Below are 72,089 nucleotides of genomic sequence, written 5' to 3' on the forward strand. Positions count from 1 at the left end.
ATGGACCAGGAATCAGTCTGTATTGTTGAATGATTCGCTTGTGTGATGACAGTGAATTATGACCAGTTTCAGTTACAGCTTGCACTCCAGAATCTGACCATATGGTCATACCTGCTGTCTCTCTCAAGTGATAAACAAAACAAAAAACAAAGCACACAAATACTTTCCCTACATTGTGATTGTGTATGGGTGGATTTTGTTCATATTCATACAGACAGCTTCCATTTCTTGTTTACGTGACAAATGAAAGTGATGATTGTGTTGCTGGTAGAAAAATGTGCATGGAAGGATAATGAATTACAAAAGAGAATATAACAGTTGTTTCTATTTCAATTTCAATTTCAATTTATTTCCATATTTCTCAATGAAAAATGCATGAAATGTAGCAAAATAAGATGATACATGACAGCTAGCTTGGACATACAATAGAATATTGCTAACATAAAATTAATGGTGATAATATATCCAGTGTATCTCTAAACACAAATGCTTAGAGAAATATAATTGATCCTACTTAAAAGCAAGCTTGGTTAGCATAGGTTCCTAAAGAAATTTGGTTTTGTAGGACAAGATAAGGAGAATGGATACAATCTAGGACTGAAAGTAAGGAAAAGAAGACAATAGTACTAATATTCAATTACTAGTATTAAATTTGTTAAAGTGTTCTACTGTGGGTTACCCCCCCCCCCCCAAAAAAAAAAAAAAAAAAAAAAAAAAAGAATGGATGAAAGTAATTTGCAGTGCTTTGTTGGGTTAATGATTATAACACAACAATAAATGAATACTACGACATCAAATAAATCCTATGATATGACTTAGTTCTTTTTTCTCTGTCTTTGAATACAGTACCAAACTGTACTGTGTAACGCTAATGGCCTGCCACTATGAGTGACGGCATAGGCAGTACGTATCCATGTGTAGCTCAACAGCTGTTAATAGCACTAGTAGCACCAGTACCACTAACTACACCCTGCATTAGCAGTCCAGAGATGAAAACAAGTCCCTGAAAAAGTGGTTTTTTTGCTTCGTGGAAAATTGTGCACATATTGGGTGACACGGAAGTAGTGTCAAATTAAGAGAACACAAATTTTTTTGCTTTTTGTATGTAATACTCTTATTTTATAGAATTAAAAAAAAAACATGAGAAATTCACCTTATCCAGCCGAGTGCAAAAAGTTACTTGCATGAAAATTTCCTCTTTTAAAGTAATCATTGGCAAAGTTTGTGATTTGAAATGATCTCTTTTTGAATTACTGGCCAAAAGTGTAATAACTTGTCAGGAAAATATTTATTACTATTATTGTTGAATATGTTGAACACAGTAAACAGGAATGAACCTATCACTTTTCCTTTGTGTGAAGGTTCAAATTTGCATCTACACCAATCTGTCTTCTTTAGAAACAAAAACACATTAAAAAATGTTGCTGCAAAGATTGGAGACTTAAATGTCTCATATAATAGATGTTCATAGAGTGGAATTTTATGTAAAGAGATGTAAAATCTGTGAGTCTCCCAATTAGCATTTTCAAGATTGAGAGCTGCCCATAGGTTTTTTATAGTCTGAAAGTGCAGTATTTATCAGTGGTGGGGACAATTTTCTTATTATTGCTGTCTGTAGAATCTTAAATTGGTATCATAGTGTTGTATGAATGCTTTATACTCTAGTTCAAGAAACTGATAAAAGCTACTTGTGTATATTTGTAATTTTTAACCACTTTGAAAAAACATCTTTGGATTTCATCTGCACAAGCTAATGTGAGTGAAAGAATCACAAATCAAATACTTGAGTGCTTGGTGATGATAAATCCTAGGAGTAAGAAATAGAACGTGTCTTGTCGACCTCTGCTTTAATTGTACAGAGTACTTCTCTACCTTCAGTTTGAGTCTTTGACAGTGGTTTGAAGCACAATGTAGATATGAAGGCAGCAGCAATATCAGGTATATGAGAACCATGATCTATTGCTATGAACTTTGATTCTAGTGCTTCAAGATATGAATGATCTTCAATCATGTTTTATTTGTGTCTGTGAGCACCGCAGCCTCATGAAAACAATAACGTATGGTTGTAAGTGCTTTATGGCATGTAATGTGAGCAGGGTGCATCCTAATGGAAACAGTGTGATATTTCATATGTACTCTACAGTTGGTCAATCAGGAAGGATGTAACAAAACTTTGCATGATAATGTGAGCTGCAGCAAGTATCAACACTTGGCAAAGTCTTTGCCAGACTTGTGCGTGGAAAAGTATATGGTCTGGTCATACCTGACAGCGGTATACTTGTACAGAGTGAAAGTGAGTGGGAAACAACAGTATAGTGTTTGGGAACAGAAACTAAGTGTGCATGGACGATATTGTCTTCAGGCAAGGGAACTCTCATTCATTACTATCTGTATGAATTGAGATAGTAACATTTTCAACAAGAAATACAGTGAGGGCAAAGTTCAGTGGAATATTGTGGTGAACCTTACAGTATCAACAGCACACAGCTATCTGTGTTAGACCTCATTCATCTACTGGTTGTGATCAGTGTCTCAAGATGTGGTGTCTGTGTTGTCTCCCTTCTCCATGGATGCAGTTTGATGAAGTGAGCACTTCTATTCTTTACCATTTTATTTTGCAAATGTTGTATTGAGTAATTTATAAATCTGATGATGTGAAAATTGTCACTAAAGTCAACTTGTCTACTAAACAACAAAAATGTGGGCATTGTAGACTGATGACCACAGCAGACATGTTGGTGGCACATTTAATTTTATAGCTTTTGTTGTACTCATGTCTCCTGTACACATGTATGCTGATTTTTTTAATTTTTTTTTTTTTTTTTTTTTTGAGGGGGGCTGTGTTTTGAATAGTCCTAGTTCAGAAGTAACTGAGGTAGTAAACTTAAGTGCCAAATTCTACCCTAGGCTAGCTAGGACAATACCTCAACATTACTGTGAGTGTGACAACATCCTGACAATCCTTCTGTTAACCTGAGGGGCATTTCATGAAGCATTTTGTCCGACAAAATTGTTGGACAAATTTGCTCTCAGCCAATCAGAAGTAAGGATTTCAGTAGCTTTTAAAAGTTTGTCAAAAAAATATCTGAACAAAATGCTTCATGAAATTTGAATAACTGGTATAAATCAGTTGATGCCATGGGAACCTTGTGTACCAGGTTCCCGTAAGGAATGGGTGAAGAGGCTCTCATATCATTCTGCTGATACACTGTGCAATAGTTCAGACAGAGTGAAACACAGTGTGCTGATACATGGATGGATTGTAACCACTGATCTGAGGTGTCTGGATCATGAACACGCGCTGTGCTTGGGCAGCAGCCAGCATTGTAGTTGCATCCGGGACCTGTCAGTAGACACCCCCTTCACGCATGAATGGGTAGGTTGTTATGGAAACCTACCCGGAGAAGGTGTTCAGCGTGTGTCTGTTAACCCGTTGAGGACGGTTTGATTTTGCTACAACACGCATTTCCCATAGACACATGCCCGAGTATATACTCGGGACTCTATGAATAAATAGTAAAGTTACAGCAGTTTTGCTGCGACACTTTCCTAGCGGTTTTCGTGCGTAGCATGTTCATTCAAGAGGAAAGCGAGGTCAGGTCAAAATGAAAACAGTGAGTTAATTGCACCCGTCCACTGCGACTGTATATCTCAACATAACTCTGCCTCTGCATGTACCGATGCATAGTGTGGCTGTACAAATGTAGCTGTACAAATGTGTACTGTATACTTCACAGTCATTCACATGTTTCTTATGTTGGTTTGTGTCAAATGTTTGTATGAAACACTTTTTCCCAAACCATTGTTTCTTTTGCATGATCTTAGAATAATTCAGTGAATGCAATCATTATAAACTCAGTGGCCCGAATTCACGAAGGTGGTACAAATGAAACCATGGTTTAAACCATGGACAAAAACCATGGAGCGCCAAGTGTCACACGGAATATTTCGTTACGAGATTGGTCATTTTGTCAAAAAAAAAATGCCCATTTCGTTAACGAAATTATCATTTCGTGGACGAAATGGAAAATCCTGATGGAATCCCATTTTCTTTGCTCAACTTTTCCACTAATACTTGCTTTGTGTCACACTGTATTACCCAAACTTACCTTGTGCAATGTCTGTGTGCATGAGTGCTGGAATGTGTGATGTGGGTATACAAGCATTTTACTATTTGGGTTTAATAGGCATGACTGCCAGATTTCATGTAATTTATTTATCAGAGTAGACTTTTACATGGGCATTTTTTCTGCTTTTTATAATGATGGTGGACATGTGAATTCAAGTTCCTACTGGAAGAGTTTTTAAACTCTTTTTGTACACCAATGGTTTGATTGTGTATGTGATCTTGCATCATTTTACTCAATGTTTTTATATATATTTTTTGATTATATTGTTTTGTTATATCGTACATTGATCCGGTTACTACTGATTTTAACTAGACGTTTTGCTCCTTTGGCAACTTTGATTGCTTGTTTGTAGTGTTTTTTTTTAATGACTGCATTTATGTAACATGATTTTATATTTATATACAGTTGTAGTTAGATTGTACAGGACCTTGATGTAAAACAGCACTCACCTGCTGATCTTGTTATCCTGCCTAAATATATTGAAATAAAAAAATAAATAAATAATTGAATAAATAAATGTTTAATTAATTACAGAATATTGTCATTTCGTTACAAAATAACCATTTCATCGACGAAATGATTGATTTCGTAACGAAATATTCCATGCGACACTTGGCATTCCATGGTTTTTGTCCATGGTTTAAACCATGGTTTCATTTGTACCACCTTCGTGAATTCGGGCCAGTGTGTGACAACACTGTTTGAAATAGGCCTACTTGCTGATTTTCCATCCAAGATGGGACACTCATACTGGGTGAAACCCACTATCTCAGTGCAATTCCTAAATGTTGGTGTTGCTGACTCTTTTGTCTGCATTTTAATGAAGTTAAGACTGCAGAACATGATTCTTTCATCTCATCTATTCAGTGGCACATGTTTTGAGAGCTGAAAGCGTACAGAAATTATGCCAAAATATGGCCTGCGGAGAAAGGGATGTACTTTGTCAGTGTAATGTACTGCTGAAAAAAAAAAATCAACAGATATTCTTTTGATGTTTACATTATCAGTTGTTGATTGTTATGACAAATATGAAAGAAAGATTGCTTTATTTATGCTTTGAATGCTGAACTTTTTCACTATCCGATTGTACTCAAATTTTATGTAACATTTATAACTTACCATGTTTTAAGGTAGTATTATATTGATGGCCCAAAAGGCGAGATATTTTGTTTGATTAACCATTTCACAGTTGTCATAGAAACTACATCAACTTACATGAACACTTATAAACTTGAGTGTTTTCCACCTAGTAGTAAAATCATTCATTTATAAAATTGTTTGTTTGTTAGTTATACAGACATATACTAAAACTGTGTAATATATATACATTACTGTGGTTTGTGTTGTTTCAGAAGAGCGAGTGCATTTGGCCTTACTTTATTTGTAGGTGCTGAATTAGAGAAGGTAACCAACAAAAAGACAAGAAAAGATACTTGATGTGAATGTGAAACTAGGTGAACTGTATACTGCAGTATGCAGTTCTTTGTACCTATACATTTATTTCACTTGCATGACCTATGATAAATAACTCTTTTTAGTAAACAAGAAGGCAAAAAACTGGGGGCTGTTCAATAGAAACAAGTGCATGTATGTATGGAAGGAATGAAAATAACATGAGCAGCATGACAGACTCATTGGGTGATCGTTCTGTCCTCAACCAGCAGTCAGTGAAAAGTCAGTGACATTATTACAGGTCATGGTCTAATGAGATGTAATAGACACTCCTCCTTCATTCACAGTGATGACTCATCCTGGAGCTGAGGGGAGGATAGGCATGAACAGGCCAGACAGCTTTCTATGGCTGCATTTTGTCATGTCATATTCAACCAATTGATGCGTTTCAAGTTTTCCTCACACTAATCTATTGCATCCTTAATTTTCCTTTTGCCTGGAGATCAATAGCCTGTAGTATCAGACATACATTGCTTGTCACATACACATACTAAACATTGTGATGCTAGTCAAACCTAGCAACCACTGAAGAGAAACGAAAAGATAGACTTGTGTTGCCATTCACTTGACTATGGCTCTGTAGAGCCACATCTAGTCACACAGTATGCCTTGCCACATCTGTCTGTGCTGTTTTCTCTCTTTTCCACAAAACGTATAATGTCTCTCCTAGAGGTAAGTGCTCATTCATTCTTCTTGCCTCCTCGGCCTCTCTTGACATACTTTTAACACCTGACTAGTTTGGTGTCTGCTGCATGAGACCAAACAAGGCCTAGTCCTCAATATGATACATTGCCTGGCTTCTTGGCCTAGGATGAGATTTTATAGAAAGATTCTATTGGTATATAAGAGCCTGACTATTGTCTACAGTGAACAATTGACATATACATTGCTAGAGAGACTGCATGCATTACAATACACGTGTATCCACGTGACTTCACTTGATTATACCTGGTTTCATTCATTCATTTCATCTAAAGTCTTGTACAAACATCATTAAAGATGATTTGAGCAATTATGTAGGCCTATGTAGATTCAAAATATGTTTGCAGATCATGTGTTAGATTTCTTGGATCTGTCTTATCTACCTGGTGGTTGAGACTATAATCATAAATCCAGGAGAACTTCAGAGATTCAAGTACATGAAAATATAAGATAGTGTAACTTTACTGAGAATATAGTGATGCTGAGCAATGATTAGGTGCTCTAGAAGCCATGCAATATTTTGTGCAAAGGTGATAGTAGAAACTTTAAATAAAGCAAGCACATCACCACAGTCTCTGAATTCATGGATATTTTACCTCAGAATGCTGATAACCAGCTATGTCATCCCCTTGTATAAACTCATGAATGCATTTTAATACTTTGAAGTCAGTGTACATGCATGGTGGATAAGCTTCAGACAAGCTTTTTGATTTTCAGGAACAGCCATTTAAATGTCTGTGAGGTAGGCCTAGATTAAATGGAATATATTGGTAAACCAGTTTATTGATTGATATCATACTTGTTTTTCATTTGGATAAGGCAACCGTATGTTTTTCCCTTTTTTTTTTTAAAGTAGGCTGCATTTCTCTTTTTAACCTACTGACACACACACAAAAAAAAAACACCTCCACACTAAATCTGATAATCGGATGAACGTATAGAAACGTTGTAGGAAAGGAATTTAAGTGGGCTGTTGATATTACAATGCACTTTTTCCCATACCTGTGTTGATAGTGTTCACATGCTTTTACTGTGTTGAGCTGAGAGTGCTAATTAATCCTTCATTATTGTGACCTTGTTGAGAAAGTTGATTCAGTGACACCCTTCAATATACAAATAAAAGCAAAGCATATTCATGTATAGACAAATGACAAGCATTCTTGTGTAGGTGCTATATGAAGTAACCAGTAGATTTTCCCTCCTACAAGTGTTATACAAGTAGCTTTGTGCATTCATAGCAAAGTGTTTATTCTTTACACTTCATTGAAACTAACATAAAACCAAGCCTTGATGCATGATTGAGTTTGAAGAAGCTGCCTCTATCTGTGTATGCCTACAAATTCCCATCAAAATGAGCGTATGGTAACACTCGTCTGGATGACTGTCTGAAAACAAGTCCTTTGTCATAGTAAAGGGCTCATAACTCATGTAGGATAAGTTGACTGAACCCATCATACTACTCATCTATGTGTGGTTGGAATCAATTTTCACTTCTTGCGTTGGGCAGCTGCTGTTGTGTTGAGTTACACTTCAATTACACCTGAACTTGGGATGTTGTGCCATGCGTACAGCAGCAGTCTGGTTGGTTAGGTACTGTAGCAGATGGAAGCATGCAGAGGCATAGAAAATGAGATTCACAGTTGGTCGCTGACGCAGGCAGGCAGAGGCTGAGAGAGAGGAAGAGAGAGACATGGAAGAGTGGGAAGGAAAGCACAGCATATCTCCCCACGAGTTTATGATACCATCGGTAGGATCTGTCCTATCTGTTCGCCTGTGAGAGGAGATTGTAATATCATGTACAAAATGATATCAATTTCATCATAGAATTCCTCTGGATGGATATTGCCAAAATGTGATGGTGATGTGTGTGATGACCGTCAGCTTGTACAGTATTCAAATTGATGCTGGATGTGGCCACATGGGATCAAGATGTTAATTCAACCAACTGCCTCCACTCCTAACTTGTGCATGGGTTTCCCTTGACTGCTCCATCGTGCCAGCTGTTCCCATGAACCTCCCACTGACTGTGTTTGTATGCACTGTATCAGAGCATCTGTGATTTTGTGAATTCTATTGTGTATACATCCACATTGCTCTAAAGGATCTGTGTCAATATGGGAAAGATAGACAGGCAGATTTAGCAGGAATTCCAACACGTGAATCAGATTAGTTTGATTGGATTGAGTGGACATACACAATTGAGACGTTACTTCAGCCGTACAGTCAAACGGATGGACAAATACATGCACAAGGAGGATTTTGTCTGAGAGTAAGAAGATTTTGCATTTGATTGAGTGCGTATATTTCATTGTGACCTCATCGTATGCTTCATATATTTGTCAAAATAGTGAAGGACTAGTGATATGAAGGGCAGATATATTGGATGCGCCTGTGTAACTGACTTGTTTTACCACAAGTGGAAGAGGAGGTTTTGCTTCAGTGATATTCACTGAAGTTCATGGACACAGTGCAGAATCTGTGTCACTGACTGTGTTAAAGTCTGCCCAGTTTGAGAATGGGGAAGGAGATGCATTGTATTTTACATCCTGTGACCACAAGAACCTGTCTTCTATAGCCTGATACAGGGATCTCAGATATGTGTACCACTTCACTCTGATTTTTTGATGCTATAGATCATGTTATGGATCATCCTGGTTGATATGTGCACAATTTGGAAGGAAGTCATTTGATAACTGTGAGAGGACAAGAACAGAACACATATGGAACCGTATTGACCTAGTTATGTGTGGGATCTGCTTTCCCAATTTGTTTAATGTAATGTCTTTATCACAAGAAAGGTTTAGTTTGACAGAGGCTTGGAGAAGCATGGTCTTTGATGATAAGGATCATGCAAAGTGTTGTTTTATTTCTGTTGTTGATATGTTCTGTTCTTACAGGACATCTTCCTTGTGGAAATATTTTTTCTTGTTTACAGTATAAACCCTCGCTGTAGAATGTAGACTGTTCGTTTTCTGTCTGATAGACAGTATGTGTCATCTACACCGGGATTCTTCTGATAGCATGCTGTTAATGGAAAGTGTACAAAGAAAGACACATGAGAGAGAAATGGAAATCTTATGCATTCCGTGAATAATTTGTGCCCTGATTGCTGTGGACAGCCTAGACTGGGACACTTTCATGTCATAGTAAAGACATATTAACATTGGTTGTTGAACTCAGTTGTAACTGAGAAGTCATATACTGCATGTTGAGCATGCCTGAACATATCATCGTACATTTGGCCTTCTGCCACAACGGATGCCATCACTTTTAAAGCAGAACTCTGTGAAGTCAACATTGCAAGCATTGGTGTGATTAGTTTGAACTGAAACTCAGTCATTAGAGAGTGATAGTTGAATATGGCAGAAATGTTTGCTGAATACCATGTGTCAGGTGGTGAGTCTACCTGCAATCTGCGGCTTGGACCGCCACGTTCCATCTCCAACCGCACTGCCCAATTACTGGCCCTATTGCGGGACCTACTTCTAAAGCGTTGGGAAGTCATTTATGCATGGCAGCTGTATCAGCAGGTAAGACTTTGACCAGAGACTGTATTCAGGTTAATGTCTGATTTTTCTTCAAGCCCTTACTCTAAGAAATAACAAACCTAATTGTCTGAGTAAAAGGAATTTTCTCATGTCTGTGGCTCACCTACACGTAGTATCCATGAATCTGCATTTTTTGTTTTGCAATGAGCAGTCAAAATAAGATTCTACAAAAGCATATACACAGAACTTTGGATATCACAAACCCCAAGGTGTTGAATATCAGCACACTCTTTACACAGACTGCTGGTTTGTTATTTAACTTTTATAGTAATTGTTTGTTATAAAGCAATGCCAAATATCACATATCTATTCATTGAAAAAGTAAGCTTGTCTGTGTGTTTGAGGTTCCAGCTGTGGTAATATTTATGCCACTAGTGAAAAGCGTGACATTACAAACATTGCAATATTTGGGTGACAGTTGCCTGACAACTGTGCTAAAATCCTATAACATTGTCGTAATAGTCACAGACAAGAGTGATTTTATAAACTTTGTTTGCTCTGAGCTCAGCAATGAATGCTCACCACTGAAGTGCTGCAGTTTTGTCACCTATCTAAGGTGTGCATAATATAATATATTCCTGGTGACCAGATGGAAAACATGCAGCTGGTCAGCCAGGCTATTTCTCAATCAAAATCAGACACAGACACTTTGAATTTTTCATATCATAAATCTCATTGCTAGTGAAGAAGTGCACAGTGAATGAGCCTGTGTGGTTGAAAGAGCATTTCCTCTATCGTCAATGATGATGCAGCTAAGAACTTCATTTCTGATTGAAATATGATGAACCATAGTCTGAATAAAGTGAATGTAAGAAATTTTGCTGTTCTTCAAATTTGGAAACTGTCCACATTGGTGCAAATTTGTGAGATTATTTTAACACAATTTTGATATTTCTGACTTGTGGAATCATGTTCCATAGGATTTTCAGAATATTCACCTAGCTATCCTTATCAGGAATCCACATAGCATGTCAGACAAGAGTGTAATATTTAGTAAGATCTTTATTGATTTCTTTGAATGCTTTTCATTGCCTTTCCCTAGGCAGGCTCTTAATCCTACCAGATAACTGCCTGTTATATTTAGCTATTTTGTCCATTGGAGTACATCATGCCTAATATTGATCTTCTGGTTCTAGGCCTGTAAGTATGCTGCAGAAATGTGATATCAACTACCAACTGCATATTCAAATCATGCTATAGTTTGCGCACCACGTGGTATGTGTCACTGAAATCAAATGAATTTTTGAGTTCAGCACAGATTGTGTGGAAGGAAGGGGTGACTGTGAGTGGAACACAATGCTTCCAAAAGGTGAAAATCTTTTGTCCATGTAGTCTGACATTTCTTTGACCTTTATTCAGTTTCTGGTGTTTCAAAGGAGTGTTGTGGTATATCTTCTTTCACTAAGATATACAGGGCATAATTTCTTTTTAAAAGCTGGTTCCTAGTGCCAGACTGAGTAAGCTTTTTAAGGGCTTGTGCATGTTATGTGGCATGATAAAATCATGTCTTGTGTACATTTAAAGGGATAGTACAGTGTTGGTGGAGATGAGAATTGGGCTTTTAACTTTTTGCAAGATACCAAGAAAACACTTATGATATAGTACAGAGCATACCATTTTAAGAGGAATTCAAAGTTTATTTGATGAAAATCGGGTTTGGAATGACTGAAACATCCAAAAACAAAGTAAAACAAAGCAATCGTAATAAATGTGGGTCCCACACTTTATTAGAATCACTCTTTTTTGGATATCTCAGCCATTTCAAAACCAATTTTAATCAAATAAATGATGAATTCCTCATAGAATTACATGCTCTTTCATATTTCATAAGCTGTTTCTCATAATCTCACCGAATAATGTTAGAAACCTGAAATTAGGTCTCACCCAAAACTATACGTTCCCTTTAATGTCATTACCCTTTCTTTCAAAGAAACACAACAAAATTTTAACATGGTATACAAGATGTCTGATAGTGGATTATAATGGTAAGAATTATTCCCTTACACCACGTACTCAAATAATTAAGCTTTGAGACATGTTCAAGTACATATTGCCTTGGCTTTATGAATGTTCTATTGATGGACTCTTCTGAAGTGGCTACTTAACGAGGAAATGATATGTCTTAATTAACCTGTTGGAGACAGACTGATTTTCATATTATAACACATATTTCCCATTCACCCCAAGCCAAGACTACTTGAGACTAGTCTTCAAAGGGTTTAGGGTAGTGTCTGTCTTCACATAGTAGTCAAAGCATTGACTGAAAGTGCAATGACTGTCAAAGGTATAACATATAGATGTGTTGCTACAGAGAGTTTTATATGCCTTCATGAGACAGCTTAAGACTGAAGCAAACTTCATTTTCTGATTCACTGGAAGGGTACTGATGAGTGAATATAATCATCTAAAAATACAGCAAATAAAATTCACTGAAATTTAGATTGTATCATCAGATTTCCTGGATTGAATGGCCATCTGTGTGATATTTCTTAATTTTCCAGAATTGGTCATTGTATACAAATAACAGCTGTGCCACTTGTTTCTGTATTGTTTTGTTTTTGGGAACAAATATTCATTGCCGTATTCTGAAAGTTGGTGTTGATTGAATAAGTGGTGAGTGCGAAGGCCCTCTGGCATGGCCTTTAGCTTTTGTGTGTTAAGTCCATCGCAGACAGACAACAACTCTTTCCACAATCTGTAAAACATTGTACAGTGTACTTGTAGATTCTACTAGAACTAGTGCCTCGATTTTAGTTGTATAATTCGTAGTGTGTGAATTCTGTCGCAGCTGGCTGTAGGGACCACTGCCATCATTGATGTGCAACATGACATTTATGTAATCAGTAAAGGCAATTTCAATTAGTTTTATTTGGTGTAGAGGTCTACAGTATATGAAACACGGACTACCTACTGGTTAAATGCTTGCGTTTACATCCCGGGGCCATGGCCAAGTGCTGCATTGTTCACAATACAATCACTGTGCAATGCTCGTAGCACCTGATGATCATGATATGTGAACTTGCTAGCGCAATCGCGATTGGCCAAGTTAGATTGAATTTTAGTTTATTTCAGGGTATATAGAACAGATATAGACTGCTTTTATTCGGGGCATGGTTGATATCATTGTCGCACGGGATCTCAACTCCATGCTATGACCCTTGGAGCAAGCTCCTTTGGTCATAGCACGGAGTTGAGATCCCTCGGGGCAATAATATCAACCATGCACCAAAAAGCAGTTCTTAAATATACTGTATACGCCATATATTTCGCGAGTCTAAATTTTCGCAAATCGGGAATTCCCGATGATTTTGCAAGTGGTTAAATTCGCGATCGTGGAGTCCTGTACTGAACGGAGAAGTGAGCACGCATACGGCACATTCATATTGGGATCAGAGTCAATATTTTTGTGTGTCTTTAATTTCGCGAATAGCACCTGACTTGCGAAATTCGCGAAAATAAAAACCTTGTGAAATATTCGGCGTATACAGTAGATGATGACTGGCAGGTGAGGGATCATACCGAATGTTCCACCCGAAGGGTTTGAAATGCTATTGAGAGAGGTTATAAGTCCCGAGACGAAGTCGAGAGACTTATAGCCTCCTGAAATAGCATTTCACACCCTGAGGATGGAACATTTGGTACATGTTCCCGACAACAAAAATCATCATCTGTTATATTATATGGATTAATTAGTCAAATACCATCATTAATCGGTCATCTGCTTTTCACATTGTATGGAATAGGCAAAATTCATCCTATCGATTGCGTGAAAAATATGATCGTTCAATCGTTTGGTACCGTTTGTCATTTGGTACGTGAAAATGTTTTCCCATGGGAGAACATTACAAAAATGTTCTGCCCATGGGCGAACATAACCAATGTGCCCCCATCACGTGACTGTGTTTAGCCAATCACTAACCGGTATTTGACTAACCCATTTAATATAACAGTATATTGGTACTGCACTATAGACAATAATGATCATCAACCATTCTCTTGTCTTATATATTCTGTAAAGAGAGGATTACCTGCAAAAAAACAACAAAATATACTCCCTACATTGTACATGTATGGATAAAGAAAATTATTGAATGCATTATATTCTTTGTTGCAGTGCTGCTTATAGTCTGAGGCTGTTTCCACATGGATTGAGAATTATGTGATTGCAATGCTGAATTACAACTATTTGTACAATTACAACTTGAATTACTGTCCCTTATACATAACCAAGGAAGGCATCACGGATTCTGCGGTTTTGAATTTCAGAGAGAGGAGAGGAGGTATGGCTTCATTCCAAGTCTTCATCAGTCACTCTTGAGTGGGAAGTAGCATGCGCTTTGACTGCAGTGTGAGCATTTGAGGAGCGCAGTTTTTCTGTGGGTGAAAGGTCACCATAAACCCTGCCCTACGAACAAGATTTGGAAGTCAATCTGACTGTTTTGTACTGTAATTCTGGAGAATCTTGATTGGAGAACACCTGGACCGCCATTTGAATCATGATTGGAATTGCAATTTACATCATCCTCTCCAATTCAAGTTTGCATGTACACATGGCCAAAATGCATAATTTGAATCATGATTCTAGTGGTGCATCATTAGAATCGGGATTTAAATTACACATTAGGCCTACACTCTCAGTACGTGTGAAAACAGCCCGAGTTATCAAAGCTTCGCTGAAGTCATTTCTTTCTGTTGTGTTGACTGTGTGGCCAATGTACAGAACAAATGTAATGCAATTTCTGCCAGTTTAGGCTATGTGGTGCTACCGAGAACCTTGCTACTTAATAATGATCATGCCTTGATCTCGTATAGCACACTGTTGTATGGTATATAATGGCATGATGCAAGTGTGACATTTAATCAACCTAGAGTCTAGAATGTAGCAGAAGTACTGTAAAACGAGAAATGTTCGCGTGCATTTTAATTTCGCGAATTTCGCGAGCGTGAAGATTCGCGAAATTAAAATGCACGCGAAAGTTCTTTTGTACACTATATGCACTGAATGCCAGTGGCAGTTCGCGAAAATTTCATGCCGCAAAAAAGGCCGTCGGCTCCAATTCGCGAAAAATTCATGCCGCAAATATATCATGTTTTACAGTAAATAACATTCAAATCTACAGTGAACTAAACTAAAATCTCACAGCAGTGTAATGGCAAGCCAACATTATCTGAGATGTAGTTTGCATGGGAAGGATTGGCTTGTGGAGTGAGCAATTGCTTTGTGTAGCCAGGGTGTACAGACAATGTACTGTACATCATCCGTGGGTCTGGATGCAGAATCAATGGCATGCCATCTGCTGTCATGGTTTTGTTTCCTACAGCAGACCACACCCAGCAACCATTGATCCAACCGACATCATGTATCCCATTCATTTACTACAGGATGAGTCATGAAATTGACGACTTGTGATGAAGCAGCCCCTGATAAATGATGGTCTCCATCTCTTTGGACAATTTTGTAGGGAAGGAACAAGCTACATTGTACACCGCAGTCTGAACTACATTGTGATTGGTATTACATACTAACTTACAATAGATTCCGGCTTCCAGAGCTCTCCCTCCACCAAATTGTCCCGGTACATAGAAGTGCAATGTCAAACAGTCAGAATGATTTGTCGTGCTAAAAACTTGATGTAGACATGGATATTTAAGTTTTTTTTCATCCTGAATTGAATATGATAGGTCAACCATTCACAGAAATTGTGTGAATATTGTGATGCTGTTGATATAAAGGAGGCAATCACTCATAGACCAGTACCCACTTGCATTTTTTTACCAAATTAAATATAAAAAGGACAAATATGTAAATATCTGATACACTTGGTTTGCGGTTCACCATGTATGTGTAGTCCTTAGAAGGACTGTTGAAGTGACTGGAGAAAGATAGAAAGAAAAGTTGGATGAGAGGTGAGAATTGAGTAAGAGTATTCTTTCTGGAGTGAGTGTAGTCCTGAAAAGGACTGTGAACCAAGGAAGTATGGAACCAAGGAAGTATAGGAGAGTTAGAGTTATACTTCCTTGGTTCCATACTTCCTTGGTTCACAGTCCTTTTCAGGACTACACTCACTCCAGAAAGAATACTCTTACTCAATTCTCACCTCTCATCCAACCTTTCTTTCTATCTTTCTCCTGTCATTTCAACAGTCCTTCTAAGGACTATACATACATGGTGAACCGCAAACCAAGTGTATCTAATATACCACGCCATGCAAACACCTTCTCTCAAAAATCATCTATGTAAATATCGATTTTACAGACAAATGCATTTTTACATATATATATATATATATATATGTGATATGTGAATGCCGAATATTTTATATCCTATATCCTATCCTTTTTTATCCTATATAAAATAGGATATTTTGATAGCATGTTGACAGACAGTTGGGCAATACACAAATGTTGTGATAACTACAAACTCCAGTAGAACTGTTAAGATGTATTACAAAATATACCATCATAAAAAGAGATGTGACTGGCAGCGATATGAAAACCTATTATCGGAACTCTCTGCTGTTCTTTGTATTTCGTTGGTATTTCATTCCAACCTCTGATTAACAGTATAAAGTTTAAGTTACAAATACTGCCATGGCCATCACTCAGATATGTCACATTTACAGTGTACTGTAAAACATGATATTCGCGGCATAAAATTTTCGCGAATTGGAGCTGACAGCCTTTTTCGTTGCATGAAATTTTCGCGAAGTGCCACTGGTGTTCAATGCATATAGTGTAAACAAGAACTTTCGCGTGCATTTTAATTTCGCGAATCTTGGCGCTCGCGAAATTCGCGAAATTAAAGTGCACGCGAAAATTCCTCGTTTTACAGTATACTATACTTGGCTACATGATTTGTGGGAAACTTCAGTACAGCCCACCTGGCTTGCAGGCTAGCTGACTTTTTTATTAGTCCCAATGAAAGCAGTATTATTATATTAAATTAATAAATTATATTGATTTTACTATGCAAGCATACCAAAAATTGTCAGTTTGGGATGATTATCATATTGTTTGGTATTGTATGTCTTTGTGTTTTGTCCATTGGATTGCTATGATACTGACTACCAAGGATATAGACCAAATCAAGTTATGCATGTCACCTCAAAGAATTCACATGGGATGACATCTTGACATGAATTCCCAAAGCTATACTATTTTTACTTGTTTGATTGAAATGTCACTGATTTGTGGCCTTTTTCTGCCTCTATGCGTTTCCCTAATACCAATTTACTGGAAACTGGTTTGAAACAAGAAGCATCAGTCAGGTTCAGTAAATGTCAAGTTATGTCTGCACTATATGTTTTCTCCAAACAGGTGTGACCCAGTAAAAACACATTAGTGCAAGTAAAATACCTCAAAGAATGTATGCCTTGAACTTCATGGTTAAGAATTAACCTTGATAACGCTTTGTCCCAACAAACATTCTGGCAATGGTAAATAAATCTTTGTTTAGAGCGGTTAAAGTGGGGAACTATTTCCTGATCAATGGTAGAGCTTAATGGAGCAGAGATTTGGTATTATTCCCCCCTCTCTCTAAGCTATCAGGGGGGTAAGAGGTACCCCTCACAGGGCTGTTAACTCTTTTCAAACTTCCAATCCTTTTGTAGCCCAACTTGTTTTCCTTTGAATTGCTCTGAGGTATTCTCCCATGTATTTGCAAATACATGTATTCTTGCGTGTGACCAAGACCTCTGTTGATAGTCTCTAGAATTAGACTGGGTTTGAGTAAGAAACAGAATAAAGGGATATATTTATACGCCTACTCTGTATGTACATCAGCTCAGAACACATAGAGTGATAGACTTAAATGAGGGAGACCATTCTCAGAAAGACTGTCACTCCTTGCTGAGAAAAAAAAAATCAGGTACTGTAGAAGCGGAAAAAAGAAGCACAACTAGAAGAAGCTCAAAAATAAAAGCAGGCAAATATTTTTCATGCATATACCCCAGTTACCAATGTCCTGAATCCGTTAAATTAAAAAAAAAAAAAAAATGTGAAGTTCATCTTACCTAGCTGACTAGGTTATTAAAAAAAAAAAAAACATTACTCATGTGAAATTATCAATTTTTACAGTAAACATACAAATATTAGTCCAAAGGATTCAGGCAAAGTAATGGATACCAGTGTCAGTGTCCACTATTAAATTCCTCCTGTATATTATTGACAGGATTATATGAATGTACATGTCCAGCAAAGTAGACCTGCTAAGTCTTTCTGTCTCTTTAGCAGGCTCCCCGAGAAAAAGAAAATGAACTTCAGTATGTCCTGACAAGGGAATATAAAAATCCTTCTGATTGTGGGATCATTTTTGCCTAAAATGCATGTAAGACACACAATCTCCCTGAAAGTTCTTCAGAATCTCCTGACTTTAAAGTTCCTTATTTGGCTGCACTGTGAATGCCCTGTGCCATGTATCTTGTGCCTGGAAGATTGACAAAACATGTACTGGTGTGGAGATGAATGTGTCTTGATCTTTCCGGGATTTGGTTGTTTGTTTTTGTTTTGTTTTGTTTTTCTTTAACGGCTCTGTGTAAAACTGAAACTAGAACTCTTGTACAGTTTCTCTATTTGTACAATTTTGTGTTTGTGTTTGCTCTTTGTTAACCATGTCTGTAAATTTGAGTGTTTTTTTACATAAATTGTATTTTGTATGTGTTGCAAGGCTCCTTTGAAGAGCAGTTCTGCATAAGCTACCCTGTTGAAAGAAAATGGAATGCATAAAATGAATAACCACATGCAAGGCCCATGTATTACTTACACACCTCGCATGCATTGGTGTCATTCGTTCAGGCACACATTGATGTACTAATATACTGCATATATTTACACATTTGAAACATATAAATATTAATCCCAGCCACAGACACTTAAAACAATATTTGTGAAGTCTGAGGGGGATCACCAAGGTGTCAAATAGCTTCTGAGATTAGACATTTGGGATCCTGCCATGAGAACTGAGGTAAACCTCATCAAAATGTCACCATAGTATGTCAAGGATTTGTAGGAACCATTCTTCCCAACTTGATGCACATAGTATTATCCCCTGTAGACATGAACATTAGAAATTACACCCAATGTTTTTATGATAATTCACTGACAGTCATTTTTCTCAGTCTTTGTAGACTGTTCAACAAGATGATAGATAATACTGCACTTCATTGTCAGCTAGTAGCTCTTTTTTTCTTAATGTAAAGATCATGAGACAGGCATGTACAAGATGTATTTATATGGCTCACTGATGCCTAGAATTACGACCCATGACAAGCACAAGATGATACTAACATCCAACTAAAGTGAAATTGAACTATATAGAGTGACCCTGTGACTGAAGGAGTCTGTAAGTCTCCTTCATTCACAAAGCCTCTTCTATCTCAATGTCTCCAGGTGACTCAAAAAGACATACAAGCTGCTCCAGAGAAAACTTGCTTTGTCCAGTCAATGTAACGGATTAGATGATTTGATCATCAAATTAGACATATTCTGATACCAAATGTCATTAGCTGAAATATGGTGGATCAGTGAGAATGGCCGCTAACGTGCAACAGGAGGCGTGAACGACTCTTCTATGCTTTTACTGCTCCAGGGCTTCATATTGTGTGTGATGTCATTGTTTGACTGATTGTGATGCACTTGAACCTCTGCAATTAAGAGTGCTATTAAATTTATTTGGTAAATTGGTTTAATCTCATTAGCTATTCGATCGCAAGCTGACCAAAATCATATTGGTGATTTCATTAGTTGATGATAGATATGGAGCTGTAATGGGTCTGTTTTGTGTACGGTGTAGACTAGGCATGCCTGGCTTGTACACTGCTGAGTAACTCTTTGATAGTGTGCTGTGCATCAAAAGGCATGACAGGAATAACCGTCCAGGAGTGTAGGCAGTTGCAGTGGATCAATATATTTGTCGCATATATTGCACTTTACTGACCTGAGATTATTGTAACATATTCTTGTCTTTTGTTCTAGAGATCAAGGCATGTTTTTTTCTTCACACTTACCATTGGATGGTGGCCAGGCATTTGTGTGTATTTTGTTCCTCAGTGGAAAATGAAAGGAGAGTGCTGTCTTGGAGTACAGGTTGTGTACATAACTTCTTATAAATGCTGGTTGATTTCATTCTACCGGTGGAGCATATAGCACATGCCTCTGTGAAGTCGGCACTAAAGAGAAAATTCTCTTGAACTGAGAAAACTTTCTGTCATCACCTATGGATGCAGCTAGCCATTGGTGAAGTAGAAGGACTTCTGAGAGTCTCAAAGTCAGATACTGCAATTCAACAAATTAATAGACTTTATATGTCTCATGAATGGCAGGTATGACTGTGACTGATATATGAAATTCTGCATGAATATTATTGTGAAAGCATCGTGTGCTTGGCTACAAGTTGTTTCTTTCGTGCTGCAGCCATTGCTGGAGCTTGGAATCAACATTTTATGATTGTAAACATCAACAGTCTGAGTTTATCATTCATATTGCACAGAGACCCACTGCTGCCAGTCCAAGTGATAATCTGCCTGCATTTGATGGCCAAAAGCAATCCATTTGTGGCTTTCCAGGATATCACTGTTGTCTTTGCTTTCAATCAGCAGTGTCCATGATACTATTGGACAAGTTTTCCTCCTCACAAGGTGGCTGAGAGTGATTTGTGCATCACACTGATTGACAGTTGGGGCTGTGGCATGCCTGACACAACCACCGCCAACGACTTGAAGTGGATCACAATATATGACATTTCCAGATATTTCTTGTTCATTTCTGTCCAGCTGTTTTTGTGAATTGCTCTTACCAAACATTGCTGAAAACTCATCCTTTGTTGAAACAATTTGACAGCAAACTTAATTTCATTGAAAACTAAATAATGCTTAAAATGTAGTTTGTGTCTTGGAAGGTGATATTTTTTTACTGGTTAACAGTGGTAGTCGTTTATTACTGGTGGACGTAGATGTCGCCATAAAGGAGATGGTATGATGATTTCAATATTGGATCTGTAACTCTTAAATGGATTCAAACAAATGGGATTTTATCTTTAACACAGAGAACAGCCATCTTTCAATATTTGCACACTCCAAAACAAATACAGTAATCATATATCAAGGACTGAATGCTAATTTTTGAGGATTCAAAGTTGCTATGGTTACCTGCATACAAGGATGCCAGACATCGATATCTGGAGACTTGTCAAGTTAAATTCCTGGATTGTGTCAAAGGTGATGAATAGCTTGTTTTATTATCACATGCTTTCTCTCATTAGGTAATATTTGCACTTGTTTTTGTGTATTTGTATGTTTTGTTAGTGAATGGGAATAATGGGCAAGTTAACTCTTGCATTCTAATTTTTCGCTGTGTGTGACTGTAATGTCTTGTATCTGCCAGCACTGGTTATGTTTTAATCAATATTTGCATTAATCTTGAGAGTTTATCTCTGCTCGGGTTTTCTTGTACCAATATATCAGATCTGACCTTTTTGAATGTCATATCTAATCTTATATTGTATTTGGGGGCACATCAAAGGACCAGTTCAACTAGACTTCCAGAATGCTGGACTTGGACTAGTGTTTCATTTATGTTCCTGCCCAAGTTGCAAGAAGGGGAAAGATCCTCATCGGGACATTTCATATTTCATTTATCTGTAGATCAGTTTTGTACAAAATACATGTCTCTGGTTCCTCTTACATTGTCTTGAAGAAATCAACTTCATTCAGAGATCGAGGTCACAATTGTGACCTTTGTTTTACACTTCCCTGTATCATGCTGTATTCTCTCATTCTTTATGCAGAATTCTTGGTATGATTCCAAAATCCATAAGTGTGGCTATTATGACTAATACAACAAGACAGTTCTGTTTGTTTTTTTCATCCATCCCTGTTACTTTGATGATTTGAAGATGAACTGAAAATAGGAAATGTATTGCAGAAGCCAATTGGCTTTGGTCTGTGTTGTACTCACAAGCAGCTCTTACAGTCTGACTTCTGAGACTTTAAATCTACCTCACTGCCTAACAGAATAAATGAACTACAGTTGTACAATACAAAGACCATACAGGGTCATGTAAGTGAACGAAGTATAGGCTGGCAACTTTTCTATTTGTTCTCCTTTTTCTTTTAGCTTTGCAATTTTTATCAAAATATCTATATATGTCCTTAGAAATGCAAAATGTATGGAAGCCTTCATACTAATTTGATTCCTCTCTTTCTGTTTTATGCTGCAGCAACAACTGCAAGCATACGTGGCCTGGGTGAACTCTCAGCTGAAGAAGAGGCCAGGATGTCACATGGTGGAGGACCTCCGGAGAGATATGCAAGATGGAGTAGCCTTGGTTCATCTTGTTGAGATTGTTTGTATGAATGCCCTTTTGGTCTTCTCTTCTTTCTCTTGAATGTCAAATTGTGTTTCAAGTGATCTTTTTGTGAGGATTTACACACATCTGATACTCCAAATTCATGAAATTCTTTGTCGAGATGTTTTCATTGCAACTGCTCAAGTATGTATGCCCATGATTTCTTTTATCATGCTACTACTAACACACTGATCATTTCAGTGCTTATTTATGTCAATGTAGGGTAATTTGTCAATCAGTTGCATCTGATACTCACTGATCATAAAGTAAAGGCTAAGCTGACCTCATCATCTCGAGCAAGCATGCCTTCATGCGTAGAGTTTCATGGCTGAGTAAAGTCTTCAAATTGCAATACATGTACCGGTGGTTTCATTTTGTCATACAGTGGCTGAACTTTCTGACAATTGTACACCATATATCTAGTAAGTTGCCCCTGAGAGAGTAAAATTAGTGGTACAAAGTAGCGCACAAGTTCGACAGAATAAGGTCTTGAAAAAAAGTTGTAAAAAAAATTCAAGATTTTTCATAGTTTTCTTTTGTTTTAAATATATAAGAAAATATGTGTCATTTGTGTGATAAGATTGTAGTTGCTGGTGGCCATGGCAGTCGTGTTTCAAGTCACTGTGATGAAACGGGATTGCACTGACAAAAAACAAAAAATAATAAAATAAATGCAGGAGGGACGGGATGACCAAAAGTGACAGGCCATAATTGCCTTTGATGCCGGGCCAAGTTTTTGTTGCAAACTTTGAATAGTGGGAAAATATTGCCAAAATCCCACAGCACACTAAGTTTGAGCCAAACAGGACTGCCAGTGGGACATGGTGTAAAACATAGCCTTAATTGGTAGACATAGTGGGCGAGTTCACGAAGGTGGTTTAAATATAAACGAAGCCGTTTATGTAAATTTCTTTTGTGTGAATATGATTGATAGATGGTGTATGCCAACAGACTTCCATTAACAGACGGGCATTGGTTCCCACATGTCAATGATATACTGTACCTATGACCCCGTTTACAGTGCAGGGCCGGGCCGAGCCGTGGCCGAGCCAGGCCTAAATTGCGGTACTCAGCCCCACAATTTTGTCCGTTTACAGTGCCGGCTGGCCGTCAGCTCCAATTCATGAAAATTTCATGCCGCGAATATATCATGTTTTACAGTATAGTGAGGTTGTTCAACTAGTTTAGGATCATGTCCATAAAAGCATGATTGCATTACCCCACATGTGTGATTCATGATATCCTTGAGGTGTGAACTTGAGAAAAAGAGATTACAGGGAGGACTAAAGAGACTTGAGGTATTTTGGTGAGACAGAGTAAATCCATTTAATGCACAGCCAACAAGAACAGAATAATTTGGATGTGTGTATTGACGTAGTGGCTCATGAGTAGACAGGTTTGAGGAAGAGGCAATCACTATTTGATTTAAAGACATACATTGCAGGTAGCAGAGCACTAAAACAAGGATTTCATTAGCAATAATTGAACAGGCTCCACAAATATTACAAGACTGTACAAGATTTTCAGTCTATGGTGTGGGTGAGGCTGTATGCAGGAAATTAGCCATTTCTGTTCATGTACATGGTTGTTGATTAACCCTCAATTATTAATTGTGTCATCAATGCTCAACACTGATTTGAAACTTCCCCACAGCTGATCCCTAACCAAGATAGCTAGATGAGAAAACACCCATTTTCAGAACATTTCGAGTCATACAAAGTCCCACCTGGCAGAGAACAAAGTCTTAATTGCCCTTAGAAATACTGCACATGCAAGTGAGCTCATTTGGCATGTTAGATACGTGGTTGCCAGTCATCTCAAGCTGAACATAGATCAAAGGTCAATAGGAAATATGATTTCCATGTTTTGTGGCTTTGTTGGATAGGCAGAGCATGGTTTCGTTTTTATCGTAGGTGTGTGTGTTTCATTACCCTACAAGTAAATGGAGTAAAATATTAATGTGAATGCTCATAGTGTTAAAGAATTCATGCCTTTATTTTATCTTTTTTTTTTTACTTGGTTGGAAATCTGATGTGAAAAGCGTATATGTGACCCGCTGCAACAAAAGGATTCGAAATTTGGGGGAGGACAATTTTCTGAAAATGGCATGATATTATTCCCATACTCTTCTACTTTAATTCCATATGTAGCACAACTCATAAAAGTACTCAGTTGCAGAGATATCGATGATTTTATCAGCGCATGTCATTGGTTGAGGAAATCAGAGTTTCGAGAAAAACACCTTCAAAGTTGTCCTTCCGACGCTATCATGATCATGGTTAGGCGAGACAGTTTTCACCGCTTGACAATAGAAGGCACGCTCCTAGCGACCTCCGCCATGTTCAGTCAAGCGTAGCGCCAGCGGTCTACGCGCGACCAATCGGTAATCAGGATGCCACACACTGACCAATAAGATCACTCCCTCGTTGCTAGGGACGGAGTCTACCTGAGGCGCTAAATCCAAATCTTCGGACACGTTTCTCTTACATTGAAAGTCGGACAATCATGGCCCAGAAAAACGCTAATTTCTTGCCTTTCCTTTGATCATTTAGCTTCGAAATTTCGGCAGATGATGGACAAAACATTAGACTACAAAATTACGCCGAAAACAGAAATCCGATTGTTTAGACCAATTTTGATGATGTGACTTCAAACTCGATTTTCTTGGCTCGGCCGTCAGTGACTTTAGGATCCTTTTGTTGTAGCGGGTCACATATTAATTCCCCATGTCTATCTTAGTTGCATGCACAATCGACTAGACAAATTAGATGCAGTTATTAGTTCATGTACTTTGAAAAAAAAAATGCTTCATATTTTTTCACATTCAAGTCTAAACTTCTCGAGATGTTTTACTCCTTTGGACTTCATAGGCGTGCTGTATAATGCTGCAGCTCATTCAGCCCTAGAGTCAGGGAATTAAATCTTTTCCATTTCAGTTCCTTTATTTTCAAACTTTTGTGAAGAAACCCTGGCATGATAATACATAAAACTGAATAAATATACTGAATACTGAACATGAACACAAATGATCATTTAAAGGTATTGTTCATCTTTCATAGGAAACAAAAAAGAAAAGGCCTGTATCAAAGGAAGCTTGTTCAACTGTAGGTTGCCATAAAGGCTGACATCACATGTGACATAAGATGTCATAGTGAGATCTTGATAAGACTCACAACAATGCATAACACATATAGGCAATTGAGATAATGTGCATAGATGTTAGTAATTGCAGAGCCCAAATTTCCATCCATGTGCAGTTGATTAGAATCATGCACTGTTCAGCTTTACGGATCATATGAGAAGCTCATTCTTCACTCAGAAGAAGCTCAAATTGCCTAGTTCACCCAGAGTGGAGGATTGAGGGGAAGGAACTTTAATGAATACAGTGGCCACTGTTTAATCAAAGTGACATAAGAGTGAGACATTTGTCCCAATTAAGCAACTGTTGCAGTAAGAAGAGGTCAGAAACAGTCATCCAACAACTGCACAAAGTTCATACGTGGATCTTCACATCACACTATATCTTGCACACATCCAACAGTCATTGACTCGTCAAGAACAGGCTGATTTTGCTAAAACGTTACATTCATTTCCCATAGACATCTGTCTGAGTTTACTCAGGACTGGACTTAACAGGTTAACAAGCTCAAACTATGCAGACTAGATGTACCTGGGTGTCCTGTGTTCAAATGTAGCAGAAAAGTGTTTATATCAGTTTTAATGGCAAATGTTGTTTTAATAAACTTCTAAAATGAATCGTATTAATCATGCAGAGAGTGTAAGTGTAAGTGATATCATATTTCAGTAGCCATTAGGAAAAAACAAACAAATTGCTGTTTGCTGCCATACAGTGAAAATGGGTCCTTAAAGGTCCTGTTTACCTTTAATGATAATGATAATGAATAACATTTATATAGCGCTTAATACTGATGTTTCTAAGCGCATTGATCCGGAAAAAAAAGAAAAGAAGTATGACCTTTGGGAACAATGATTTAAAAATTTTTAAAGATATGACATTTAATGCATAGTGTAGGTTTGTTGTACGACAAAACATCCTATCATATAAAATTTTTGCGATAAAGCCTAAAATATTATACAAATGATGCACAGGATAGAGTGCATTAGTGAAGGTGCGGCGCACTCGAGAGTATTGACAATGATGTAACATGCGCGAGGCGCAGCCAAGTGCATGTTGCACCATTGTCAATACTCGAGAGTGCGCCGCACCTTCACTAACGCCACAAAATAATCCTGTGCATCATTTGTTTTACAAATGGGTCGAAAACTAACAGCATTTTTCACGTACCTTTGTGGGTCAATACCAGTCAGCTGCATGTAGCACTCGCTCAAAAGTCAAGATGTCCGAAAATGTTCGTCCCAAACATTTACGCACGTCGCACTCGGAAATCCCTTACATATAAGTACTGTACGTATAAGAGTATATGTACGCCACATGTTATGCACAAGAAAGGACGGCTGGCAGCCCGAACTAGAAGTTGTTTACAGGATTGACAGCGCGTGTAGTAGCACGTGACGCACTTGTAACAACTGATTGAGTGCGCACTGCTAGTGTAAACATTGTGACGTCAGGCTGTGCATGATCGTAAAAAATCATGCACGCACACATGACTCATTTCAGCGCTTCCAATTGGCTATATTCTTGAACCCATTTTATAAAAGGAGATAACAAAGATGTATCTGTATTTTCTTCAATAAACCGTAACGGTAGACGGTTTAGTCTGGAAGCATTTTTATTATAACTATTGTTCACATTTTGTATATTAAACAATACTTAGCATCAATTTTACCGATTCAAATTTTTACAGTGGTTGTTTCTATCCCAAACTCACATTTTAGAACTATTTTAAAGCACTAATGCTGGGTTTTTGTTTCATCTGCAAATTGTATGGTAAACTATACCTTTATAAAATTCTATTATCCATTCTGCATTTGGTAGTGTAACTGCACAAAACACACAAGTCCCAGTGTATCATCAGTCTGCCAGTTGTTTCACATGACAGCCAGTACACTTAGCTTTAGAAATAGACATCATGTTACTGTCGAGGGCTGGACTTGGTTTAGGTTTGGCTAAGTTTCCTGGTAGAGTAAATGATATGTTATCCAGCAATAAATCCTTAGAAGCTTTCATTAAATAACTCATCATTCACAAAATTTCCATGATAGGAACAAGGTTTTTTGAAACATTATACTCATGAATATATTTTGTTGTATACCTTTTTTCACTCACTCTTTTGTTTAGTAAGATTAGTTTGATAATCTGCTTTGTATATTTGATGAAATTTGTGACCCTATTCACCTTGTGTCTCGTCCCATTTAATAACCAGGTATATCATCTTGCTTAGAAATGTTGCCTTAATGTCTGGAACTTCCTTTGTGTGCAGTGTTCCCATGTACCCAAGTACCCATTCAACCGTACTTTGATTTCCCTAGCTTGATTATAAGTAGATTACCGGTAATTCAAGTTTTTCCACATACATGTATGTATCCAAATCCCCATTTACGGTTGCAACCATACAGGTGCTTTGATTTCTCACAGCTTAACATATAATTTGTCAAGTAGATTGATTCCAGCTCATGATCGCTGAGTTTCTTTAGGACACATTGAACGTCTTGAACCAGTTTGCAGAAATGTTACTACTGAAACATGTATGTGCCAAAGAAGGAGTGATGCTGACAGAGATTTGTTCTTACCTTTATTGTTGTTATGTAGCTGGAGAGACCTTGTCTCGGGTTGATTATAACCCATCCACCACAACAGTGATGCGAGAGAATGTAGAGAGAGTCCTTCAGTTCATGGCTTCCAAACGGATACGGATGCACCATACCTCAGCAAAAGGTTTGCAGGATTCAATGCACATTATGCTTTTAAGTTATCTTCCCTTGGACAGTTTGTCGTATTCCCGTTTCCATGTTCTTATCTTGTGAGCTTTTTGTATAAATGATGCTGATTTAGGTATCAAATCTACTATTCCAAAGAGCTATCCCACAGTAAATTAAACTGAAATGGGGAAAAATCAGTCAAACTTTGAAATTAGATGTCCACTTGTACGTGTGTATGTAGTTACTGCAGCATTTGTTTTAGACATGAAATTTAAACTCATTGGAGTCATGTATACTGGTATTTCAGCGCATTTATATTTTTCATTTGTGTGAGATAATCTATGTAGTCCACGAGAGCTAAATTGGATAATAGTAAAAGAGGGGAAAATGAGCAACTCTGCATGTATTAAATGACAAGGTTTAGTCTAGAGCAGCACAAAAATCCTTGAAAAGTTGCTCCTTTTTAAAAAAGTCAAACCAACAATAAGATTAAGCAGTCAGATTTCATTGTTGATGTCACAGTAAAATGGTCAAAATGAATGGTTGCCCGTACTCTCTGTTTCTTGCAGACATCGTGGATGGCAACCTAAAGGCAATCATGAGGCTGATCCTGGCCCTTGCAGCACACTACAAACCTAGCAGTGTCAAACAGGCCTCACAACAACAAGCCCAGGGCTCTCCCATGGGAGCTGCTGCCTCCCCAGCCACTCCAAGTTCCAGTTCCTCTCAGCGTAAGATGGCTCGGCAACCTTCATTTGCAGCCATGGCAGCCAATGCTGCTGCAGCTATCCATGATGCAAGGAAGGAGGCAGCTGGAGCAGGGGGGTCCCTTAGGAGGTACAAGGAGTCCACACCCCACAGGTCTGGGTAAGGAAATGTGTGTTTATCCTCAAACAATAACCCTTTCTGTCTGTATACATGTTTGTGTAAACCTTGTGGCACTCCCATAGCATGGCTATGTGAAAGTAAAAAGGTAGGTAATTAGGCTAAAGTCTCAGGAGTTGATTCATTTCTGTCAGTCTTGGTGCTGTTTCTGGAAGACACTGATACATGCAAAGAGGTGAATTGATACCTTAAGGCTACTTTCATGTACTACTCATAATTTTGTGTATGGTTTGTGAATTGTATGAAAGTCTTCATCATGGATGGATAGAAACTCTCTGTTATGTTCACAGTTATTTGGTTGTTGCTTTAGAATGGCTATGATGAGATACAGCGGTAGTGCCCCTGTATAAGATGCATCATCTTCCTTGCTTAGTCCTTCAGTGGTCCCTTGGGTTACACACTGAAGCATTTACTGACCTCAATCTCCAGTACTCACAGAAGGAAGGTACTCAGTTTAATGTTATTGTACATTGTAGGTTTGTAAGGGGAACAAAACATGTAAAAAAAATGACATGTGACATATTTACTAAATATTACCACTGTTGGCACATTATTTGTGTGTAATAGTGAGAATTGTGCATATTGGGCATATGGCTCTTGGTCACCAGGCTTTTCAGCATTGAACTAGGAAATTTTTTAGAATAATTGAGGTATGGAAATGAGGACTTCTGCTACCTGACTTATACTTGGCTGCAAGGAAGTCTTTCAACAGCTTGTGTACTTAAAGAAGAAATCCGGGACTACATAAAGTCATTCTCAAATGAAAGCCAAAAATTTGAAACGCTCAGCTATACTCTTAATTTCACAAATACTTGACGGAAAATATTTTTAATCATTTTGTTTAATATTTTCATTTTGCGAGACGCATTAAAAGTGAGCGAGACTGTTCTCTACCACAATGCAATTCCCGATGACGTACGACCCGCACTTCCGTTTTCTACGATCGCTGCCTACCCTTGCCGCAGAAATTGTGTGTGATGGCTGTGTGCCACTTGTATTTAAAGTACTACTGTATGTGTGAGTGTGAGTGTATGTACGTGTGTTGTCGCAGCGTTCAGTGTTCAGCTCACAGCGTGCGTCGCGTCGCGTCCCACTACACCGTGAACCAACCATATACATACGTACAGCATACAGTTCATACATCGCTTGTTCTTTCGTTTATAATTTTCTCTCAGCTCTAATTAGCGCCCATTTTATCAATCTCCGTTTATTGCCGTACGTTCATTCTATGTGGTTTTACTGCAAGTGTCATGTTGGGTCCACCTGGATATGCTTTCCAACCAGAGTGGAATCAAGAAGAACTGACCAAGAGGACTGCCGCTGCTGGCAGTGCTGATGCACGTATCCCATCACGCGCGCACGAATGTCATCCTGGAACCAGTGCGACTCAAAATGGTCTTCGCATACGACTCAATTTGGATTAAATTTGTATGTCTTCACATCAAATTTATCCGTTCCAATGTTGTTGAGCCATTTTGCACACCGTTCCCTTTCTATTTCTGGGTTGGGTATCTGAAAGAAGCTTTTTTTCTTGCCTTTCCCAGGCTTATTCGTACACCCGTATGCCTGACACATCGGCATCTTCGCTCAATGTTATGATGCACGCACGATGTCGAACAGCATGCATATCATGCATGCAGCTCAGTGTATACAACTCAGTTGCACACGGTACTGTACGTGTATTGAGCTCCTCCTACGCTCCTCCGCAAATAAACTTCGTTCGAGCAATGTGAGGGTGAAACGTCATCGGGTCACGTGATTGATTTCAATTCCGTACAGCAATTTGAACTGTTTGGCTGAAAATATTCCCAAATGTAAAAATCTCGTTTGCTGCAACGATTATGAAGTGAGGTATATCATTGAGCTCATCGGAATCCTGGATTTCTTAAGTATACTATGAATAATCTTTGTATAGGTCGTGGATTTCTTCTTTAAGATATAAATTCAGTTCATTGCTCCATAGCACATGCTGGCCGTACCCTATTCAAATGATGGATATCTTTCCCATAGGGAGTACATTGTTACAATTCTCAAATCAGCTGCATACTAAATGCATTACTGGTAGGCCCAATAGGATGGACAAGTGAATTTATTCATTAACTGGTCATGGGTTAGGGTTGGAAGAGCATTTGAAACCTGATTTAAAGCAGTGCATCTGATTTGCCAAAGAGTGCCATCCTGTAGACACAACACAGTAACTGACCACACAATGTCTGACCACACAGCTTGCACAAAGCACACACGTCCTTGGGACACACATCTGACACAAGCACAGTCTAACAACAGTCCTTGTGAATGCTCCACTCTTAACAGGTGTAACTCTGGAATACGACATTCAAAGCACATCTTGCCAAAAGAGGCCTATATTACAGTCTTAACATACTGTCTACCGTGCACGTTTCCTGAGTAAAAATTTATACAAAAACTGTTAGAACAGAGTGTCTCAAACAGCAAGTTAACCCGTTGAGGACGGACTGACTTTGTTACAACACGCATTTCCCATAGACACCTGTCCGAGTATACTCGGGACTCGTCCTCAACGGGTTAAGTGCTAACTTATGTGACTCCAGAGGAAGCAGGTTAAGTGAACATCACTGACTGTGTCACACTGTCCCATGGCATTCTTGGAATCCTCGTCCATCTCATCACAACCCTTGGTATTTTGACAAAAGAATTGAGTCTTTGCAGTCATCACTTGAGATCACATTTATTTCTTCTACTCACTTTATAGCATTGTCAACTGGACTGCTGCCAGCTACTCATAGCAGACTTCTGTCTTTCTTTCTGGTCTGATAATGCAGAGAACTCTCTGCCTTCATCTCACAAAGAATCAAAATAGATCAAATTCTCTGTTTGCTTTTATTTTTGTCATGAAAAATAAGTCAGCATCATTACATCAGCAATGTTATAGAGGATGCTGTAAATCGCTTGGCTATAGAGCATAATATTCATACAGTATGGAACACACAAATAGTACATTGATCAGACATAATATTATGTACATGTATATGGCTTAAACATACAATATAGTATTGAAATATCACATTCTGTCCTTTGATTCTTTTAAGAAAATAATAGATTGATTAAAAATGCAAATTCTTGCAGTGATACTTTGAAATTTCATAACTTTCATAGGTCACAATGACATACATCTCTAAACACAGAATGATATGTACTGAGATACAGAACAAATTTGTCGCGCACTATCGTTGTCAGCATGGCACATTTTAACATGACAAACTAATCAATGTCACAATGTCTCCTTTATATCTAATGGGAAAAATCAATCTGTTTTAATGTGGTTCTCTAATCCTTAACTTCTTCAAGTTGCATGTACAAACATGCACATTATCTTGATATTATGTGCAAAGCAGAGGATTTGTTTTCTTTTATATGGAGGAAAAAAAAAAACCCAGAAGGAACGGTACACTGTACAGCTGTCTGAAAGCAGTCTGTATTATACCTGTGTGATTAATACTTGTATCCAGTGAGGTAATGACTTGAGATATGGATGTTAGACAAGGAATACATTGACTTTTGTATCGATGTGACATGCTTTGTCAAACTGTAGGAATAAAGCAAAATACTTCAACTGATAGTGTGAGATGTTGCCTTAAAAGGATATCTTTTGAATAAAAGCAGCAACTCAAAAAACAGCAGTTCCATGAAGAATCATGCATCCATTCAGTTGGAAGTAAATATCAGTCACATAGTGCTTGTATGAGCATCTCAAAATGGCAGCATGGACTTTAGTACTCGTCTTGTGTATAATTGATAGAGAAATGACATGAAGTACATGATTTTGCCTGAGAAGAAACATTTTTCTTGTATGTCTCTCAGATAAATCAGATATGTGGTTTTACACTGGTGTCAAATTAGAGAGAGTTAATGCCTTTATAATGTTACCTAAACAATTTTGTTCATATATTCACCAATTTTGTGCTCAAAGAGAGTAAGACTGCACAAGAGATGGTTGATTCTCCAGAATATGATGTTATGAATGACATTTGAAAAGTCTTTCCTGTATGCATGGATGTCTTGTACATGATTTTCATTCAAAATAAACCTTTTTCAGGTTAATTCTCCTGTAATGTGTGACACCACTAATGATTTTATGTGATTCTTTGTGTATACAATAAAAAGAGTGCAACACTTACCAAGTCATGTAGAATGTTCAATTTGTATGCATTGATATTAATTATATTATGCTGTGGAAGAAGCTAATTTGTTTTGATGTTTTGTTTTGTGTTCTTATTTTTGTTTTATTTTCTTTCTCCTCATTCTAACAACTCAACCTTCACCAATTGTCTCCCTTTCCCTCCCTTCTATGTGGGTATTCTGGAAACTTGTCTGTTTTGAATTTTTGTTTTACAATTTTTGTGGACACTTTAACAAAAACCAAACAATAAAACCACTAAAACTTATTGTCTACTAACCCACAATCTAACATATCACCTGATATGTGACCCCATATGATAAGGGACAATGTGTCCTGTTCTGATACACATTCTAATCTGTGCTATTTCTAATTCCATTCCAATTATGAAAATGTATTTCTGTTCTTTTTGGTGATATTGGAATGTGATATTTCTCTTCAAAATATACAAAAATGGGGGAAAAACTGTGGATATGATGAAATGCCAAAACCAGACTGCAATCCCTACAAAGTCATATGAACATGACTCCGTCCAACCATGATCCCCACCACTCCCCCCTCCCTAGTCAGCACCCAGTGGGTAGCCATCATTCAGGGATGGGATCTCCCTATTCACCCCACCCTTACCACCAACATCTCTATCAAACAACTACACACAACCACGACCACCAGCACAGAGGGCTTTTAAGGTACTTTACTTGTGTTTGCTTCTTTGTCTATATCATGTAGTGTTGATGAGATTAATTGCACTATGTAAGAGATGATAAACTGCACATCAAGGCTTTCAGTTTGACTGAATAACATTTTAATGACACTATGTTAGCAAACACTCTTTGGATAAACTTTTGCACCAGATGCTGTAAACTTTTGTATTTAGATGTGTAACTAGTACGTAGTGGTTTTTTGTGGGTTTTTTTCAGTGTCAGACACTCTTCCACTATTGAATGATTAGTCTCTGTTCTAGAAAGGGCATTTCCTTGTGTGAGATATACTACTCTTAACAGATAATGTTTAGTGTTGGGGTAGTGAGATGTAGATACTTGTCACACACAGTGGGCGAGGATTTTCACACAGTTATTTCCATGTGCTTGTAGATGGTGCAAAAAGGCTAATAATGACTATAGATGAATCCGACTTCAGAGCACTGTAACTTATGCAGTCATAACTGGGGGGTTTCCAATAAAGATAGAAAACACTTTCAATGGATTATGCAATGAGCCGGGGCATCAATATGTCAGTGCATGAATTATGTATTGTTAGGCATACTTGAAGCCCCCCCCCCCCCCCCCCCCAGTCAGTTAGAAATTACTATAAAAAAACAGTGCCAGAACTGAATTGGTCTATACATATATGTATCTAAAATTTAAAGCAAGGGGTTGGTTGCATGTCTTAACATACAGACCAAATTTCAGTACTTGTTTGATATATTTGTTTGAAGGCCACGTAGTGTGCTTGATATTTGTCTCTGAATCAAGTACACTGTAGATGACTTTAAGCAAGTTTTATATTTGGGTTCATGAAAGGATTTGAAATGCCAGTCCATCATGCCCATGACAGGAGAATCATGTTGACTATATGAAATGGAAAGGTTCATTATTCATCAAACTTTGCTTGATGTATGTGCTCTTGTGGTTCAGCAGGGGAGATTCATCTGATCTTCCTGATAGTCCAGCAACAAGAGCTGTCAGCCCTCTCCCTCCCACAGCCATAGCCCCCTCACCTAACACTACGTCAGCAAGCCCCATGATTGGCAGGAGCAGTGACCCTAGGAGAGCCATGAGTCCTCGCCAGCACTTGAATCTAGCACACACATCTGATTCTGATCCAGGTAAACTATACATCCCTTTCAATCAAAACGATGGATGGCCCTTTTTTGTTTGTGTACACTTAATGCAACATGTACACGTAGAAAGACTGCAAAGTCAGGCATAGGTTCATGTTATGCAAAGTATTGACAAAATATTTATTTCACCATGTTGCTGGAATTGTATTATTCCTTCTGTTCAAATATGCACATTTTATGCACTGAGGTTGGTACTGATTGCCTAAGAATTACAGATTACAGGAACCACAGAAATGTGCTTTATCAAAAAGAAAAAAAAAATCAACAAAGGAAGGTACAAATAGAAAACACAAATTTCCAGTAATGATATGATCCTTTTTTTTTTTCTAATTTAGATACCATTGCACTCATTTGTCATAGAAAGTTTGCTGTTCAGTCTTCAGGAATCCACAAATTTCATTAACGAATTTAAAAAAATCTTAAACATACATTTTGTGGCAATCACTGTCGAAGTAGGAATGCAATATCATAGGAAAAATTGCTAAATACATGTTTACAATGGGGAAAAGTTGCCTATTTTTGGTTTCTGTTCAGTGATGTCTGTCATGTGTGATGTGTTAATGCAAAAGGCTTTTACACTTTGCTAGTAGTAGGCATACTCAACTGCAAATTGCTTCCATGACTGTCAGTTTACACACGCATGGAATGTTATGTGATTATCTTCAATAAAGTTATAGCACTCTTTGATTTCATGTGTGAAGCCATGCTGTACTTGTGACATAAACATGTTTGATCATGGATCAGTCTTATGAGTTTGTAATCTTTCAATTTCACCATATTCTAAGCAGAAAAAATAATATGATTTGAATTCCGTGAACTAGAGTTACATTAGCTGTCCTTTTACATGCATATAGGCATTTTGCTGCAACTGTGAAGTTGGCATATTACTGAAGTTGTCTTTGCTTGCTACAGCAAGAGTTTTATTGGCACCCATGACCCTTCACTCACTGAGTAAACCATTTGCTCACATGAAGTCATCCTTACTCCTGTCATGTATTTGTCCTTCTTCACACTGCAGGCAGTGCAGGGGAGGACGGGGGACCCCATTCCCACACCAGCTCTAGACGCTCCTCCATCTCACTCAGTGAAGCCCTGATAGAGGAGCAGGCTCTGATGGGAGAAAACCTGGATGATGCTAGGAAACTCCTCCAAAACCTCCAGGAATTGGTATGTACTTATGCTACAGTCACACACGGCCGGATTTCGAACCGGGTCCATGAGGAATTAAAACCATATCGACCTGGTTCGAGCCGTAGAGACCCGCATTGACCTGCATCATAACCCTTATCAATTCCTGATGGATTCCAGGGGCTACGATACACTGGTGAAAATGTTTTGGTCATGTTCAAAATTTTCTCACGGATTTCAATTCCGTATTGATATCCGAATTGACCCGGTTCGAGCCACATTGACTCGCATCGACCCACTGCAACCCGCAGCGTAAAACCGTATGGACCCTTGTCGTATGCCGCATTACCTTCATGCAACGGATGATGACAAGGTTTACATCCGGGTCGGTACGGGTCGAAGCAGGTTGACACGGGTCGTTAGGGTCAAAAAGGATTCAGTTAAGGATTTGATTCGGATTTTTATACGGCTCAATACAGGTCCATACGAGTCTCTACGGCTCGATCCGAATCGATAAGGTTTTGATTCCTTATAATGGACCCAGTTCGAAATCCGGCCATGTGTGACTGTAGCATAAATTACCCTCCATTCCGGAACTTATCCGGCTCATTTTTCGGTCTTTCTCATGCATTGATCCTCATCTATGGAACAGTCTCCCACTGAACATCCGTCAGGAAGCTTAGTACTCTCATTTCAAGACTCTAGTTAAATCATATTTGTTTAATTTTAGTTTTTGTTAATGTTAATGTAATATTGGATATGGACTGGGTTTGGAGGGTTGTACACAGTATGTGTTGACGTATGCAGGCTCTCATGCGCCGAGAGTATCATTAATGATAGATACGGCGCATTATAAATGTACTTTATTATTATTATTATTATTATTTTCACCCAGATCTAATCCGTTTTGTGACCCGGCCATGTGTGACTGTAGCATTAGGGAGAGATAATGGATAAGATCCACTCAGCATAAGGACATGATTGCGATTTAGGAAGCAAAATATTAACAACCCAGTAAATAAAGGAGTATTGAAGAGATGAATGCCTCATCTACACATAATTCCTCATTTCCCCCAAAGTGTGAAAATTTGATTTTCAATGTGGATATTGGCTGTTGACCGTAGAATACCAACTCAATGTATCAGAACTCCACAATGGCCACAGGCCACTCAGCTACAATTTCAGCGTAGGGCTCTCCTTGTTTCTGTTGTTAGGTTTTAAAAAAAAAAAAAGAAGGAGAGTAACATATGATTCACAGGTCTTCATTCTAGCAGGGAACTGAATCTTTTGCATACGATGCCAGACATTCGTTATTGTGTATTTGAGTAACAGAAATACATCACTCCTAACATGGGAAGTCTGTCACTCACAGCACCTTTACTTAATTTGTGTCAACTTGAAATATCCTTCTTTGATCAGCAATTACTTACACACTTCATCCCAGGAAACATGCTTTTCATCGTTCTTGCCTGTTAATGTTAAAAGAGATTTAATGATTGCGTCCGAATCTTCTATAGACCAATAGATGCATTCATGTATGTCTTTGACCCATCTCATATTACCAGCTTTTGAGTGGTAAAGTAGCAGAGGATGATGCCAGCTCCGAGGCAGAAGAAGACCAGATTCAGTTTGAAGGAACGACAGCCAAGGAACAGGTGGTAGGTAGACCAATTACTTGACTCGATAAGAATCCTCTTCGAGGCTGGGGTAGAATAGAATCTTCATATTGTGTGCAGCTGGTGACTTTTCAGTCCTGGACAAACTGTATATAGGACACGTCACAAGATGTTCACTGTTATGATATGCAACTGTCACCCATGCGATGTTCCTTCATAGACTTTCTTATCTATGACAGTCGTGAAATATTTGTTGTACATGCCTCTCATAGAAATATTGCTTTTAACCAAAATCTAAATATTTGTTGTACATGCCTCTCATAGAAATATTGCTTTTAACCAAAATGTAGCAGGAGGTTGTATCTCTGTTTCCAGCATGGTTACTTTCTTGCTCCAATCATCAACTCTCTGTGAGTGAATCAGTAACCTACCGCATAGAACTGATGTGAAATACTTTCATACTTTTTGTTCATCTCAAGTTAGCTAACATATCTGAACACGTTGCACGAGTTTATGGTATTGGAGAACTGGAATATCATTATTTAGTATATACACTGTATGACACATGATTTCATTTGATGCAGAATGTTGAAGGCATTCATAAGCATCAGCTGAAGTAATCTCTTCATGAAACAAAAACTGTAAATGTGCAACAGGGGACAATTCATTGTGGAAACACTTTTGTGAATTTGGTCTTAGGGCAGTGTTTGACCCAGCTGTGTGTTTTGTGCCATTGATTCTAAAGATGTACCTATAAAACATTTTTTCATATTTGGAGTCACTATTTTTGCTACATTAGACCTTTTCCTTTTTTCAGTGATGTCCTTTTTAACCAGTAGTAAAAATGAGAAGTAAAAGGAGTGTTCTGCTGTGTTAAAAATCAGACTAATGTCAAAATGTACTAAATTATTCACACTTGATATCAAGAACAGAGATGCCTCCAGGAGCAGCAGACCTTGACCTTCCCACATCATTCTATTCTAGAGCATTTTTTTTTTTGCTTCATCCTTGATGATAGATTGTACTGCAAGCAAGATTAAATCAGCAGCAGTATGAGTGCAACCAGCTGAGGAATGAGCTCTCCAAGGTAAAGCAGGAGTGCCGCAACCTACAGGGTACCAAAGCTGGACTCCAGTCTCGCTTGACAGAGCAAGACAATGCCTTGTTGCAGATGAAGGCTGACCTGCTGAAGATTGGCTTTACTCAGCAGAATCTGGAGGCTGAAAATGTGAGTTTTTTCCTACCTATTGTACTACTGGTCCTTTGTGAGAACTCAGAATTTAATGATGCAGCTGATAGTGTGCCTGTTAACCACCTTGTGACCTAGAGTAGAGTCAAGTAAAAATTTCTGTTTTGTGTTTAATAATTCACAGGCAATTTACAATTGGATGAGTGTATTCATTAGAGCATCAGTTTGTCCATTGATTCATTTATTTATTTATTTATTGGAAGACCCATTCAGCATAAGCTGTTTTTCAATGGGTCCATGCATAAAGTTATGATGATTTACAATCTAAAACAGCAAATGAATAAAACATCACAAAAATATAAAAGTCAAACGATATCTGTATGTTTTTTGGCTTGTTATTCAGACTAACAACATTGTTTTCATTGTTTGAAAAGTTAAAGAGCACACATGTCATTACCAGGGAAAACATAAGTCTTTGCCATCCTTAGTTGCAATGAATGACACACACTGTGTAATACAAGGGCTTCCTGTGCCCAGCGTATACAATGTGTTATAAGAGTACATAATGAACCACAATGTTGTAAGCAGTCACATACCGTAATTGGTTTTATGTCATACACACAAGTTATATCCCCTTCCTCTCTATCCCTCTCTCTCTCTCTCTCTTACTCTAGGTCTTTCATTTATGTCTACACAGAATTGTGTCATAGCTTGCTGAAGACCATACCTGCATCTAAATCCAAGACATAGCCGTATTCTCTGATATATGACAGAGTTGCTCATATGTTTTGGTTTCATTTGTTTCATTGTTCTTTTGTACCATGTACAGGCTGAACTGAAGAGAAGTCTGGAAGAAAAGGATCGACAGTCCTCAGACCAAAGCAGACAAATGGGGCAGAAAGACAAACTCCTTAGACAGCAGCAGGAACAAATTGAGAATCTCACTCAGCAAATGCTTAACCTCAACTCATTTAAGGTCAGTATAAAATCATTCAGATTTCAAACCAGATAATTCTGTTTTGCAAATCTTCTTCAAGGCCATATTGTACCTATGTGCCCAGTTCTCATGACAATTGCTCCAAGGAAAGAGCCACACGTTCCATGTGTACCCCTACCCAATGTTCCCAAGGGTGTCCTCTAGGAAAGGTCTGCATCCCACTTTGTACTTATTCACCACCAAATGTTCTCCAGACAAAGGCCTTTGGGAAAGGGCCACATCCTAACTGTGTACCCCATACCAATGTTCCCAAGGCAATGACATACAGGAATGGACCACATCGTACCTGTGAACTACTACCCATTGTTTTCTAGACAATTGCCCTCCTGCCTTTATACCCCTACCCAATATTGTAAAGACAATTGCCCCCAGGAAAGAAGAATATGTCAGGTAATTAGATTATGGATCAGATGTTCTCATTTGCATGAGTGAAATTATGTAATTTCAAAGCTTTATATAATGAAGATGTCTGTAGTGTAAAAACAAAGTTAGTCACCTTTTTGTCAGAAAGTTAAGCATTGCATGCACAAAGTTTCCCTGAGATTTGGCACCAACATGTCATGATGTCTGGAGAACAATCCAGCCATATAAATACTGTGGGAAATTAGCAGATGATGACAGTCAAGTCAGAAACACTCACCATGTGATATATTTACATGTCAGGTTATATGTCTGCCATTGATAATCCCTCACTTTATGAAATCTCCATAAATCTTTCAAAAGGAATCCAAAGATAACATGGCATACTGATGTGTTCCTTTGTGTATTTTGCCCCAATACTAGACTTGTTCCTGCCCTTTGTCAGTGGTTTGACTGCTATGCTTGTGATGTGAATTGGAATTATTTTTTACAAATGAATATATTTAGAAAAATCTTGAATAAAAAAAATGCATATTTATCTGTTGCCCTGTAAGTAGCTCCTTATTGCCTAGCACAGCTCTTCAAATTTCATCTGACTAGTCATTTCAGCATTCTTGAATATTATTACTTCAGAGGGTAATTTCTTTTGTGTGTGTCCAGAAGTAAACTTCATATCATTTTTTTTTTTCCATTTGCAAAGTGTGCCTGACTTGTACATGTATCTTCCCCTCCCTTTCCAATAAAAAAACATTTTTATGATGTGCTTTGCCAATCTTTTTTTTTTTTTAATGAAACCTATTCAGGATATGAAACAATTAGTCATAAGTATTCTTAAATGCTCTTGAAATGGTGTTTTTGTTTTTTTTTTCTCAGTTTTAGGAAGTGGAAGAAGAAGAAGAAAATAACTTTTTAGTTAATCCCTTTTGTACAGGTTCATGTTTGGTACCTCAACGTTAATTCAAGTCACTATCACAAAGAATACTTCTTGTTTTTCCCTCCTTAGACCCAGCTGCAGAATCGGCTTGAGGAGTCAGGGGGCTCCAACATGGAGCTTGAGGCTCAGATCCATGAACTCAGCCAGAGACTCAGCACTGTGGGCATGGCTGAGGTGAGTTTTCACTCTCCCTTCAGCCACTCATTTCTCATATACTAATCATCTTTTCATTTTTCTCTTTACCAAATAATTTCATGAAGACAAATGACATTGTCATGATAGGAATAATTGCTTATGAGTCATAGAGAAACCTGTAATAAAAACATGCTGGTGGAAATGTAAATATAAGTTGTTGGCTTTTTGTTTTAGTTTAAGTTTGGGACCAACTGTTGATGGCTTCTTGTGTTCACATGAAGCAGTCTCTCTTGGGATGTGATTGTCAGTTATGTGATGATGGGGTAATAATAATGGCAGGGTCATCTGGAAGAACAGTGATAACACTGAAGAGGCTCCCCTGGATAAATACACCACATCATTAATCATTATCTAAAGGAAAAGAACTTTACTATTATGAACATTTTGTAGAAATGCATTATTATGAGCATTTTATAGTAATGCTGCATTCCACTCTATATCTCTCCCATCACATATCACTCATCCAAACATCTAACAGGCAAACTTAGCAGCACATATATCAGCCCATGACAGGAAACTTGGCAAATTAGAAGGGCAGTTACAGTTGGGATCGACCCCCTTAAAGGAGGTGAGTATGAAACCTCATGAACAGTCATCTGCACTTTAAGCATTTTAAGTGACATTGCCTTCTGAGAGTGCACTGCCCCAAGAGATGTGCTGATTTCATTGTTATGTTTTATGAATAATTGCAGTTAAGTTTATATTGTTCAGAAATAAAAATCAATGAATGAAAATAAGAACATGCCTGCAATCAGATAGTACAATAGAGATACATTGTTACTTAGTCATTGTACTGATTGACAGCCAAATTCGTCAAGTGATTAATTGACACAATGTGATAGCTGCAAGCAGAGTGCTATTGTTTCCTGATTTCGTTGTGAAGAGACAGCATGTTTATAAACAGATGCAAAAGTTGTGATATCTTGGAGATGGTCGATTTTTTTTTTTTTTTTTTTTTTGTCTTTAAAAACAGCTGTTGAGCTGTCATGTTGTTTAAACACATTAAACCGTGTGTGGACCATTTCAAGAGGATATGATACTAATGAGAAAAGCAGACAAATAACATGGCTCCAAAAAAAATTCTGTCATCTCTATGAGTGCGATTCGTTCAGCTTCTCTGGAAGCCTGTCACTGCAAAGGTTTAAATATGAAGGGTCATTACAATCTATATATCATGGTAAACTTGTATTCCTTGTCTTTCTCTATATATTTATATATGTATATTTTGAGATGTGGAAACTTGTCTTTTAAATGCTGTCAGGCCTTCAAAGAAAATTTCAGTGTCTTATTTATGGCTTTCAAGAATACATGTATGTCTCAAGATCATTTTTTGTGCCTCCACCAAGACATGGCACATGCTCATGTGAAAGGTCATAGGTCAAGGTCAAATGCTAGAATTTCACTATTTCCCCATATATCTCTGCATTGCCTGAATGTGGTTTCATGAAACTTCATACATAATACATGTTTTGACATTGATTATCTAGTTTTGGGTCATGAGATCAAAGGTTAAGGGTCAATGGTCAGGTTTAATTGCTTGAATTATACTATTTAGTACTGAAATAATACTGTCTTTTTCCACATCCTTATCAGTGTCCCTATAAAACATTTTTACATGCATTACCACAAAGTGATATGTAGGGAAACTTTTGGGCCTCGGGTTAACTCTTATTTTAACTGGGCTATTTGAGACCAAGTTTTTTACTGGGGGGGGGGTCAATTTGACCCCTCCCCCCTTCAGATCTCGGCCGCCGATTGCGCCATCACCGCAAAATTTCGGCTGACTATAGAGCCGGATGTCAACTACAAGATTACATGGTCATACAATAGCAAAATATTGGTTTTCTATTTTTAATAAATTGATTATGCAAATTTATGCATGAAATCATATTTTCACCTATAACTCCATTAAAAAGACTGAAGGATTGCTAAATTTTTGCGTCAGAGTTCCTCAAGACACATCGAACAATTTTCTTGTAAAAAAATAGCACAAACAAAATAAATTTCTTTTATTTTTATTGTTTTGTTAATTTTTTATGTGTTTTATTGTTTTTTCGACCTTTTGTTTTCAGTTGTTTTTTGCCAAAATTTGTTTCAGGCACTTTTTCAAGCTTATCTACACTAGAATTGATGAATTTCAATGGATAAAAGTTGAAATAGTCTAATTTACATCAATTTAACCAAAAAACACAATTTGCATTGGATTTGCACCCAATATCATGAATTTGAGCTGTTTTCGGGTTGACATGAAATGCAAAACATTACATAACTTCAGAACCGTGTACCCGGATGTCGCAAATTTGGTCTCAAAATATGCAGGAGACTTCAAAGAAAAAAGTCATGAAACGACGCGGCAAAATCTTGGCGCGTTGCAGAATCGTGGCGCGAAATGTCTAGGGGGGTCAATTTGACCCCCCATTTAGAATAGGGTTAAAGGTCAAGTAAAAATGCTAGAATTACACCTGTTTTGTGTTTGTAAGTGTGTAGATTGTGTGCTTATATGTGTGTATTTGGATTCAGTTTTTGCAGCCATCATAAGGGAATCACATGACTGCTTATGAGCGACCTACCATAGGAACAACAGTTCAAAGTTCCCTTTAAAAGAACTATAAAGCAATGAGGATAAAGTGCCTTGCTTTTAATTGGAGTACCTTAATGTAGGGAGAGATGAGGTCAGGGCTGTGTTCAAGCCATTTTATCCTAGCAAGCATGTGACTCCAAGCCTGTGATATTTATCATCCTGGCCCAATAAAGGCAGACATCTTCATTATAGGAACACTGCCCTAGAATCAGACAGTGTAGGCAGTACTACTGGCTGCACAGTCTCAATATATCGCTGCTCTCTTTGACATCCATTATGATACCTATCCAGGACACAATGCTGACCTTACTAATTGATGTCACATGATTAATACAGATGTGATAAATGTTTTCTGCCTGTTCCATACATCAGTTTGCCATCTATCTTCCGTGAGCAGAACCAAGATACATACCTCAATATCACTAAATGTTATCTTATTCCACTTCCCTCAGACATATCACCGAGACCACCACCTGTAGGCATTGCTGGCAGCCTAGCATGCTGTGAAGACTAATTGTCTCTACTCACTTTGTTATTTCTTCATCTTCAACCTATATGTCATATCATCATGAAGATTTTGGCTGCAGAATTGTCAAAGATAGCCTGCAGTGATTACAATGAATTCACTGTTGCTTGTTGGTTTCCTCAAACTGTCATGTAGATTTCGAAAAGATATATGAAGAGTAGGTTGTTTGGTGGGTTTTTTTAAATCCTGATTTTGTTTCCTCAATACGAATCCATTATTACTAGGACTCCGAAGAGATGCAAACAATCCGTAGCACACTACGCAGTCTGAGGGGCAATCTGAGTAGTCATGATCCCAGCCATCATCTCCTGGATTCACTGGAACAGGTCAGTCTCTTATTAAACACCACACTCTGCAAATTATTATATGCCTTCGAACATCCACAAAAATAGGATCAAAGCACACTTTTATCATTGTCACATTGCTTTCACGTTGGCACCAAGAAATAACAATGCTCCGTGATCTCTGTGTCTTGCCTTTTGACAAGAATTGGCATATGTGACCCTGCATCACAAAACCACCCAAAAAAGTTGCCAAATAAGGATTTTTTAGTCAAGGGCAGATTGTGAAAGAGCAGATTCTAAGCTCTAAAATGACATGTAACTCGGTACAAGTGGACTTTCCTAATCCATTTAAATAATGACAAGAAAGTGCACCCTCTGGAAGGGTGTTTACTGAAAAGCTTTGAAGTTAAAGGTCTTTTCAAGTGTTAAATCTCATCCAGTCATATCCAAGTTTCTTAGGCTAATCTCTTAGCCCAGCTTTCATTGCAAATAACTTTCAGTTGAAAGGATTTCAACTGAAAGTTATTTCTGTTGAAAGTGAAGAATTTGTAAAGGATTTCTCATGCTCAGAATCCATATATCCAAGAAAGCCTACATCAGGTCCCAAATACTGCTCTGGAAAAGATACGTGAAAGACAATTTCCTATTCATTTTATGATCCCAAACTTCAGAATAATATAGAAGTACTCTCTCAGAAAATCTTTGGGGAAAATAGTATGTTGACAGTGTTTGGGTTGTGGGGAAAAGAGTATGTTGACAGTGTTTGGGTTATTCAACTTCGGATTTGTGATGCACAGTGACGTATTTCAGCTGTAACTTCATTTAGGAATGTTCAGCCATAAGTAGATTTGTAGAAAAGGTAGAAAGAAATAAACAATTGTCTAAATGAAATGATTGTGGTCAAGGACAGAGGTCCAAGTTTGCTTATACAGACAAATGTTATTTCCTTCCATTACTTCAGTATGGAATGTCTGTCGCTTGATTTATTTTGGTGGAATGAATTGCCAGTTGTTTGCATGAACGTGATAGAATGGAAATGAATGAGCAACATTCTGAAATGGTTCAAAAGTTACGAAAACAGCTTTAAAATTTTTCAGTTCTGGCCATAATTTTTACTGGTTAAGCCTTATCACGTTTTAGTCCATATATTTGATAGGTGCATTTTGTAGAGCCTCTATCTTTGGAACATTTTTTTTTTTTTTTTTTTTTTCCATGCACAGAGTGTGTAAGGCCAATATTTAGCCAGTGATCAGGATCAATGAAATTTCTCAAGATGTAGATGAAGTATTATCAACTTATTGCAGATACAATGATTATGTGAAAGGGTATGGGCTTCCCAGTCAACTGTACTGCTATTGAATTGCCCAAGGGATATTTTCTTTCCTTTTCAGGCATTTCTGGCCATAGGGCAGAAAAGTATGTAAAACAGTGAGAGTGAACCAAAAGATGTCACATGTCTACTGATAAGTCATAATTATCGGTGTAATCATCTTAACCAAGTGTTGTCACAGACCTTCCTCACTTGTTTATACTTGAGGTTGATTGGACTTGTTTGAGTAATTATCAATAATTTCTACCCATCTGATACATCATCATGAGCATGTGCCTTACTGTCAATTCTCTGTACAGCACTTATGGTATGATGAGACTGTAGCAGAAATTAATGCATACTACATGATGTAATGTACTCCTCATCTTCATTATGTTGCCATTTTCTTTTTTCATCTCAGACAATGAGGCTTTGTAATCATTATGTTTTAGATACTCGAAGATTACGTAACAAATTTTGAAGAAAAGTTTTATTGATAAAACTATTTCTGCTCTTAGGGAGAGCAGCCAAGTCTCCATGATTCTACAGGAGGCTCCCTGAAAACTGAAGATTGTTCTTCACACCTTGACAAGAGAATATAAAAGTTTGCCTGATGTTTGAATTATTGTTGACCATAGATAGATGCATGTTACACTGCAGTATCTCTCTGATTGTTCTTTGGAGCCTCTCTGATTTTTATGTTTGAATGTTGGTAGCCTTGCTTTGGTATGGCAACTCCCCATCACAGTGGTACACAATACCTGCATTTATCAGGACTCAACATTTGCTTTTCCTCTCTTTGAATCTGAAATTTTGGTTGCCCGAAATAATAGCAAACACAACAATCCATTTTGAATCTTAGTTACTCGATTGGGCTGCCAAAAGATAATCTTTTTTAAACTTTAGTGGCCTGACATCAATTTTTAGTGACCCCAGGCCTCTGGGCCGCAGCCACTAATGTCAAGCCCTGCTTATATCATAATAAACACACATATACCTAAAGCCTGAAATGTAAAAATTTAATGCTGAGAAGTACTTTTTAGGTGAAGATAACACTTCATCTTTATTAATATTTTCTTAGATTTAGCCCAAATTATGTTGTCTGTAGTTTTATTACATTGCTTCATCGACTCCAACCATTGCTTCATCGACTCCAATCATTGCTTCATCGACTCCAATGGGGGAGGACGTTTATTCGTAGCGCTCTCCGACCGACGGCCACCGCCCTTCGTTTTACGCTTGGAATGCAGGCACTACTCTACTGGCAACGTAACATGGATTAACAGAACTGCATTCTGTCATCTGCTGATTTTGATAGTCCATATAACGAAGAACTCATCACTTCTGCAAATTTTCGTTCATTTATTTGAACATTTTGTTACGTTTACTCCCAACATGGCTGACCGCCCAGACCGCATGCCTACCCGTTCTACACGCCCGAAGGAGAAGTCTAGGGCACCACATGCCAACCAACCCGCCCCGCCCGCAAGTGATAGCAGCTCTCACAATGATACCACTGAAACGCCATGTGACGCTTCTAACCTAACTCTAGCTGACATTCAACGGTCTATTTCCCGCTCATCCGCTTCAGTCTGCGAAAAACTGGACGCCCTAAAGCTAGAAGTTACTGCAATTAATGGCAAGCTCACGGAACTGGAAGCCTCGGTTTCAATGAACTCCGATAAAATAATCGAAATTGAACAGAGGAAGCTTCCAGATATCGTGAACAAGATGGCGGACGAGATCTCCAAACTCAACGATAAGCTGACCGCCATGGAAATTCATGGCCGACGGAGTAACCTCCTATTCTACGGAGTAACGGAAACACCGAACGAACAAATTGACCGGGTTCTTCGTGACGCCTTCATTCATCTTGGGTTCAGCGCGACCGATGCTGATGGCATCCAGCTAGCCAATGCCCACCGGCTTCCTCGCCGCGACTTTGGTTCCAACCAGGCCTCTGGAGGCCCATCCCGCGACCCTCCCCCGAGAGCTATCATCGCCAGATTTGTGTTCATGCGTGACAGGAACCTCGTTCTCAACGCGTTCGAGACACGGCAGCGTCAACCGCGGGCTGGCGATGACCCAGGACTCTCCAACCGCAGAATTACCGTGCGTACCGACCTGCCTCCCAGTCTAAAAGCTCGGAGAGGTGAGCTCGCGAAGATTGCCTACGACCTACGAAAGCAGAAAGGTGTCTCTACAAAAATACTTCTCGCTGGAACCAAGGTTGTGCTAAAATGGAAAGAAAAAGCTGCGTCGGACTGGAATCTATATCATGAGTAATATCCTTTCATTTATTTCGTCTTTTTCATTCATGCATTCTGCACTTAAACTCTGCCAGTTCTGAGTTCTTATAACAATACACCGTGTTAGTGTTTTATACTCTCTGGCTATAATTGTATACAAAGGTGATGATGATACCCACATTATTACTGTTACAATAGGGAAAAGAAATGACTCACAACCTTGTATTGATAAATTGTATTTTGATATTTTACCGATATGTGCATCGGTTACGGGTCGGAGAAGACTCCATGTATTGTGTGTGTAGGTCTGGAGCCTTTCGGGTGATTTAAGCAACGATTAACTGAAGGTTTAATAACTGCAAGTTATTAGCATTATCTATTCGTTGTCTGTTTTTACTCCTCTTAGAAAGGAAAGACTCCCATAACTTGCATGTTCAAGGCATGCATTTGTATAGTACATTTTTCTTTCACGCCTACCGGAGTATATTCCCTCCATGTTTTAAACCTACATTAACTCTAGCTGGAGCCTTCGGGTGATTTAAGCAACGATTAACTGAAGGTTTAATAACTTCAAGTTATTTGCATTATGTATTCGTTGTCTGTTTTTGCTCCTCTTAGAAAGGAAAGACTCCCATAACTTACATGTTCAAGGCATGCATTTGTATAGTACATTTTTCTTCCACGCCTACCGGAGTATATTCCCTCCATGTTTTAAACTCATGTGACATGCACAAGGTATAATGTAATGAGTCCCTTTTTTGGAGGGGGTTGTGATATTTCTTTTTGATACCGCTATGTACTACATAATGAATCAAGGTTGTGTTAAAATGGAAAGAAAAAGCTGCGTCGGACTGGAATTTATATCATGAGTAATATCCTTTCATTTATTTCGTCTTTTTCATTCACGCATTTTGCACTTAACCTCTGCCATTTCTGAGTTCTTAACAATACACCGTATTAGTGTTTTATGCTTTCTGGCTATAATTGTATACAAAGGTGATGATGATACCCACATTATTACTGTTACAATAGTGAAAAGAAATGACTCACAACTTTGTATTGATAAATTGTATTTTGATATTTTACCGATATGTGCATCGGTTACGGGTCGGAGAAGTAGACCGACCGCCATGTTGTTTTAGAACCAGGCTTTGCTTGCGGGGGTTGCGAGTTTGGCGGCCTAGCTGCGACTCCATGTATTGTGTGTGTAGGTCAGGAGCCTTTCGGGTGATTTAAGCAACGATTAACTGAAGGTTTAATAACTGCGTGTTATTAGCATTATGTATTCGTTGTCTGTTTTTGCTCCTTTTGGAAAGGAAAGTCTCCCATAACTTGCATGTTCAAGGCATGCATTGGTATAGTACATTTTTCTTCCACGGCTACCGGAGTATATTCCCTCCATGTTTTAAACTCGTGTGACATGCACAAGGTATAATGTATTCACATGAGTCCCTCTTTTGGAGGGGGTTGTGATATTTCTTTTGATACCGCTATGTACTACATAATGAATCTTACCATAAACCTGGATAATTAGATTTTAAAAATTTATTTTATATAAAGGATTAAGAGAGGAGGGTGGGTTGGCTGTCGATATCTTCGAAAGAAATGTGTAGTTTGATATTTTTTGTCACTCTATTATCATTAGTGAAGTGCTCTAAGGTAGAGCTAGTGATGTACATGCTTATTTTTTCGTTTGTCTCTGCATTGATGTTTAAATGTTTCATCCTTGTATTCATTGGCAACGCCAAATGTGCACATTTGCCCTTAAGGAAGGTCACATGTTTACAATTTTTAATTGAACGTACCGAAGTGTCACCCGCACAGGTTGAACCTATGCATCTCTATGTTCTCATATTTACCTATGGAAAATTGTTTCATACATTATCCCACCTAGTGTCACATTCCATTCGCATTTGCAGTGCCCCAGTACTTCTTAATTGTTCACTTGTTATTCGCATTTCCGAATTCCATGCATTCACGCTGGTGTATTTTTCCTCCTTCTTGCATAAACATGTTTTTCCAATGTCGGCATCAACTGTCCAGGTGTATGTATGTCTCAAAGACAAACATGTTTACGTGTCTTCTACCATTTTGTGTCCAGGTCAACGGCAATATGGCTTGCCCAACATTGCTGTACATTCTGTTACATTTCCCAACGAAAATAGGATGAATTGCTTTGAGTTTTATCACAATGAATATGAGTAATGCTTTTGTAGATGTTCGGTCATTGGAAGGTGAAAGTTCTGTAATCATTACAAATAATGAGAACGGTGATAATTCTGACTTAAAATTTTTTTCAACCACAGAAACCGATGAATTAAAACTTGATTTTGATCCTAATGATATTCCACCTCACATGTTTTCTACAAGTTACTGCTTAGAAAAAGATGTCATTACATTATCCAATTCGGACCCAAATCAAATCTTTTTTTCTCATTTTAATATTAGGAGTTTAAACCAACATTTTGATCAACTTCGCTTATTCATTGATGAATTACGATTCACATTTGGTGTCATCGGCCTCAGTGAAACATGGTTACAGGAGGTGTCTCCTTCTTCATTGTTTCATATTGATAGATTCAAACTGATTACAAATAATAGACCGTGCAAGAAAGGAGGTGGAGTTGGTTTTTATGTAACAGAAAATTTAAACCATCGGTTATTAGAAGAGTTCAGTTTTATGACAGAATTTTTTGAAAGTATTTTCATTGAGATAAAAGTACCAAATAAAGGAAATGTAATTGTTGGAGAAATTTATAGGCCACCAAACTCTAATTTTACTGAATTCGGTGAATTAATCCACGGTATTTTGTCGAATAACTATTTCAAGAATAAATTATGTTTTCTTATGGGTGATTTTAATTTAAATCTTTTAAATTATGATAATCATAATTGCCAAGAGTTTCTTAATCAACTGTTGTCTAAGTCTTTTATTCCTCTCATAAGAAGACCTACAAGAATCACCGACCTCTCTTCTACTTTAATAGATAATATATTTGTTAACAAGTCATTTTCTGATATTTCATCTGGTATTGTTGTTACGGATATCTCTGATCATTTTCCTGTGTATGCACTTATTGGTAGTATCCACCCTCTTGCTGACAGTGTGCAAAAAAAATCCGGTTTTCGTGTTATGTCAGACTCGAACCTGAATAGTTTTAGAGAAAGGTTGAAACTCGTTGATTGGTCGATTGTATATAATCAAAATGACGTAAATCTATCTTTTGATATTTTTATAGATATTTTGATAACTCAGCTTAATATTGCTATCCCTTGTCGTAAATTCTCTAACTCAAATCATAAAAAAGTACCCCGGCAGCCATGGGTTACAAAATCACTTTTAAAATCAATCAATAAGAAAAATAAACTTTATCATAAATATCGCAAAGTACCCACAGTTACAAACAAGTCCAGATATACTCAGTATCGTAATATCCTCACTTCTGCATTACGGTCAGCCAAACGGATGTATTTTATGAATCAATTCGACAAATGTAAATTTGATGTGAAGGGTACGTGGAGGGTGATAAACCGAGCGTTGAAACGTAATACTGATAATAACGTGCCTAGTTATATTCAAGAGGATGATGTTCGTATTGATGACCCCATAGATATAGCTGAAGTTTTTAATGATTTTTTTGTAAACATTGGGCCAAATCTGGCTGATAGAATTCCTGAAGCACAGCGAGAATTTCACTCTTTCCTGGGTAGTAGGAATATGGAATCTTTATTTTTTGTCCCAATTGTCGAAGATGAAATAATAAAGATTGTTGATAAGTTAAATAATAAAAAAAGTTCGGGATATGATGGAATCACAAACTTCTTGGTAAAAAATGTGATTCATGAAATAATCTCGCCTCTTACTTATATTTTCAATCAATCTTTGTCTACTGGTAAAGTTCCTCAAAAAATGAAAGTAGCCAGAGTTGTTCCCATTTTTAAAAAAGGGCGAAAAGACCGTGTCAATAATTATCGCCCCATTTCTCTTTTAACTTCTTTTTCAAAGATACTCGAAAGACTTGTGTATAAACGCACCCTTAATTTTTTTCTTCAGGCAAAAATATTTACTGAATCTCAATTTGGATTTCGGAAAAAACATAGTACAACTCACGCATTACTCAAGTTTATTGATAAGATAGCTCATGCTATAGATGATGTTTCTCACACTGTCGGTGTTTTCCTTGACTTCTCCAAGGCATTTGATACAATAGACCATGACATTTTACTTTATAAGTTAAATCATTACGGAATTCGGGGAAGGGCGCTAGAATGGTTCACTGATTATTTAACGAATAGAAAACAATTTGTAAGTATTCACGGTCACGATTCCCAACCAAAACTGATTTCTTGTGGTGTTCCACAGGGTTCCTTGTTAGGCCCACTTCTTTTTATTTTATATATTAATGATATCCAGAACTCCTCTAAGATTCTCTCCTTCGTTTGCTTTGCAGATGATACAAATTTGTTCTTCTCTCATCAAAATCCTGATGCGCTTATAAACATAATAAATAAAGAACTTGTTTCTGTCCAATCTTGGATTTTTGCGAACAAATTATCCTTAAACATTGATAAAACTCAGTATATGTTATTCAGTAATTCGCTACCTGTGTTACCTCTCTCTGTCAAGATAAACAACATTGATCTGTCACAGGTCAACAATACAAAATTTTTGGGTCTTCATATCGATAGTGATTTATCTTGGAGAACCCATGTTAATTATGTAAGCAGAATTATTGCTAGAAATACCGGGGTTCTTAACAAACTTAGCTATTATTTTCCAAGTAATATTCTACAGAGCATATATTCAACTTTGATATCTCCCTATCTCAACTATGGGATTCTGGCGTGGGGAAATGCTTCTAAAAACCTTATCGATTCGTTATTTCTTGTACAAAAACGAGCTGTTAGAATTGTTAACCACACTGGATATTTATCCCACACGAACGAACTTTTTGTAAGTAATAAAATTTTGAAAATTCCCGAGTTATTTTATTACAACGTCGGCCTGTTTATGTTTCAATTTTCAACTGGCCAATTACCAGACGTATTTTCCCAAATGTTTACAAGAAATTATACAGTTCATGATTATCCAACTCGTCAACGTTACGCATATCACCTTCCACGTACCCGAACAATTTTCGCGAAAAAAACCATTATGTTCGCTGGGCCCAAATATTGGAACGAACTCCCTATGGAACTTGTAAGTTGTACCACTGTAACCTCATTCAAACGAAAACTGAAGCAATATCTTCTTAGCAGCTACATTGTACGGCATGCATAGTGTATAGTTCTTGTTGCTCTTTACTGTTACCCCTTGTCTATCCCACCTTAGTCCGGCGGGATCCTAACCATGAACACTATTTTTGAACAGTCTGCCTATTGCGCTGTTCATGCACCTATTGTTCCACTCGGTTATCGAAACTCTCGCGCGTGACAGCTGTCGGTTACTATGGTCACACGGAATGCTTGGTTTTAGGACCCATGCTGGAATGTTACTCCTGAGCTTTCGGTATTGTTTACATTCACGACAAATCTCATTATCCCACCTTCTACTTATGTATTTATGACATACAGTTACGCCATTTTCTATACTCTGCAACACACCCCTTGAATCTCTGCAGTTGTTGTTCACTGCTGCAACATGTGACCTTTCAGCTTTCTGTTTTTCTGTATTTTTATTTAGTGATATATATTTAATTGGATTTTTTGTTTTGTTTGTTTTAATCGGTTTCCCCAGATATAGTTGGTCTTAAAAAACATCCGTACTTTAAACTTCCCCTAATCTGATTACTCACGGGACCTGCGGCTGTACAAGCTAATGCTTTTACGCAGGCCCCATCATATTTTTTTTTCGCATTATGACCACAGTGTAATTCGCATGCATACAGACCTCGTGTTTATACCAAATCAAACTTCTGTACATTCTGATGAAGTCTCATCTGAATTATGTTTTGTATAATTTTCGTATTTATATACTTTATTGTGATATATGTGAGAAATATGAAAATAAATTGAAATGAAAAAATGAAATGAAATTACTCTCTGTGTATATATTGATACATGTGATACATTGACATTGCGTCAATGAATCACTGAAATCACCTTGATTTCTATTTCCTACAGGGTATTGCCTCTATGCTAGACCAGCTAGGTGACTCACACTACATCATCTCCAGGCCAATCAGTGAGTCCAGCTCAACAGAGAGTGCCATTAGGAAGTTCAACCAGACCAGGTCATCTCCATCAGATGATGGGATAGACGATAGAAAGGAACCACTGTCAGGTACTGGTATCTACATTACCAGTGGAGAATATACCATGGCAGTTATCTACTTTACCAGAGAATAAACCATGGCAGTTATCTACTTTACCAGAGAATAAACCATAGCAGTTATCTACTTTACCAGAGAACAAACCATGGCAGTTATCTTCATTACCAGAGAATAAACCATGGCAGTTATCTTCATTACCAGGGAATAAACCATGGCAGTTATCTTCATTATCAGGGAATATCCCATAGCAACATCTTGAATAGGGATAGTATATTTCTTTCTTAGCTGTGATATATATTTCCAATGTCCTTCATTACAAGCATCATGTCAAGTTTGGTTGTGGAATATTGATCCAAACATGACTGAGTCTTATACAACAAATCTTTCGTGACTACTCTACATGCACAAATCTTGGTATGTGTATGGATTATCATGTGAGGAATAGTGTGATTCACTTTCTGCAATATCTTATAACTCTGTGTACTTTTTGTATTTGGACATTCACAGCAGCTTGGAATTACTGGTAGTTTATCACAGGATAAATGACACTCATTCATTAGTAAAACTCATATATCAACATCATCAGTCTTGACTTAGTAAAATGGCAGCTAATGTAGAGAATTGTGAGCAGCACATAAATACTGGGAAAGTGGTATGAAAGAACAATCTATTGCGATATCTTATATGACTCTTTTAATGACAGGATTGGACAGATTAAGTCCTGGGAATAACATGAAGCAACCTTGCACCAAGGTACTATACTTCACAGAGAGGACAGTCACTCCATTCATGTCATCCATTCCTAAACGGTAAGAGAGATATTGGTCTTTGAGAACAGAGTACTTGTATTTTTTGTGTCAAGTCCAAATGTTATCAGTGTATGAGAATGTTGAAAAATGAAATGTACGTCTCATCCAATGTGTACTTCGTTATTTTGCAGCTAAAATTCAGTCATCACTGCCAATGCATATATTGGTATTAAAAAAAGTATATACCGGGTGTCCCAAAAAAAGTGGAATGGTGGATTTTCAGTACCTTGTGTTCTAAAAGCGATTTATCATTAGAAAGGACATCTCCCGCAGAAGGCAATGATACCAAAATCATTAGATTTGGTTCAGAACTTTTTATTCTACTCCCAATTCTGTAAATGCAGTCATTTTCAAATTTTGCTAGATTTTTGCGATATGAGCGAAGAATTGGGTGTAACACGCGTTCCATACGGTGTATTGTGTCAGCCCATTGATCCATGTCAACAAAAGATACAGCTTTCACATTGGGCACGCTCACACACACTGTTTTATCCTGGCCCACGCCCAGTGTGAAAGCTGTATCTTTTATTATTGCCGAAATCTCGCATTGTAATGATGCAGTCCGAACAAGCGAACAATGAAGCTTGTTATGACTAATGTTCTGCGAACAAGTGAATATCAAACAATGGAAAGAGGCCTTCAACCTCACTAAGTTTAAGTTATCATGAGTCATGTTCTCTTGAAAGTTTTGACATCTCACAAAAGTTTCATCATTTTACCTTTTTGTCCACAGACTTGGTGAAGTGACTCTGAGAGACTTTAAACAAATCTTTGACCGAGAGGGAGCATACAGATTCCACTTCAAGGCACTAGACCCAGAGTTTGGCACAGTCAAGGAGGAGGTATGCTATCATAAGCTGCCGACTTAAAGCTGTTATATCCCTTTTGCAAACATCACTAACTGTTACATGGTTGAAGTATAGTGTCCCACAGCATCTTTTATAAAATCTTACAGTAATACAACTCACAAGTTTTTTTTTAAAGAAATGAAAAATTAAATCATGTCACCCAAGAATACACTCCCCTTTTGTACTGAGAATTATGGTTGATTTTTTTTTAATCCAAATAAATTCACTGGAAATCTAGGGTGTTGTTTCCCCCTCTATCATAAAGAAGTTTTTAGTTTTGTTATTCTGAAGAAAAGTCTAAATTACCTGCCTCAACAATATACCAGCTTTTTAAAGAAATCTAATTTTCAGGATTGTAAAATACTTCATTACATGACTGGAGAATTCAGCAGATGGAAATATGACTAGGTATGTAGCAGGACTACACATTGTATGTGGTTTATACTAATTTGAGATATTTCATCATTTATATGGAACAGTTTTGTATTGTAAAATCATTGTGTGTTTCCATTACTCAGTTGCTAGTAATGCTATGTGCATGTACTTCTCTGACCATGATTCTAATTCATGATTTCATAAGATGCTACATGCATGTCTCTAGTATGTCATTTCCACTTCTTTTCCTGCTTCAGTCTCAATGTAATGTTAGATCAAGCACATTATGTTTCATAGCAATCACTGCATTCAGATTCCACCATGATTGACCCCAATTTGGCCCCCTATAAGTATTTGCTCAAATTCTGAAGGGAATTACCCATACTAGATTTGTGTAGTATCATAAGGACACCTACACACACTTTCAAAGCTATGTTCCAATAAAGTGGTAATGGGACCTGCATTTGTTTCTTTAATTTTCATCATTTATCACTCCTTATTTTATGATTTGATTGATGCATCAGCAGGTAGTACTTTTTCTGCCCACAAAATCAGCAGAAAATTCAGTATTTGCATGAGCAAAATATATCTCTGTTCTTGTAATAGGTCATCTCACTCAATTCCATGATTATGATTTCATTCTCTGTTTGCTTTGTTCTGTTTTTCACCATCACAGGTTGTCAATGATGATGATATTCTGCCTGGCTGGGAGGGTAAGATTGTGGGCTGGGTGGATGAAGACAAAGACTGACACAGAGAGAGGAGCTCACCTTAAATCACCCAGCAGCAACATGCAGCAGCAAAATTACTAGACCCAAACCACTCACCTATCAACCACTGAAACTTTCTGACAAATGTCATTAGAATGTTGATATGCCATATCTTTGCTTCCCAAAAAGGACTTTGGCAAAATATCAAAGTTTGACACTGATGTGAAAAGACTTAAAAGAACACACACACAAATGTCTGCCTAACCACAGCAGACAGACTATTAAATGAATCTTGTTGAAGAAGTCAGCAATACAATCTTTGAAGATTGTACCTCCCGTCACAAGAGAGTTCTTCTTTGCTGTCTACTTGTCTGATCCTCAAAATGTGATCTTCAGATTATTTGTGTCCCTTCTCTTTACAAATTGATATGTATGTTTTCAAGCCAATGCCTTGATTCTGATGTAAGCTAGATTGTGAAAATGCATTCACGTATGTAATTTGCTTATAAAACAAATCCTGCAAACGGTCTAAAATGGACTTTCAAATTCATGATGTTTAATATTTGTACCAAAGTAAAGGAGTCAGATTAATGGGATTGCTATCAAACTTGTAAGCTAACAAAGTCAGACAGAGTAGAGAAACTTGGGTAAGCCCATAAACCAGAGAGTTCAGTGCCACCAGCAGTTTGTGTAGCAAGGCTTCATGTTCAAATTATCTTTCAGTTTTCTTTCTTACACTTCAAGAATTATCGTTCATCGCATGCCTTAAACATTTAAGTGATAATATATCTGTGATGAATTTCCACAAGTACAAATGTTGCTGTGTATACATCATTCCATTGTACCTGGCCATTTCAGATAGTAACATGGCAGTACATGTAGATGAGATTGCCAAGATACATGATATTCATGGCATTCAATTTTGAATGTCCATTTGATCTAAGTATCCAATCCATATGTTTTCAAGAAAAATCTACAAGGAAACACTGCATCCAATGATGTTTCAGATTATCAAAACAGGTTTGGCTCACAATGGCGATGTAAGATATCCAGCACAGAATTAGGTGCTTGCATTAAGAACACTTTGGTGCGTGAATTGAGTGCACACTGTCCTCAATTTAAGTTTGCACAAGAGATATCCTTGGGCATCATTTGTCATCCTCATTGATGTATGATGTGAAATACCAGTGTTCTAAAATGCATCACTTTTTGATATTCATTCATGCAAAGCAAGATGTGCTCCATATATCGGCTTCATCTCGGTGAATGCTGCTTACCGGTACTCAATTTATTACCTAAATATTGCTCCAGATTATGTAGATTTGTGCCATGCAGGCAAGGTTGGCTTTCTACTTGTAAAAAAATAAAAGAAAATGTCAAAGTGCAGTATTCTCTCGTTATGAAAAATGCTCGTAGATTTTCACTATAGCAAAATAGTTCCTACTGGTTTCTCACTTTGGTTCTTTCTGTTTATGTCAGATTCTGCCATCTTGATATGCTGTCAAGTAGAAATGTTTACCCACTTTACGCAACACAAAACTAACATTGATATGAAAGCACACAAATTTTTTGCTTGCTATATATAGTAGGGATTTTGATTCCACAGAATTAAAATCCTCACAAAATTGATTAACTGGCTTAGCGCAAAAAGTTATTTGCATGAACATTTACACTTTTACAGTAACAAAATGTGGATACAGTATAACATTTAAATATCACTGCCCAAAGAGTTTATTATAACGAGAGTTTACCTGCACTATTTTGCGATACATTTTTGCCATGATTATAGTGATAGCTGAAAGCAAGTGGATTATTACTGATCTGTGAAATTGTATGCATTTTAATGCATTTGTAGTCCAAATAAAGATCAATGACCTGTAGGAAAGTATTCTGAGAAAATTTCTAGTAGTAGAAGGGAATGCCAGGGGTTCTCTTTTCTCAAGAAGCGGCACACTGTATTTTGACTGTGTTAACAAATGTCTGATATCACATACAACATTCCCAGACAATCAGAGACAAATTTGAAAAAAAAAGTACATGTAGTATTCAACACTGTTAATGACACAGTTGGTGATATTAATGCCATGCTGTGCTCTGGGTCAAGACGTTATTGTCCTTTAGTAATAACATCTACAAAAACAGTGAACTTTGTTGTTGTTGTTGTTATCAAATGTGGGGTTGGTAAAGACTCACTCATGGCAAAAGTAGAAAGATGCCACGAAGGTTTAGCCATTCTTCATCTATTCAGTGAGCCCCTCTAGTTTTGGGAAACCAGCCAAAAGGAAACTATAGTTATGAGCTATTTGACAGTGAAATGTATTGATAGTGTGTATATATATATATATATATATATATACATACATATACATTATGTTTTGGGTGAGCATGTTCAGTGTTTTCTCTCACTTTGTTATGCCTCCGCCACGAAGTGGTGCCGGAGGCATTATGTTTTCGGGTTGTCCGTCCGTCCGTCCTTCCGTCCGTCCGTCCGTCCGTCCTTCCGTCCGTCCGTAATGAATTTTGTGGACAAGGTAACTATCAAAACCTGTTGAGGTATCCTAATGAAACTTGGCATGTATGTGTATTAGGGGGTGAAGTTGTGCCTATCAACTTTTGGGTGCACATGCTCAAGGTCAAAGGTCAAAAGGTCAAGGTCAAATACATAAAATTTCACTATTTCCACCATATCTATTGAATGCCTGAAGATATTTTCTTGAAACTTAGTGTATACGTGTATTACCCAATTAAGATTCTCTGGTGAAAGTTTGGGTCATGAGGTCAAAGGTCAAAAGGTCAGGGTCAAATACATAAAATTTCACTATTTCCACCATATCTATTGAATGCTTGAAGATATTTGCTTGAAACTTAGTGTATACTTGTATTACCCAATTAAGATTCTCTGGTGAAAGTTTGGGACATGAGGTCAAAGGTCAAAGGTCAAAAGGTCAAGTAAAAATATTAAAACTTATTTTTTTTCTCCGTACCTTGGAAAATTGTTCAAGGTATCTTCATGGAACATAGTATATACATGTACTGACTGGAAGTGATTATCTAGAGAATGTAGGGTTCATGGGGTCAAAGGTCAGGGGTCAAAGGTCAAGTGCAACACTTCAAAATTTTACTATTTCCCTCATATTCATGCAATGCCAGCAGGGTTATTTTTTTTTACACTTGGTGTATGCATGTGTAACCTAATAGAAATTCTCTGGAAAGTTTTTTTTTTTCTTCTTTTTTTGCCTCAAAGGTCAAAAGGTCAAAGATCAAGTGAAAGTGCTGAACTAACTTTTTCCTCCATATCTCGGAAGTGGCTCAATCTTGAAACTAAAGTACATATTATGCATGTTCTTCCTGAAAGTGATTATCTTATGAATTTTAAGGTCAAGGGCCAGATGAAAATGGTAACAATTTACTATTCAATTCAGAAATTGCACTTTTTTCTCCACACCTGTACCTTGAAAATTACTCAGTGCCTAAATGTATGAATGGGTCAAAGTCAAGTTAAAGTCCTTAAATCCCTAGATACATGCTCTCCTATTCATCCAATTAAACCTAGGTCAAGGAAGGTGAACATTTAACACATTTGTGACAAACTTGTCATTTCAATATTTTGCCACTTTTGTGAAAATGTAATCACACATTGTCCACATGTACTATCTAGACCTATTGGGAAAATCATGCATTATGGCGGAGGCATACCAGTCGCCAAAGCGACATTTCTAGTTTACTTATGAATTAGTTGTGACATTAGAGATATTCAGAATAAAATGACTTCAGCATTCAACATAAAAGGAGAGAGAACAAAGCTGAAATATGTTTTTAAGCATGTCATGTGATATCATTTGATCAGTACTCTGTTGTGTTGAAGTCATTGAAGAGGTGTATGAAGTATTAAAGTTATGTTTACTATGAGGGACTCAATGAGTGATAAACGTGTGAATCTTAATTTTGCCTGTTACTGTTCCAACCTTTATAGTTGCCTTACTTGATTCAGTGAATGGAGTCACTTTCAAATACATAGTGAAAAAGAGTGTTTATCTGGGAGCAAGTTTCACATGATCTGCTTTCATTTACCGTAAGACCAGATATCTTGACATGCGTAAAACTTTCATAATTTTCTTGAGGAACCAATATTCACAAAAGAAAAATGCATGCAAAATTGTTCGTTTAGATAATGCAATGAATGCCAGTGGCAATTCTGTAAGTTTCATACCGTGCATGTATTTGGTTTTACAATATCCTGTGGATATCTTATAATTTATCAGAGCTTTCCATATGGTTGCCCCTTTTGTTGAGGTCTGTAAGTATTATGTGAAATCGCTTAAGACAGTGTATCATTGATGTACAGCTGGAGATATGAACTAATTAACAGAACATGAAAGCAATGAATATGAATAAAATCTTATTTGCAAGTTTAAATGTGAAGATTTGTGTGAACCTGCCATCCCTGATGAAAAGAGGAACACAATAGAACGATAAGTATCAAAATGATGACAAGAGAGTGAGAGAGGTAGGTAGACATGTGAAGTCTATCTGGGGTGGAAGTCGTGGAAGCAGGGAATAGAGTGGAACATGGAAAGATCTTCAGCATAAGACCCCATTTGAACAACTACCTGCTGTGAGGCTTTGCTTGGGAAAGGAACCAAAGAAATCTGGTTGGTAGTTTCAACAAGCAACTGTTAGTCCAAAATTGTAATAGAGGTCTGCATGATTTTTGAACATTTGTGGCATTTTCCAAACTTCCGTTGATGATACAGTGATCGGTATTCCAAAGATAATTATTAGTCTGAAAAATTAGATATGGTTCGTTTGTCCAATAATGAAAAATAAGACAAATGAAATACACACTAGGTTTGTTTTGCCTATAATTATGTAAACTCTGTTAAACCAAAAATAAAAAAGGTTTGCGATTCCAGAAAAAAGAAAAAAATGGTAATAAAATGAAGCGGTAGTAATGAGCGGAGCAGGGGGGGGGGGGGGAGGGTTGCTGTTTCTGTGTTGTAAGGTAAATGGAGCTGATCTATCGTGGCAAGTTTACATTAGACAGGGGGTGCCTGAATGCTTAGACTCCCTTTAAACACTCCAACAGATACAGATACACTCAGCAAAAAAAGAAAGTAAACACTTCTTCTAGTTCAAAATTTTCATAGAAGATTTTGATGAAAATCAATGTATTATATACCATATTAAAGGTAATTTAATTGGCTATCAACCTAGTAGGTAAATATAAAGGGAAATGTTATGCATGAATAAACACATTTGTGTTTGTCCTTCAAGGCACAAGGCACATATTATCTTTCATTTGCAATGCCCTTCAAGATAACAATGATAACAAAAGACCAGTTCAACACAATGAGAGACATGAATGATAAAGCAAAAAAAAAAAAGTTTACTTTCTCTTTATCTCTTTATAACCTCAAGCAAAATGAAAGTGGGAAACTTAAGGGCGGGAAATAAGAATTTTCTCTCAACTCAAACTTCAAATGACATAGGGAGTCAGGGCACGAAAATAATTAAATGAACAGAATATCTTTATTCCATTCATTCAATTTAGTAATTTAAGAATGAGACAAATTCAAGAACCAAATATGATTTATAATTTTCCTAATTTCAGAAATTGATTCAAAATTCTACCATTTTTGTTCAATGTTGCTTCTCTCATTTCATTTGAATTTGGATTTGACAGAATATTCATTTTCCTCAATTATTTTTAACCTTTTTTATTGATCTTCTGGGCTTAATAGATTTTATAGAGATCATATGTATATTTTTTGAACCAAACTATTGTTTTTGAGTGTGTTAAATTTGTTTTTGTTCTTATTGTTACATGAAAGAGCATTTGCGCATGAATGACAACTTGATCGTTTTTGCAATTTTCACTTCTGTGCCTTGGAAAGAAAAACAAAGGTGTTCACTCATACGTAATGTTTCCCTTTTTATTGACTCGCCAAGTTGAAAACCAATTAAATTACCTTATATGGTGTATAATACGTCAACATTTCGCCAAAAATTCTATGAGAAATATAAACTTGAAAAAGTCTTTGCTTTCTTTTTTTTTCTTTTTTTTTGTTGAGTGTAGATAGACACGTACACACACACACACACACACTCACACAACACACGCTATACACACAAATTATAAACACACTCAACATAGGTCATGCAGGAACACTTGTGCTGTAGGATCTTTCTCAGTTGGCTTTCAACTTTCAGTTTCAAACTAAATGTCTTTTATATTGCATCACGCACGTATGACCACGACTGGTGGTTGTTCAAGTAGATACCAGGCTCCTTGGTTTATTGTCATCTGACCGTGTTAAAAATTAGTTCGATCATTGATCCAACCACGTTTATAAACGCGTAGTGAAATTGGTTCGATGGAGTACAAGTGACACAACATATGCTCCGCCGACATACTCGCTCCGCCGACGATTACTCCGAAAATTGCGACAAATACTCCCCGACAAATGCTCTGCGACATTTGCTCCGCCGACATTTGCTCCGCCGACATTGGTCCACCGACATTTGCTCCGCCGACGAATTCTTAAAAAAGAAAGAAAAGAAAACCGTTCAGCCGACAATTTCTCCCCCAAACTCTGTTAATTCTCACAAACTCACAACTGAATTGCATGATAAAACGATGTTCTCTTAAATTCTATGATAGTCTCGAGGAGCCATTAGATACCATTTAGAAATTATTTTGGACAATATATTATTTCTTTCTTGAATCATTATGGAATACGCGGGAAGGCCTTGGAGTGGTTCAGGAGTTACCTACAAAACCGAAAACAATATGTATCTCTGAACGAGTACAACTCGAGTTTAGAATTTATTAAATGTGGCGTCCCACAGGGTAGTTTATTAGGACCTTTACTTTTTATCATTTATATTAATGACTTTTGCAGATCATCTGACATACTCTCATTTATACTTTTTGCTGACGATTCAAATATTTTCTTTTCTCACCAAAATCCAGATACTCTTGTACGCATAGTTAATTCCGAATTGAAAAAAGTAACTCAGTGGAAAAGAGCTAATAAATTATCTCTTAATCTTCAGAAAACTAAGTATATGCTTTTTAGTAATTCTTTAGAAGATTTAGACACAGGTATTGCTTTTGATGACACTTTGTTAGAACGAGTTTCTTATATAAAATTCCTTGGTATCACAGTGGATGATAATCTTTCGTGGAGGCCGCATATTACTAACATTAGTACAATAATTTCACGCAATATTGGTATTATTAATAGACTCAAGTTTCATACTCCGTTGTCCTCTTTGTTGACGTTGTATTTTTCTCTAATTTTACCTTATCTTAATTACGGACTCCTAGCGTGGGGTAGTGCCCATCAAAACTTACTAGATAAATTACTTTTGTTACAAAAAAAGGTTATTCGTATTATTTGTGGCGTCCCGCCGCGTTCCCATACAGAGCCATTATTTATTAAACATGAGATTTTGAAAATTAAAGATTTGTATTTTTTTCAACTTGGTCAGTTTATGTTTAATTACAATGTAAATACACTTCCCAGTATTTTTAATTCAATGTTCCCACGGAACCAGTCTTTTCATGATTATCCTACTAGACAATCTAATGAGTTTCATTTACCCCTCCTGAGAACTTTATTGGCTCAGAATACATTCATATACACTGGTCCTAGATTTTAGAACTCACTGAGCTGTGAAATAAACAATTCCCCATCTTTGTATTCTTTTAAGCGCAAGTTGAAACTTTTTTTATTAAATCCTCCCTGATATGTTTTTTTTTCCATAAACAGCTATAGTTTTTGTTAACCTCAGGGTTCATCATCCACCCACCAATCATTCAAACACTGAATTCATTATTACGTAAAGAAGTAGCCATTACAATGCTTGCTCAGTTGCATGCAGCACCAACTCTATTAAGCACATTCTCTACCATCCTCTGTTCCATTTCCCTTGTTCAGCGTGTAGGTATTCTCTCATTCTCTCTTTTTTCTTTCTTTCCTTCCATACTTTTCATCTATTCTGGCAAGTTGTGTCATGTTGTTGTGTTTCTTCTGTTTTGTCCCGTCCTGTCGTGTATTATATTCGTCACAAGTGTTTGTAAATAAGTAATTCATAGGTTTTATGAGTGGTTCACAATCTACAAGCTTTGCTTTTTAGTGGACCTCTCTATTCTTTCTTCCTTTTTTTTTTCAACCGAAGCATGACTTTGTATTATCTTTTTTTTTTGCCAGTATGCGCTCATATGTTTATTGATACCATTTATTAATTAAGACAAATGTTCTTTGTTTATGATGTAAAACTTGATCTATCTTGTGTTATGTTTTTGTTGAAAAAGAAAAAAAAAAGAAGAATGAAAATAAATGAATTGAATTGAATTGAATGCTTTGAAACAGACGAAACAATTTTTTGATGTCATGATGAGATACAACTACTGTAATTTGGTTGCCTTTGAGACGATTTTCCAATCAAATTTATCTACATGAGTATAAAAGTCATGTGCAGGGACGTCGATGGGGGGTAAACATCATTTTGCCCCAAAATAATTTGAGATGTGAAGATTTTCTTGGTCTTTTATTGATAGAAAACTGTCCAAATATTTCACCCAAAGTGTACACCAGATTGCTGAATTTCAATTTTGAAAATGCAAAATCCCTCTTGCGTTCACACCCTCCCTCATTCGGTCTTTTTCCCATAGATTTAGCACATGTTAGATTACCAGATTTTCCAATGTTTCATCAAGAGTGTGCGCCAGATCTGTCACTCCCTTCAGAAAAAAAAATGAAAAAGTTCCTCAGGGTGCGAGGGGATATATAATTTCAATTAACCCCTTCTCCGCTGGTTTCCCTTCATAGATTTAGTACACTAAAAAGTCTTTGGGAGTTTACAGCTCCCCAAATTCCATCAAAAATATGCTAGCGAGATATTTTCATTTAAATTCTAAATATGCAAAAGCTCCCTCGTATGCAGGGGCATCAATCCCGGAGGACAAGGGGGAGGCAAACGTGTCATTTGTCCCCCTAATAATTCCCAAAATGAGGAAAATTTTCTTCTTTGTTTTCATAGAAACTGTACAAATATTTCAACCATTATGTAACAGATTGCTGAATTTCAATTCTGATAATGCAAAATCTGCCTGTTAAGGCTCCTTCCACCCACTTAGTACACTTGAGGGATTAACAAATTTCAGAATATTTCATCAAAAAGTATGCATCATATCTGTCACTTCGATTCAAATAATTATCATATTCAAAAGTTCCCTCAACCTCTTTTAATTAATCTTTCCCCGGCTCGGTTCCTATCCATAGATTTAGATTCTGCACTCCTTGGGGATTGACAATTTTCCGAATATTCCACAAAAGTGTACATCAAATCGTTCTATTTCACTTCTAAAAATGTAAAAGCTCTGTCATGTGGGAGGGGGCTACCCCTTCCCACCCCACCCCGTCAAATTCCATGTATTATTATAGGCCTACATAGTGGGGATACCCCCTTTTCATTTCCCATGGATTCGTGAACATAACTTGTGAATATTCCAGTTTCCCTTCCACCATACCGAAACCAGTCAGTTTGCCACGATGGTATAATCGCTCATTGTAGTCTGTGTATTACATGCCGATGTGAGAAACGCGTTACATGTCTTTGATTGAAGTTTGAAGTTCAGCGTAATGAGCCATGTGCTTCTGACTTCGTTAAAATGAACGGTTTACTTTCGATGAAGAAGTCATCATTTATGTCTTTTACGAGCAGAAATCGAGTTACTATTGATGGCCAAATCTTCTAAGAAATATGCTCGGCAGAAGTGCTAATTCTTCAGAGTTAAAGTTCCTTCGAGTTTTGAAAGTTTTCCTGAGCGTTAGACAAGATTGTCATGATTGTACCAGGGAGGTGATAAGAGAAGGTATGGAATCTTTTCCCAGTTTGTGTTAATTCATGCGTAGGTTCTACAGTATGAAAATTGAATGCCTAACATTCCACTTGCTTTGATGTTTCAGACTCTAAGCCGTTGCTCCATAGAGTTTTTACATGGAGACCGAAGAAGAGGTTCTTGATCTTAACGATTTAAAAGGAGAAGCCCATGCGATTTTCATAATTTCACATCATAGCAAATACAGAATAATTCAGAAATGTAGCAATGTAATTCAAATAGACCAGTTCGTAGTTCCAATTTGCTCTTGAGCCGAAAAAGGTTATTTGTAACAAAAGGCATTTTGGTTTGTAAATTCACTAGGCGTTTTCACATCAGCCCGATGTTTCGAAATAGCGCGCTATTTTCTGACTTGGGAAATTAACCCGATCACAGCCCGCTATTTGATAATGTGAACACAAATTAGCGCTCTAATTGTATCGCTCTGATCGAGAAAATTTCTCGAGTACAACTCGGGAAATTTCTGAAATAGCGGGATAATTCGCGAACTAGCGCGCTATTTGATACAATGTGGAAACACCTCAAGAAATTAGCGCGATGCATCTCATCATGCCTAGCGTGTGTGACCCAATCGATCGAGGCAAACTGCACACAAATCATGAGGAATTTTTGAAAGTGCACACACTACTGATGCTGTTTGCACATGCTCAGCTGTCGAATAAGCTCGAAAACATTTCGGACTAATTCTCATCGGGCTGATGTGAATAGGAAATGAAAATAGCGCGCTAATTCGCGACGCGAAAAATGTCTCGAGCTTGGATTTTTATCGGGCTGATGTGAAAACGCCTACTGAGATAAGCATCTGTGATGAGATGATTATTCATGTGATCCTTATCTAAAAGGTGCTTGCCAGCACATCCATCTGACAGCAAGAATGGTATTTCGCAACATAAAAGGAAATACATATGTAGGCTGTTATTGAATTCAGTACAAAACAATGAAATGGATGTCTGCTAAATTGTCAACTGATGGAGTATTCTAATCACCTGCTTTAAACGCAAGCTCATTCTTTGTTTGAACATGAATTCCATAAATTGTTACGTCGGGCAAGCTTATGCATTATGTCGCTTTGAAAGCGAGTGAGTGCCTAACCAACTGAGAGAAAAAAAAGGTCATTTGTACCAATAGGCATTTTCACATCAGCCCGATGTTTCGAAATGGCGCGCTATTTTCTGCCTTGGGAAATTAACCCGATCACGAAATATCCCGCTATTTGATAATGTGAACACAAATTAGCGCGCTAATTGTATCGCTCTGGTCGAGAAAATTTCTCGAGTCCAACTCGGGAAATTTCTGAAATAGCGGGATAATTAGCGAACTAGCGCGCTATTTGATAATGTGAAAACGTCTCAAGAAATTAGCGCGCTGCATCCCATCATGCCTAGCATGTGTGACCCGATCGATTGAGGCAAACTGCACACAAAGCATGATAAATTTTTGAAAGTGCACACATTACTGATGCTGTTTGCGCATGCTCAGCTGTCGACTTAGCTCGAAAAAATTTCGGGCTAATTCTCTTCGGGCTGATGTAAATAAGAAATGAAATAGCGCGCTAATTCGCAATCGCGAAAAATACCTCGAGCTTGGATTTTTATCGGGCTGATATGAAAACGCCTATTGTGTAAATGAGGTAATTACGAACTGGCTTATACCGTTTGCTTAACACAGTCACCTGTGTGGAATTTGTGCATGCTTTCGTCTTTTGTTCTGCTTCCTTGAGCCCTCACTCGTGCATTGTTGTGGTGAAGCTGCTATGTCTTCATCCTTGTTCATTGTGATTTATGATAAATGTTGAAAACATTCATATTTCTTATCCCGGTCACTAAATTAGGAAACTCTGTACCCAGTGAAATCGATTGACAGTTGTTCAAGCGTAAAAGTCTGAAAGTTGTTCGTATTCAGAGGAGTTGTTGAATCATTTCGGGAATTTATGGTAATATGTTAGGGAATTAATCCTTTCAGGTTTTTTTTCTTCAAATCCTTTTGTTATCTTGTGCAACATTTTTGTTCGCCTTAAATACCTAAATGTGAAATCTTCCGGATAATGTGATTGGCTGATGCGTCTTTCCATGTGTTTATTATAGCCTTCTTCAGTTAAATAACTACATTTTGGTAATGATTTTTATCTTATTCTTTACACAGAAATGTTGAAAGGGACAGCGAACTGCTGCTCGCTCAGTTTGTCAAGATTGAGGAATAGTGCATACTAATAAAGTGTGCCAATACCCTGAGTATTATTTTTGCTATATTTATAGAATATCCACATGCCCTGTGGAATTATTATTTTTTTTTTTTGGTCATTCTAATTTTTATTTACTGGACGCAAAAACTAAATCTAATCGAAATAGACTAGTTGATCACCCGATTCTTTCTATCCAACGATCGCGCTATCGATATTCTTTTCTAAATGCGTCTTGAACGATAGTGATATGCAATGCGTGCGCGCGACCAGCCAACAGAGTGACAAAAGCCATGTCTACACCTATCCAAAAACTTGTAGTTATACTAACTACGAGCGCAAAAATGCGTTCCCCTAACCACGACAAAACTTCGATGCCGTTCACACGTACATGCAGTTAGCAAAACCTCGAGGTAAAGATAACTACGATAGAAAATAAAGGGCGCCTAGTTTGCCCATAGGGTTGCGCACTATTGTGGAAAAAACTGAGCGTCGTGGTTAACAAACCTCCGTTCACATCTGTCATAGTTTAAGCGCGCTGCCACAGCGCGCTTATACCCCGTTTATACTGCGAGCGGGTTTTCGAGCCGCCTGGAGGAGGTTCGAAAACCCGCTACGAAAAGCGGGCTCTCGTCTGTTTATACTGCGCGAGCGAAAGCAGGCCCGAGAGGGTCTTAGCAGGGTCACGGCTTCCGTTCCTATGGTAACCGAATTCCCCTCCGAAAACCGGCGCGCGCTTTCGTGGCATCACTTTTGCGCTGAAACGTGACTGCTGAGCGCGAATTTAGAACAACGTGGGTTCACGATCCGGTGCAGTTGCTTGTTTACATCATGAACGCGCGATGACCTCCAGTGATAACTTCCGGGTCGGCAAAAAAGCGGCTTTTCGAACCCCCTAGCGTTTATACTGCTGTCGAGCCTCCTCGAGCCTGCTATAGCGGGTTCTGAAACCTCCCCCCGTAGGAGGTTTCAGAACCCGACCGGACCCGACCCGACCGGATCGCCTTTTCTGAATTCTGTCTGTTTATACTGAGCTGAAAGCCTACTCGAAGCGGCTACAGGGGGTTTCAGAACCCGCTTTTTCCTTAGTATAAACGGGGTATTAAACTACGCGCTTAAACCACGACAACACCCTAAGAAATCTTGTGGTGTTGTCGTAGTGTCTTCGCCTTAAGGTTTTGTCGTGGTTTTCTAAACTACATGCGTCTACATCTACGCTAACTTGGAGTTTAGTGCCTCGTAGTTTACAAAACCTCGAGGTTTAGAAAACCTTAAGGTAAAGGGACCTAGGTGTGAACCTCACTATAGAATCTCGATATTCAGGTGTGGGTTTCTTCAATTTCTCTCCCTTTACATATTAAATCTGTTGAGATCGCAACTGCTGATCTGTAAATCAACAAACATGTCGAAAAAAAAAACCAGTGGGACTCGAACCTGTTATCAACTGCTTTCCGGGCAGCGACACTACCACCAGACCTTCGCTGGTTGCCGGCAGTGACACAATAAACATGGAACAACTTTAATTTGTAGAGGGAGACATTGAAGAAACTCACACCTGAACCTTCACCCCTCTGAATGATATCTTTCTTTCATTTAATATGCCTTGCAAACTAAACATGACAATGTCGGAATTTCGGAGCTTGGGTATTTGTTCCTTGTCGGCGCCACACACACGACATACGCACACGCTGCGCTGCATTGCGCATGGAAACTGAGCCTGTGCACAGCTTTGTTCTGTATACGTTTGTTTTGTTTTGTGTGTACTGTATTGTTGTTTTTTTATAAGATTTTCCCAAATAACTCTCGCTGCGAAGAAGGAAACGTCTATTATGCAACAAGCTGTCTTTTTTTTTTTCACCAGCATCAGTCATTATTACCAGTGCAAATCAAATCATGTTTGCCGGCATGGTATAATAATAATAAACCATATTTATATGGCGCATATCACAAAATAGATTAATGTCTCTATGCGCATTAAAGGAAAAGGAAGTAATAAATAGAAATAAGGAAAATAGGCATGTGTGAGAGAGAGAGGAGGCAAAACAAGATGAAAAATGACAGAGCTGTAATAAACATTGCTTAGTTTTAAGCCTGGTCCACGGACATGTTAAAGAGATATGTCTTCAACAAACATTTAAAATCATGTAATGTATTAGTTTGCTTAAGATACTTGGGTAATTTGTTCCATAACTCTGCTGCTGCCAGTTGAAAAGATCTTGCGCCATAAAATTGCGTTGATATTGTGGGGGTGTACAACAGAAGTTTGGACTGAGAGCGAAGATTCCTTGCTGGACGATATTTTGTTATGAGCTGTTGGAGGTAAGTAGGACCGAGTTCTTGCAAACACATAAATACCATGATTAAGATCTTAAAATCAATCCGTTGCTTTACTGGCAGCCGATGCAGTTGTCTTAGAATTGGACTTATATGTTCATTAAGTCGAGTACGTGTAACCAACCTAGCAGCAGAGTTTTGTATTCTCTGCAACTTTTGGATTTCATTGTTCGGTAAACCATACAAAATGCCGTTGCAGAAATCAAGACGAGACATTATGTGAGCGTGAACAAGTTTCTCTGTCGACTTTTTGGAAAGGAAAGGACGGATTGTTCCAATCTTGCGCAAAGCAAACGAGGCTGTTTTACAAATTTGATTCACATGGGCTGACAATGTCATGTGTTTATCCAGTCTTACACCAAGGTTCCTGGCAGAGTCAACTGT

General features: G+C 37.7%; 1 protein-coding gene across 1 annotated transcript; it reads left to right on the plus strand.

The window, feature by feature from the left end:
* Positions 1-9,652: 9,652 nt before the first annotated feature.
* On the plus strand, positions 9,653-59,635 carry LOC139721026 (dixin-like). Its single transcript, XM_071632357.1, has 17 exons — positions 9,653-9,814; positions 22,047-22,176; positions 27,907-28,032; positions 28,586-28,883; positions 33,552-33,746; positions 34,698-34,885; positions 35,919-36,067; positions 37,594-37,686; positions 38,663-38,872; positions 39,663-39,809; positions 41,194-41,298; positions 41,798-41,887; positions 44,651-44,752; positions 54,392-54,551; positions 55,244-55,349; positions 56,083-56,191; positions 57,249-59,635. Exons 1-17 carry the CDS (start codon positions 9,653-9,655, stop codon positions 57,321-57,323), a joined length of 2,445 nt encoding a protein of 814 aa, XP_071488458.1. The 3' UTR covers positions 57,324-59,635.
* The last annotated feature ends 12,454 nt before the right edge of the window (positions 59,636-72,089 follow it).

Source organism: Diadema antillarum, unplaced genomic scaffold (genome assembly GCF_040938485.1).
Source record: "Diadema antillarum isolate AM-2024a unplaced genomic scaffold, OU_Dant_1.0 scf00000136, whole genome shotgun sequence".
NCBI classification, from domain to species: Eukaryota; Metazoa; Echinodermata; class Echinoidea; order Diadematoida; family Diadematidae; genus Diadema; species Diadema antillarum.

Excerpts from the sequence above, each read along its gene's own strand:
- LOC139721026 (XM_071632357.1), top strand. The coding sequence starts at position 9,653 with ATGTTTGCTGAATACCATGTGTCAGGTGGTGAGTCTACCTGCAATCTG. Across the intron at positions 28,884-33,551 it reads TCCACACCCCACAGGTCTGG|ACTGCAATCCCTACAAAGTC; the intron begins GTAAGGAAATGT and ends TGCCAAAACCAG. Across the intron at positions 34,886-35,918 it reads CACATCTGATTCTGATCCAG|GCAGTGCAGGGGAGGACGGG; the intron begins GTAAACTATACA and ends TTCACACTGCAG.